General features: G+C 49.5%; 1 protein-coding gene across 2 annotated transcripts; it reads left to right on the forward strand.

Moving 5' to 3' along the window:
- Positions 1-11,647: 11,647 nt before the first annotated feature.
- On the forward strand, positions 11,648-44,990 carry LOC140455170 (early estrogen-induced gene 1 protein-like). Of its 2 annotated transcripts, none has more exons than XM_072549871.1 (11): positions 11,648-12,168; positions 24,303-24,423; positions 26,900-26,929; positions 29,196-29,312; positions 30,603-30,649; positions 33,417-33,574; positions 34,681-34,791; positions 36,189-36,375; positions 38,538-38,659; positions 41,348-41,418; positions 43,049-44,990. In XM_072549871.1, the coding sequence occupies exons 1-10, from the start codon at positions 12,023-12,025 to the stop codon at positions 41,413-41,415; spliced, it is 1,107 nt and encodes a 368-aa protein (XP_072405972.1). In that variant the 5' UTR covers positions 11,648-12,022; the 3' UTR covers positions 41,416-41,418; positions 43,049-44,990. The 2 variants fall into 2 exon arrangements, with proteins under 2 accessions (XP_072405972.1, XP_072405973.1); XM_072549872.1 differs by lacking the exon at positions 11,648-12,168 and adding an exon at positions 23,133-23,220.
- Positions 44,991-71,742: the final 26,752 nt, after the last annotated feature.

A 71,742-nucleotide genomic window follows, 5' to 3' on the forward strand; every position in this document is an offset into this window, starting at 1 on the left:
ACGTTGGCCTCCTGTCTCTGAGCTGGTAATGAGCACCCTGCTATGTTATGGAATGGCAGCATCAGTCTGGGATGTGGCTCAGCCTTGACCCTGCTGTGTGGTGATAGACTGGGCATGGATCTCTCCCCCTTGTCGGGATGTAAATGGAGGGGTGGTTGGGGGGGGGGTTGTTGGGGAGAGAGTTCTTACACCCTCCTCTCCCACGTGCCCAGTTAGCATCCAAACCGTTCTCCAGGGTTCCCTCCACTAGTGCCGCTGATTCGGAATGCTCCCTCAGAGGGACCATGCCGGGGTGGGGCTGGGTGATGGAGATGGGCTGAGCGGCCTCTTTTGGCAGTGTGACACTGTCCTAAGCTCAGGGCCATCCTCCCAACTGTGACACACACCCCACCCTCCCTCCCTCTCCCCTACACCCTACCCCACCCCACCCTCCCAGCAGGGGGACAGACTCCCCTCCACTCCTCTGTGACTAGGCTAACAGTGACATGACAGCAAAACCAAACACCCCTCTTCCCCCACAGCGCACCCACCCCGAAGGCTGTCATTGAGGAGTTCCTGCACACTCTGGATCCTACGAGGTATGCAATCTAAACCTGGACACGCTGGGCCAACTGTGTGACTCCAAGCTGCACGCTCTGTGAAACATCCGTCTCACCGAGCTACAGGCTGGGCTGCAAAATGTGCCTGGAATGTGGAAGGGCCACAGCTCAAAGAATACACATGGGTCACAAGTTAGGAACATGACCTTCACACTTGAGAAAGTAATGTGCTGAAGGCTTATTAATACTTTGTTAAAGGATGCCAAGGCAGGGTTAAAGCAAACACAAGGAACATGAGTGGAATGAATGATTGTTGGGTGAACTATGATACTGCATCTTAGCTCACAGAATGCAGCAATGTCACTAGACCAGTAATGCAAGGAGCTGGGTTAATGGTGAGGGAGTGGCAGCACGAGTATAGTTAATAAACGTGGAATTGTGACCCCAGCGATGGTGCCCATGACAACTATCAGCAATTCTGGGGAGGCTGCTTTTTGGAATACTGCCTTCAATTCCGGCCTCCCTCCTAAAGGAAGGATGATGTAAAACTTGAAAGGGTTCAGAAAAGATTTACAAGGATGTTGCCAGGGTTGGAGGATCTGAGCTACAGGGAGAGGCTGAACAGGCTGGGGCTGTTTTCCCTGGAGCATCAGAGGCTGAGGGGTGACCTTATAGAGGTTTACAAAATTATGAGGGGCAAGGATAGGGTAAATAGACAAAGTCTTTTTCCTGGTGTGGGGGAGTCCAGAACTAGAGGGCATAGGTTTAGGGTGAGAGGGTAAAGTTATAAAAGGGACCTAAGGGGCAATGTTTTCACACAGAGGGCGGTGCGTGTATGGAATGAGCTGCCAGAGGAAGTGGTGCAACATTTAAGAGGCATTTGGACGTGTAGATGGAGAGGAAGGATTCAGAGTGAAATGGGGTGGAGACTGTAGTGCTGGAAAAGCACAGCAGGTCAGGCAGGATCTGAGGAGCAAGGGAATCAACGTTTCAGGCAAAAGATCTTCATCAGGTAGGGGCTTTTGTTTCTCTGCTGCTGCTCAGATGCTGCCTGACCTGCTGCGCTTTTCCAGCACCACACTCTCGACTCTAACCTCCAGCATCTGCAGTCCTCACTTTCGCTTAGAACATAGAACAGGCCCTTCGGCCCTCAATATTGCGCCAACCTGTGAACTAATCTAAGCCCATTCCCCTACACTATCCCACCACCATCGACGTGCTTATCCAAGGACTGTTTAAATGTCCTTGGAGGGATATGGGCCAAGTGCTGGCAAATGGGACTGGGTTAATTTTGGATATCTGGTCAGCATGGATGAGTTGGACTGAAGGGTCTGTTTCTGTGCTGTACAGGTCTATGACTCTACCTAAGGTCCTTTTGGAAGGAAATCTCCTGTCATTATCCATGTGACTCCACGTGACTCCAGCCCCACAGTGATGGGATTGACTGTACCCACCTCCCTGAAAGGACTGAGTGAGGCACTCTGTTCCTGGGCAGATAGGCACCGGCACCAAACGCTCGTCTTGCACAATTACCCACCTCCCGTGGAAAGGTTTTCAAAAGGTGATTGGTAAGTAACACCAAAGAGGTTTTGGAAATTCCTTTGCCTCATTGAGCTCCTGTGACATTGTTTGACCTTCAGCTCGCTATCTCAATGATTGTTTGTTGGAGTGCGGAGTGAGAGTTACCAAGTGGGGAACATCAGAGAGAGCCAAGTGCTGCAGAAGTCCAGACTGGAAGCCAGCCCTCGGTAATCATCTCTTTCAGAAGGAGACCAATGATGAGGACGTCCACCATCTCAGTGTTTGACAAACTGTGTCCAGGAGCATTCACAGACACACAGTCATATAGCATGGAAACAGGCCATTCAGCCCGTCCAACAAAACCCCAAACTACACTCATCCCATTTCCCTGCACTTGGTCCATAAGCCGGCTGGGACTGGTATTTCAATCCACGCCCCCACGTGGCGAATCCCAACCCCAACCCCAATCCCAACCCCAATCCCAATCCCAATCCCAACCCCAACCCCAACCCCAACCCCAATCCCAATCCCAATCCCAACAGGTCTGACTTTCTCAAATCTCAAATGACCAATGGACAGAGCATCACACAGCACCTCTCAGCCCAATCATGAAAACGTGACCATCAGAAATGTGAACAGGAGTAGGCCATTCTGCCCGTCGTTCCAGCTCTGCTATCCATCCTCATTGGTGGCCCCCTCACAGATGAGGATGACTCTCTCCGGGTGAGTCTGTTGGTGGCCGTACAGACCGATGGAGGTATTGCAGGTTCTGTTACACTGGGGGCAGGGGGTGGTCACGGGAAGTGGGTGGGTGTGGTGTTGGTGTGGCAGTGTGCTCCTTTCCCCTGGATTCCATTTTTTCCCGACAGCAAATCTCCAGTTTCCCGACGCCTTCTTGGATGCTCCTCTTCCACTCTGGTCTGTCTCAGGCCAGCGATTCCCAGGTTTCTGTGGGAATGCCTCACTTCGCCCAGTGAGGCCTTGTGGGTATCCCTGAAGCCCTTCCTCTGTCCACCTGGGGCTTGCCTGCTGTTTCAGAGCTGGGAGGAGAGCACCTGCTCGGGGAGTCTCTTATCAGTCATGGGGACAATGTGCCCAGCCCCTCACAGCCGATCGAGGAGGGGAGTCAGTGTCTTGATACTGGGGATGTTGGCCTGGTCAAGGACACTGGTGTTGGTGTGTCTGTCTTCCCAGCGGATTTGCAGCATCTTGCGCAGGCAGCGTTGGTGGGACTGCTCCAGCACCTTGAGGCCCCTGTTGTCAACGTCCATATCTCAGAGTTGTGGCCAATCCACCATTCCTCATATCCACTTCCCTGTCCTTCCCCTTCCCCTTCCCCCCCTGCCCCCGACTGATGGAGAATCTCTTGCTCTCAGCCTTCAATATACATATGGAGTTTAGATCAGAGTGGTGCTGGAAAAGCACAGCAGGTCAGGCAGCATCCAAGGAGCAGGAAAATCGACGTTTCGGGCAAAAGCCCTTCATCAGGAATGGAGGCAGGGAGCGTCCAGGGTGGGGAGATGATTGGGAGTGGGTGGGGCTGAGGAGAAGGTAGCAAAGAGAATAATAGGTGGATCGGGGTGGGGATGGAGGTGATAGGTCAGAGAAGAGGGTGGAGTGGATAGGTAAGAAGGGAGATTGACAGGTAGGACAGGTCATGGGGATGGTGTTGAGCTGGAAGGTTGGAGCTGGGGTGAGGTGGGGGAAGGGGAAATGAGGAAACTGTTGAAGTCCACATTGATGCCCTGGGGTTGAAGTGTTCCAAGGCGGAAGATGAGGCGTTCTTCGTCCAGGCGTCTGGTGGTGAGGGAGCGGTGGTGAAGGAGGCCCAGGACCTCCATGTCCTTGGCAGAGTGGGAGGGGGAGTTGAAATGTTGGGCCACGGGGCGGTGTGGTTAATTGGTGCGGGTGTCCCAGAGATGTTCCCTAAAGTGCTCTGCTAGGAGTCTCCCCAATGTAGAGGAGACCGCATCGGGGGCAACGGATACAGTATACACATGGACTCTGCCCCCCCAGCACTCTCTCTGTGGAAAGGACTTCTAAAGACCCACAACCCGCTGAGAGAGAAAACTCTTTCCCATCTCCATCTGTAATGGGTGCCCCTTTATTCTGAAATGAATGACAGACGAGAAACCAGACCCTATTACTGGGGTGAATATAGACATCCACAGATTAAAGTCACAGAAAACAAGAACAGATTATACGAGGAATGGGGAAATTACAAGAGAAAGGACTTGATAATGAACAACAATTGAAAAATTGGCAAAAAGGCCCCAATCCAAAGCTGGAAACTTAAAAGAAACGCTGAGCAAAGATAATCTATTCAGTGTGAAGATTGAAGGGAAATGATTAAAGTTACTGCTCATTCAGCTCAATAATCTCACCGTGTATTCACCACGTAGCACTCCCCTGTAATCTGTACTGGGAGGTTGGAATACAAATAGAACAGCAGGAACTAACTGCAGTTTGATTTCCAGATAACAAGCTACCTGCCCCAGGGATTCAAAGGAACAGGAGAGAAGTCCAGCGCAGGAACAGGCCATTCGGCCCCTCCAAGCCTGTGCTGATCATCATGCCTTGACTGAACTAGACAATAAGCCTCCTGCCCTTATTCGGTCCATATCCCTCTATTCCCTCCCTATCCATGTAACCACCCAGCCTCTGAAATGTCCCCAACGTGCCTGTTCCCACCCCCTCTTCTAGCAGTGTGTTCCAGGCTCCTCCCACTCTCTGTGTGAAATACCTCCCTCACATATCTCCCTTAAACTTTCCCCCTCTTGCCTTGACCCTGTGCCCCCTTGTAATTGAAACTTCAACCCTGGGAAAGCCCCCTGACTATCCCACCCTGTCTGTTCCCCTCATTACTGTGTAGCCCTCAATTAGGGTCTCCCCTCAGTCACCGTCTTTCCAGTGAAAACATTCCTAGTCTTTTTAACCTTGCCTCATAGCTAATGCCCTCGAGACCAGGCAGCGTCCTGGTGAACCCTCCCCGCACTCTCTCTCTCTCTCCCCAAAGTTTCCACCCCTTCTGGTGGTGTGGTGACCAACACCGCACACGGCAACCTCTGATGTAGAAATATGTAGTAAGGACGACGCAGGAGTGAGATACAGGCTGGAATCAAATCCAGAGGCTTAATTAATATAATGTATGTGGAAGGATAGGTTCCTGGAGAGTGAAGTGACTCACAAAACAAAAGTCTAATTGAAAGGTTTCAGATTGAGAGGGGAGCATCATGAGGGCTCAATGTGACAATTGTACATTCTCCCCGTGTCTGCGTGGGTTTCTTCCCACAGTCCAAAGACGTGCAGGTTGGGCGGATTGGCCATGGGAACTTGCCCCACAGTGTTCAGGGATGTGTAGGTTAGGGTGGATTGGCCATGGAAATTTGCCCCATTGAGTCCAGGAATGTGCAGATTAGGGTAAATTGGCCATGGGAAATTGTCCCATAGTGCCCAGGGCTGTGCAGGTTAGGGTGGATTGACCATGGGAAATTGTCCCATAGTGTCCAGGGATGTGTAGGTTAGGGTGGATTGGTCATGGGAAATTGTCCCATAGTGCCCAGGGCTGTGCAGGTTAGGGTGGATTGACCATGGGAAATTGTCCCATAGTGTCCAGGGCTGTGCAGGTTAGGGTGGATTGACCATGGGAAATTGTCCCATAGTGTCCAGGGATGTGTAGGTTAGGGTGGATTGGCCATGGTAAATTGTCCCATAGTGCCCAGGGATGTGTAGGTTAGGGTGGATTGGCCATGGGAAATTGCCCCATTGAGTCCAGGAATGTGCAGATTAGGGTGAAGTGGCCATGGGAAATTGTCCCATAGTGTCCTAGGGATGTGCAGGTTAGGGTGGATTGGCCATGGGAAATTGTCCCATAGTGCCCAGGGATGTATAGGTTAGGGTGGATTGGCCATGGGAAATTGTCCCATAGTGTCCAGGGATGTGGAGGTTAGGATGGATTGGCCATGGGAAATTGTCCCATAGTGCCCAGGGATGTATAGGTTAGGGTGGATTGGCCATGGGAAATTGTCCCATAGTGCCCAGGGATGTGTAGGTTAGGGTGGATTGGCCATGGGAAATTGTCCCATAGTGCCCAGGGATGTGTAGGTTAGGGTGGATTGGCCATGGGAAATTGTCCCATAGTGCCCAGGGATGTGTAGGTTAGGGTGAATTGGCCATGGGAAATTGTCCCATAGTGTCCAGGGATGTGTAGGTTAGGGTGGATTGGCCATGGGAAATTGTCCCATAGTGTCCAGGGATGTGTAGGTTAGGGTGGATTGGCCATGGGAAATTGTCCCATAGTGCCCAGGGATGTGTAGGTTAGGGTGGATTGGCCATGGGAAATTGTCCCATAGTGTCCAGGAATGTGCAGATTAGGGTAAATTGGCCATGGGGAATTGTCCCATAGTGTCCAGGGATGTGTAGGTTAGGGTGGATTTGCCATGGGAAATTGTCCCATAGTGCCCAGGGATGTGTAGGTTAGGGTGGATTGGCCATGGGGAATTGTCCCATAGAGCCCAGGGATGTGTAGGTTAGGGTGGATTGGCCATGGGAAATTGTCCCATAGTGCCCAGGGATGTGCAGGTTAGGGTGGATTGGCCATGGGAAATTGTCCCATAGTGCCCAGGGATGTGCAGGTTAGGGTGGATTGGCCGTGGGGAACGAGCTCTGAGTTCTTTCGTTCCTGACTCAGTTGACAGGTGTCAATACCAGTTATCCCACGTTTGTTTCCTGAACGTGCCTCAGGTCTGTGTCTGAGGGATTGTTGCAGCCTTTTATTAGGGACATAATTTCCGTCTTTAAAAGCGACTTGGGTTCCAGGTATTAAAATGAGTTGATGGCAACTGGAAATGGAGGTGAGTATGTTGAGGCCGAGACACTGGGGGTGCCGGGGTTATCTCCCTGTGACCCAGGGGAATGCTCTGTGGACAGGGATTCAAGTCTAGGCACAGAGTTTCAACTCAGTTAAATCAGAAAACTCTGTAACACAGAGGTGCTGTTCATTAACTCATCACACAGTGCCATCAATTGCTGTGAAAATATCTGGTCTATTGATGCCCTTTGTGGAGGGGAATCCACCCTCCTCACCCAGTCTGACCTACATGTGACTCCAAACCCCCAGTGATGTGGTTGATGTTACAATTACCCCGTGAAATGGGCTGAGCAGTCCCTGTCCTAATTTGTTTGTGGGACATCCCCCAGTATTTCTTGCCTGTCCCCAGCTGTCCTTGAAATATTTGGTAGCGATTGGTACAGCTTGCTGGGCCTTTTCAGAGGCCAGCTGAGAGTCACCCCCATTGCTGTGGGTCTGGAGTCACACATAGGCCAGACCAGGTAAGGATGGCAGTGTCCTTCCCTAAAGGACATTAGTGAACCTGAAGGGTTTTCCCAACAACATGGTCATCATCAGACACCTCATTCCAGCTTTTTATTGAATTCAAATTCCATGTGGTAGAACTTGAACCCGGGTCCCCAGAACATGAACTGGGATTCTGGGGGATTCATAGTCGAGTGATAATGCCACTAAGACATCACCTCCCTATTTCAAGTGGCAATTAGGGGTGAGCGTTTCCCAGTGACATGCTCGTCCTGTGAAAGAATATTGAGAAAACAATGGGCAGTCCTGCGTCACACAATCACTGATCCCTGCTCAATGATCTCAAGCTGAGTACGTGGACTGTAATGGGCTGTCGATGATTTACCTGGGTAACTGCACTGAGCCAGGAACCAGGGACACTGTCACCTGTTACCGGTGAAGCTAGGCACAGGAGGTGAAGAATTATTGAGTGAGCCACTCTACCTCTCACACACCCCTGTCATCACTAGCCTTTTCCCTTCAAAGCCAGTGTCCTCACACTTGCGATTGTTTTGTCTAGCGTTAAACACCCCCTACATTTCCCATAACTCTAAGCCCCAACTCTCCTGTCAACCTATGGGACTAGGGATCTCAGAGGCTGATGTCCATTGGATATTGGGATATGGGAGTTCTAGGCTGGTGTACACCATCCATAATTGATGGTAAGGCACATACAATCTCTGGGAGAAGGTTACAAGGGACAGGAATTTAAAAATTCACTCCTGGGATGTGGTGTCACTGGCTGGGCTCAGCATTTATTTGCCCCTGTCCCTAGTTGACACCCCCCCCCCTTGAGAAGCTAGGGGGTGAGCTGCATTTCCTGCCCCTGTCCCTAGTTGCCCCCTCTTGAGAAGGTGGGGGTGAGCTGCATTTCCTGCCCCTGTCCCTAGTTGCCCCCTCTTGAGAAGGTGGGGGTGAGCTGCATTTCCTGCCTCTGTCCCTAGTTGCCCCCCTTGAGAAGGTTGGGGTGAGCTGCATTTCCTGCCCCTGTCCCTAGTTGCCCCCCCCTTGAGAAGGTGGGGGTGAGCTGCCTTCTTGAACCACTGCAGTCCATGTGCTGTGGGTAGACCCACAATGTCCCTTAGGGAGGGAATTCCAGGATTGGGACCCAGCCACACTGAAGGAACGGCCGATATATTTCCAAGTCGGGATGGGGAGGGGCTCGGAGGGGAACTTGCAGGGGATGGTGTTCCCATGGATCTGCTGCCCCTTGTCCTTCTGGATGGAAGTGGCCATGGGTTTGGAAGGTGCTGTCTCAGGGTCTTTGGTGAGTTTCTGCAGGGTATCTTGTAGATGGTACACACTGCTGTTACTGAGCGTCGGGGGGTGGAGGGAGGGGATGTTTGGGGAGTTTCTGCAGGGTATCTTGTAGATGGTACACACTGCTGTTACTGAGCGTCGGGGGGTGGAGGGAGGGGATGTTTGGGGAGTTTCTGCAGGGTATCTTGTAGATGGTACACACTGCTGTTACTGAGCGTCGGGGGGTGGAGGGAGGGGATGTTTGGTGAGTTTCTGCAGGGTATCTTGTAGATGGTACACACTGCTGTTACTGAGTGTTGGGGGGTGGAGGGAGGGGATGTTTGGGGAGTTTCTGCAGGGTATCTTGTAGATGGTACACACTGCTGTTACTGAGCGACGGGGGGTGGAGGGAGGGGATGTTTGGGGAGTTTCTGCAGGGTATCGTGTAGATGGTACACACTGCTGTTACTAAGCATCGAGGGGGTGGAGGGAGGGGATGTTTGTGGATGTTGTGCCAATCAAGTGGGGGCTGCTTTGTCCCTGGATGGTGTTGAGCTTCTTGAGTGTTGTTGGAGCTGCCCCCATCCGGGGAAAGTGGGGAGTATTCCCTCAACTTCCTGCCTTGTGCCTTGTAGATGGTGGGACAGGCTTTTGGGGGGGGGAGTCAGGAGGGGAGTTCCTCGCTGCAGGATCCCCAGCCTCTGACCCTGCTCCTGTAGCCGCTGTGTTTATGTGGTGAGTCCAGTTCAGTTTAAAACAATGCTTATCCAAATAGTTATAAACATATTGTTCAAATATTTGACTTTGTAGAAATCAATGTTGTAGGTTTTCCAGCCCCTGCTGTTTCCGGACTCTGGTGAAGATTTGGTGCAGTGTGGGGGCACTGATCAAAGGGAACAGTTTGTTTTAATTATTTAATCCTGGAGTTAATTGATTAAATCCTGTCCTCGCTCTGCCTCTCCCAGCTGTCTCGATGCTGTGTTTCAGAGCTGGGTCCCCATCCTTTTGGGCCATTGGGCTCCTCACAATCCTATTGGTTTCTACCTTGAACGGACTCAAGGACTGAGTTTCCATAGGTTTGTGGAACTGCGACAGCTTTTCGTAGAAAGGGTGGAGATTCCCAGCAGGGGTTGAGGCCATTCAGCCCACTGGTGAGAAGTAGCTGATATCCTTCTCTCCTCAGCCTTACCTTCACCAGTTACAGTACGAGAGTAAGACGTGACTTTTAAAACATGGTGGGGATTTCGGCTTCATTCCAGCTCCTCTGGGTGTAAAAGAACCTTCCCTTAAGTTCCCTCAAGTCCTGCCTCTCCCATCTACAAGTTCACTGACGACTCCACCATGGTAGGATGGATGTCAAACAACTCGGAAAGAGTGAGGGCTGTAGATGCTGGAGCTCAGTGTCAAGAGGAAAAGCACAGCAGGTCAGGCAGCATCCGAGGAGCAGGAGAGTCGACGTTTCGGGCAGAAGCTTTTCATCTGGAAGGTGATAAAGCCCTGATGAAGGGCTTATGCCCGAAATGTCGACAGCTCCTTGGATGCTGTGCTTTTCCAGCACCACTCTGGAATATCAAACAACGATGAGTCAGAATACAGGAAGGAGACAGAGGGCTTGCTGACCTGGTGTGATGAGAACAATCTCTTTCCCAGTGTCTGAAGAACTGAGCATTAACCTCAGGGAGAAAGGAGGAGAATACCCCTCCCCATCTACATCAAAGGAGCAGAGGTGGAGAGGGTGGACAGTGTCAACTTCCTCCGAGTGACAATAACCAACAGCCTGTCCTGGATTACCCATGGAGATGTTACGAAGGCACAACAACGCCTCTTCTTCCTCAGGAGGACCCAGGCCCTTCAGTATGATCCATACGGCCCCCTCACCAACTCCGACAGATGCACCATTGGGAGGGGACTGTCCGGGTGTGTTACAGTCTGGGACGGCACCTGCTCTGCCCAGGGACTGTGAGAAACGACAGAGGGTGGTGGGCACAGCCCAGACCAGCACAGGAGGCCACCTTCCCACCACAGACCCCAGTTACACAGCTCACTGACGGGGAAAGGCTGCCAACATCATCAAAGACCCATTGCAACCTTTTCCATCAGGCAGAAGGCCCAGAACGTCGAACACACGCACCAGCAGGTTCAGGAACAGCTTCCCCCCAGCCGCTGTTAGACTGATGGATGGACTCTCTAGCATCAATAAGCAGTGTAACCTGTCTGCCTCTGTCTAGGTCTCTCTGATCTGCACATCCTTGCTGACCATGATCTGCCTGGACTGCTCGTCAACAAAGCACGTACACTGTGCTTCAGTACACGGGCCAATCAATCAATCAGTCAGTCAATTCCCTCCATAGCCATTTGCAGTAAAGAACTCCTCAGATTAGAGTAAATAGATGGTGTGTTTGGAAACTCGATTCTTTGATCCTCAGCAGGGCTGGGCTGGAGGTTAACGTGGTAATGATCTGATCGCAGAGTTGGGCTGGGTGTGGGGGGACCTGGGGAGATGACAGTGGGTTGGTGGAGATCTGTTGTTTTTGCAAACTCCCCAGGCAAGGTGAGAGGTCAGGAGTGGGTATAATGCTAACCCAACCTTTTACAGAGAGAGAGAGAGAGAGAGAGAAATACATAGAGATAGACAGATAGATAGATAGGTAGATAGATAGACAGACAGACAGACAGATAGACAGACAGACAGACAGACAGATAGATAGATAGATAGACAGAAAACATAGCTGCAACGTTTAACTATTGGGTGTCCTCCATCACAGAGAGAGAGAGAGAGAGAGAGTGAGAGTGTTCCCTCTGATGATTAAAGCAGCAGGAACTCTTAGCTGGAAATGACTCTGTAAGATTCATCAGCAGTTGCTGTGGGGGAATTCAAGTCTGACCCTGAGTCACATCTATTTTGTTTTAAAAATATCTCTTGGTATAAATAGGCAGGAGGCAGAGAGAGAGAGAGAGAGAGAGAGGGGTGTCTGTGTGTTTGAGACTGGTCTAGCTTTGAGAGCTACTCTCTCTCTCTCTCTCTCTCTGTGGGTGTGATTTGTAGTGTCGACTCCAGTCCAGTTGAACTGAACTTTCACCCCCACCAACAATCTTTCTCTCTCTCTCTTTTATTGGAGCACCTTCTGACTTGCTGGCTGTGATTCTCTCCCTTCAGTCAGGGTTTGGAGGGGTTGGATAGGAGGCTGGACTAGGATCCTTCCGCAATCGAAAGTGACTGAGTCATCCAGCCAGACTGGGAGAGACACATACACACAGCCAGAGAGAGAGAGAGCCAGAGAGTTTACCCCTTTGCCTTATCACCCTGCAAACCCCATTCCCCACCTCTCTACCTCCTTCCTGTTGTTCCCCACCCCTCCTCGATTCCCTGATGGCTTTTCTGATGAAGAGAAAGAAGTTTAAGTTCCTGGTGACCCTGACCCTGGAGGAACTCTCAGCTGTACCTTTCGTGAATGGGATCCTGTTCTGTAAAATCCGTCTTCTCCACGGAGGCTCGTTCAGTGACCTCTCCACCAGGTAATATCACTCCTAGTCATAGACTGGACTTTATGAATTGTGCTCTGCCGTGATTTATTTTTCTGAAACTGTGTCACCCAAATTAAAATAATTGTATTGCATTTGTATATCTCCTGTCACCACCTCAGATCGTAGCACCACTTTGTTTTCTCCTCCTCCTCTCCCTCCCCCCCCCACCCCAAAGGGTGGACGGTTGGCTGGGAAGGGTCAAGGTGTTGGCGCCACCATATGAGGCCACTCGGCCAATCACATCTGTGCCATCCTACCCCTGGGGCAGCCCTGTTCCCGCCAGTGTGCCCAATTTACACGCAGACAGCTCGCACAAAACAGCGATGGCACCCATCTTTGAAATTCCTACTTGGGACGCTGGGACGGTGTTTATTGTCCCCTTCCCTAGTCACTTAGACCCTTCAGCCCAACCAGTCCGTGCCATCCCTAATCCCAAACTAAACTAGTCCCACCTGCCTGCTCCTGGCCCATATCCCTCCAAATCTTCCCCTCCCTGTCCTTATCCAAAAGTCTTTTAAAACTTGTACCTGTACCCACATCCACCACTTCCTCAGGAAGCTCATTCCACACCCTCTGTTTAAAAAGAAAATCGCCCCCATGTCTTTTTTAAACCTCTGTCCTCTCACCTTAAAAATCTGCCCCCCAGTCTTGAACTCCCCCATTCTGGGGAGAAGCCCCTTATGTATTGACCCCCCCCCACACCTTGTGATTTTATAAACGTCTACATGGTCACCTCCTGACACTCCAGTGAAAGAAGTCTCAGCCACTCCCTATAATTTATATCTCTAGGAATATTTTCTTGTGAAAGTTTTCGGGATAGATTAAGGGTAAGGGAGATGGGATACCCTGCCTTTTCAGAAAGGTGAACTCTGACACACAGGGGCAAGGGAGTGGGGGTCTGTCAGATAAAACCCAGCCACTTGAAGGACAGAGTTGCTTGAGGGGCCGAATGGCCTCTCTGAGGGGGTTGGTTTGAGATCTTTCATACTTGCCCCAGGGGTGACAGGTTAATGTTTGCTCAGGGAGACAGTGCAGCGGTCCATTTGTACCACCCGCAGAATTTGATCCTGGACCCTACGATTTTATTTACTCTGTCACAGGATGTGGGCATCACCGATGAGGTCAGAGTTCACTGCTCGTCCCTAATTGCCCCTTGGTCTGAGTGACCAGCTCAGAGGGAAGTTGACAGTCAGCCCCGAGACCATGGGGTCTGGAGTCACGGCTGGTCAAACTGGGGAAGGACGGCAGATTAGCGAACGTGACGGGTTCTGACTGAGATAGAAAATGCCGTGGCAATGTTTCCTTGCAAGTCGCAATTCCGACCCTGAGCTGAGTTACAGAACCTGTAATTTGGTGGTTTCAAGGCAACTTTATGGACGTTTTCTTAACTGGAGCCCAGTGTTGCAGCAGCCGCTGTGTCAAGGTTTGAACCCGTGACTCCAGGCCATTGACTGAGCTTCTCAGCACCACCGTCTCAGTAATACAGCCCCGTCCCCTCTGTCCCTCCTTCCGAACGGGGTGGCATTGCAACAGGAAAGCCAGGAAACGTTCGTGGTTAGGAGCGGGTGGTAGTGTCCCCAACCTTGGACCGGGAGGCCCGTGTTCAAGTCCCACTTGCTCCAAGGGGTGTGGGGTTGGAAGGGGGTGTGTCATGACATCTCTGAGCAGTTTGGTTAGGAGACAATGGGTTAACTCAAAAGGAGCAGGAGTAGGCCATTCGACCCCTCCAATATGTTCTGCCGTTCAGGGGTTGATCATCCAACTCAATGCCGAGAGAGAAGTGTTGAGCAATTCCTTTAAAGCATCTTAAACATTTCGGTTTGACTCTCCTGTAAAGTATTGCGATTGCCCAACCAAATATCCACCGAGCTGAGGCTTGAGGAATGGTAGTGGTGGTAGTGGTGAGGTTGAGGGGGGGAGGTCAGGTAGAGGACTGGCCTCTTGCTATGTTAGGTTCTCACCCACACCCTGTCTATCTTTCACTCCTTCATCCTATCTGATTGATGGCAGTGCCAGAATCATGTGCTTGTTCTACATCTGTTCGCCAAGGACTGGCACAGGCAAGTTGGGCCGAAGGGCCTGTTTCGATGCTGTCAATCACCATGACTGCCCCCCCTCCGGGGTGGTACAGACCCTGTCAGTGCACCAGCGGGCTCCTGAACAATAACGTTCGTTATTATTTCATCCACGATGTGGCCAAAGATTACCCCCAAAAAACCCAGAGGATGCAAAGTCAAAGCCAGCTAGTCAGCAGGCAGAGCAGGTAACCGGGAACGTCATTGTGGATTCCGAGTGGGATTGAACAGAAGTATAAAGGATGAAAGGGGAAGAATCTCAGAGGCTGGGAATCCGAATCAAAAACAGAAACTGCTGGAGGGAGGGTCACCTGCTTCGAAACGTTAGCTCAGTTTCCATCTCCTCAGACCTGCTGAGTTTCTCCAGCAGCTTCAGTTCTTGCTGGAGAAAGTAAAGATTCTCTCTTTCATTTCTCTCTGTGAGCATCACGTCTGGAATACCGTGAGCTGTTCTGGTCTCCCTGTTTAAGGAAGGCTGTGATGTATTTGAGGTGGTTCTCGGAGGTTTTATCGGATTGGGACAGACCGTCTGACATAGGAGCAGAAATTAGGCCATTCGGCCCATTGAATCGTTGGAGGGTTAGTGTGGATTTCTTGGGCCGGACATCCCCTCAGCACTGACCCTGTCAAGCCCCGATGTGTTACACTGCGATCTCTTCTCGTTCCTCTCAACTCCAGTGGGTAGGGTCCCATCCGTTGCACGTCAGACAATCCCTCCATCCCAGGGGACAGAGTGGACATGCAGATAATGTCACCCCCCCCCCCCCCCCCCCTCACCCCGCCCAGCCCCAGCAAGCGAGAGTGGGAGAACAAGGGGTCATGAGGTCAGGCTGTATGGGTCAGCCCGTTTCGGACTGAACTGAGAGAGATTGCTTCCCTCAGCCCTGTCCCTAACCCGACCAAATAAGGTGGTGAATATGTTTACAGGACCACTTCTGGAGTACTGCTACAGGAAGGACGTTATTAAACTGGAGAGGGTTCAGAAACGATTTACCAGGATGTTGCCCGGGAATGGAGGGAGAGGCTGAACAGGCTGAGGCTGTTTTCCCTGGAGCTGGATTAGATCACATTACAGTGTGGAAACAGGCCCTTCAGCCCAACAAGTCCCCACCGACCCGCTGAAGCGCAACCCACCCAGACCCCTACATTTACCCCTTACACATTTTTGGACTGTGGGAGGAAACCGGAGCACCCGGAGGGGGCCCACGCAGACACTGGGAGGATGTGCAAACTCCACACAGTCAGTCGCCTGAGGCGGGAATTGAACCCGGGTCTCTGGCGCTGTGAGGCAACAGTGCTAACCACTGTGCCACCGTGCCGCCCGAGTATCGGAGATTGAGGGGAGACCTTCCAGAGGTTTGTAAAATCATGAGGGGCACGGATAGGATAAATAGACAAAGGTATCTTCGCTGGGGTCGGGGAGTCCAAAACTAGGGGTCATATTTTTAAGATGAGAGGAGAGAGGTTTAAAAAGGGCGTGAGAGGCATCTTTTTCACACACAACCACCTGATGAAGGAGCAGCGCTCCCAAAGCTAGTGCTTCCAAATAAACCTGTTGGGCTAGAACCTGGTGTGGTGTGATTTTTAACTTTTCACACAGGTTCGTGTGTGGAATGAATTTCCTGAGGAAGTGGTGGATGTGGGTACAATTACAACGTTTTAATTACATTTGGATATATTCATTGTCAGGAAAGGTTTGGAAGGATGTGGGCCAGGAGCAGGCAGGTGGGATTAGTTGAATTTGGGATTAGTCCAACCATGGACTGTTTGGACTGAGGTGTCAGTGTCCGTGCTGTCTGAGTCTGCGAATTGACGGAATTTGAGATCCTGAAAGGGTTAAGGAGTTTGCAGAGAGAATGGGAAAATGACATGGACTTAGCGGATCAGTAGCAATCACACCAAATGGTGGGCCGAATGGACTGGTGGTGGTTTCTCCCTTCCTCTGCAATTTGTAAACCTGCACTGGTGAGCTGCCCGCAGTGAGGTGGTCCGTGAAACTCCCTACCCCCACCCTGTCAGGTTCACTTCAGGGAGAGAGAGAGGTCTGCTGTCCTTCCCTGGTCTGGGCCTACATGTAACTCCAGACCAGTGCCGTCTGAAATGGCCCATTTAGGGACGGGCAGGAATGGGGCTTTGTCGCTGTGTGGAAATTAGCTGCCTCTTCCCCATGTTCGCACAGTCATCACTCCCTTTCTTCCTGAAACATCTGTCGGGCACAGCAGGCGCCCAGAGGGCGGCTATAGAAATGGCCGCCTGTTCTTGTTAGCGCTGTTGACCATCTGAGTGGCCAATGCCAGCCACGCGGGTGTTGCCTTGGTAGTGTTCCCCTGCTCTCTGGCTGGCTCCAGTCTGGCACTTCACTCACCCGCTTCAGTCTCATGAGGGACTGGGGGGGAACTGTTGTTGCAGGAGGGAATGTTCTGGATCTCCGTTGGAGTAGGTGAGGGAATGTTCTGGATCCCTGTTGGAGTACGGGAGGAAATGTTCCAGATTCCTGTCAGAGTACGGGAGGGAATGTTCTGGATCCCTGTTGGAGTACGGGAAGGAATGTTCCGGATCCCTGTCAGAGTACGGGAGGGAATGTTCTGGATCCCTGTCAGAGTACGGGAGGGAGTATTTGGGACTCCTGTCGGAGTACGGGAGGAGTGTTCTGGATCCCTGTCAGAGTACGGGAGGGTGTGTTTGAGATTCCTGTCGGAGCATGGGAGGAGTGTTCTGGATCCCTGTCTGAGTACAGGAGGGACTGTTCCGGATCCCTGTCGGAATACATGAGGGACTGTTCCGGATCCCTATCGGAGTATGGGAGGGAATATTCCGGATCCCTGTCTGAGTACAGGAGGGAATGTTCCGGATCCCTGTTGGAGTGTGGGAGGGAATGTTCTGGATCCCTGTCGGAGTACAGAAGGGAATGTTCTGGATCCCTGTTGGAGTGCAGGTGAGAATGTTCCAGATCCCTGTCGGAGTACAGGAGGGAATGTTCCGGATCCCTGTTGGAGTATGTTTTGAACGTTGTGGTGAGGTTCCAAGGGGAGTGTTCTGTCTCCCCAGGTTTCAGGGAGTGTGTGAGGGGCTTTGAGGAGGTGCAAAGGACACGCACCCAGGGACTGGGGGAGGAGTGGGAGTGGGCAGGGGCTGGGAGAGGATGGGGAAATTCCCTTTGAAACAAGGGACATCGATGGAGGTGTCTACGGTCAGGCCTGACTAGGACGAGGACTACTGCGATAAGCTGCTGCCATTGGCTGGTGGAGCAGGGATCGTGGGTGGGGGTTGGGGGGGAGGGGGGGTGAGCGGAGAGCCATGAATCTCCGGCTCGGGGTTTGGGTGGGGGTTAGAGGCCAGTGGTCAGGGATGGGGGGAGTGGGAACGGGGAGCAGGGGGATAGCTGATGGAGATCCTGTTTGATGCTGTGAGTGGTAATGGGGGGGTGGTGTAGGTCTGGAGTGTAGATGGCAACGGAAATTGGGAAAGGAAGGAAAATTGGAAACGGAAAAGGGAAATTGGATGCGCTCCTGAGGGGAACAAACGTTAAGTGCCATGGGGACAGAGCACTGGGACGGATCGACAGAGAGCTAGCATGTGTTGGATGGGCTGAATATCCTTTCTCTTTCTCTCTCTCTCTCTCTCTCTCTGCTGTAATGATGCTTTGCCTGTTGAGTCAAAATGCCACAACAGAGTGATTTCTTAATCCTTTGGAAAGACTCCATTTACTTGCATGTTGCTAATTGTTTTCCTCACTGGTATAATTTCCCAACTGGTCCCTCGGACGGTTGTTTTCACAAGTTGTTTTTGGGTGTAGGCAACATGAAATGCCGTTGTTCCAATCTCTGATGGAGGTATTCCTTGACTGAGGCACTGAGTTCGCTGCTGTTTGGTCTTTGGTCTTTGCCAATAGCACTGTTGCATTGCGATCCTTGTAGGATACTAACCGGGGAACAAAGAAACATGGCCAACTCCACTCCCTCCTCACGAACGCTCGGACATCATGCTGTTAAAGCAGCACTGACTGCTACTCCAGAGTACACGCAGAGTTAATCATTCACCCTCAACTCTCCCAAGACGTCCAGCAGAGTTACAGACCAGACAAGCCCAAATTCTGATGTTGGTGTTGGTGGGAAAGTTATTGACTGGGAGCTTTCTGTGATCTTAAAAGCATCGAGTCACAGAGCTGTACAGCACAAAACCAGACCCTTCGGCCCAACCCGTCCATGCTGACCAGATATCCCAACCCAATCTAGTCCCACCTGCCAGCACCCGGCCCATATTCCTCCAAACCCTTCCTATTCATATACCCATCCAGATGCCTCTTAAATGTTGTAATTGTACCAGCCTCCACCGCATCCTCTGGCAGCTCATTCCATACACATACCACCCTCTGGGTGAAAAGGTTATCCCTTAGGTCTCTTTTATTATCTTTCCCCTCTCACCTTAAGCCTATGCCCTCTAGTTCTGGACTCCACCACCCCAGGGAAAGGGATCTATTTATCCTATCCATGGCCCTCATAATTTTGTAAATCTCTATAAGGTCACCCCTCAGCCTCCGACACTCCAGGGAAAACAGCCCCAGCCTGTTCAGCCTCTCCCTGTAGCTCAAACCCTCCACCTCGGCAACATCCTTGTAAATCTTCTCTGAACCCTTCCATGTTTCACAACATCTTTCCGATAGGAAGGAGACCAGAATTGTGCACAATATTCCAACAGTGGCCTAACCAATGTCTTGTACAGCCACAACAAGACCTCCCAACTCCTGTACTCAGTACTCTGACCAATAAAGGAAAGCATACCAAACGCCGCCTTCACTATCCTATCCACCTGCGACTCCACTTTCAAGGAGCTATGAACTGCATTCCAAGGTCTCTTTGTTCAGCAACACTCCCCAGGACCTTACCATTAAGTGGGTAAGTCCTGCCCTGATTTGCCTTTCCCAGAATTCTTTCTATCCTTCAGAGAGGATGGGCAGCATCAATGGCAGTGCAGCATTCCCTCAGTACTGCAGTGGGAGTGACAGTGTGAGGTCAGGTCTGTGCAGGGGCACTCTAACCTACAAACCTCCTCCTGCCAGAGGTTCTTACCCTTCCATGGGATCTGGACACCGTGGGCAAGGCCAGAAGTTGGTGCCTACCCCTAATTGCCCTTGAGCTGACTGGCTCGCCTGGCCATTGCCCAGGGCAGTAAAAGAGTCAGTCCCGTTGCTGTGGGTCTGGAGTTACGTGCAGGCCAGACTGGGGAAGGACAGCAGATTTCCCTCCCTAAAGGGCCTTAGTGAGGCCCATGGTGTGTGTGCCTGAAGGTGGTAGTTTTCTGACTGTTCCAGACAATAGATTGAATTTACATCCCACCAGCTACCATGTGGGGAATTTGAACCCATGACCCCAATGTAGAAGGAGTTACTTCTTGTATTGGCGTCACACCATCTTGCGCTGAGGAGGTGAGCAAAAATAACCATAAGATATAGGAGCAGATAGAGGCCATTCAGCCCATCCAGTCTCCTCCGCCATTCAATGAGGTTGATCCTGACCATCCTCCTTTCCACTTCCCTGCCTTTTCCCCTTAACCTCGATTCCCTTCCTGATTAAACATCCCTCTCTCTCTCTCTCTCACTCCCTCTCTCGGCCTTGAATATACTACAGGCTGCCCCAGCCTCCACAGCCCTTTGTGGTAGGGGATCCCACAGATTCACTCCCCTCGGATCAAGCGATTGATCAGCCAAATGATTGGATTGAGTCAATCACACGTCACGGTGGCTCAGTGGTTAGCACTGCTGCCTCACGGTGCCAGGGACCCGGGTTCGATCCCACCCTCGGGTGACTGTCTGAGCGAAGTTTGCACATTCTCCCCGTGTCAGCGTGGGTTTCCTCCGGGTGCTCCGGTTCCTCCCATAGTCACAAAGATGTGCAGGTTAGGGTGGATTGGCCATTGGGAAATTGTCCCATAGTGCCCAGGGATGTGCAGGTTAGGGTAGGTTGGCCATGGGAAATTGTCCCATAGTGCCTAGGGATGTGCAGGTTAGGGTGGATTGGCCATGGGAAATTGTCCCATAGTGCCCAGGGATGTGCAGATTAGGATGGATTGGCCATGGGAAATAGTCCCATAGTGCCCAGGGATGTGCAGGTTAGGGTGGATTGGTCATGGGAAATTGTCCCATAGTGCCCAGGGATGTGCAGGTTAGGGTGGGTTGGCCATGGGAAATTGTCCCATAGTGCCCAGGGATGTGCAGGTTAGGGTGGGTTGGCCGTGGGAAATTGTCCCATAGTGTCCAGGGATGTGCAGGTTATGTGGGTTAGACATGGGGAATGCAGGGTTAGAACGATACAGTGGGTCTGTGTGGGATGCTCTTTGGAGAGTCAGTGCGGACTCAGTGGGCCGAATGGCCTGTTTCCACACTGTGGTGATTTTCCAAATCCCTGCCTGAGTCTCTCCCTCACTGACAGGGTCTGATGCCAACTTCCCAGAGCAAGCAGTTGGCCAGGGGATTCTGCATAATCTTCTCAGCTCCTCAAGGACAATCGACAAGGTTCCTTTGTTTTTAATCATCGAATTACTTCCTCGTTCAAAGTTAAAAATCACACAACACCAGGTTATAGTCCAACAGGTTTAATTGGAAGCAGACTAGCTTCCGGAGTGACGCTCCTTCATCAGGTGATTCCTCGTTCAGGCAGTGACAAACCAAGGTTGGAGTTCAAAGGTCACATTTCTTACACAATAGGCACAAACACACACTCTCTCTCTCACACACACACTCTCTCATACTCACACTCACACACAGCCACACACACTGTCTCTCGTACTCACACACACTCTGTCTCTCACACACATTCTCTCATAATCACACTCACACACAGCCACACACTCTCTCACACACACACTGTCTCTCACATGCATACACTCACTCATACTCACACACAGCCACACACACACACTCTCGTACTCACACACTGTCTCTCACACACATTCTCTCATACTCACACTCACACACAGCCACACACTCTCTCACACACACACTGTCTCTCACATGCATACACTCACTCATACTCACACACAGCCACACACACACACTCTCGTACTCACACACACTCTGTCTCTCACACACTCTCATACTCACACTCACACACACTCTCTCACACACACACACACTCTCTCTCGTACTCACACACACTCTGTCTCTCACATGCATACACTCACTCAAACTCACACAGCCACACACACTCTCTCTCTCACACACACACAGTCTCTCACACATACACTCTCATACTCACACACAGCCACACACACTCTCTCTCATATGCACACACAGCCACACACACTCTGTCTCTCACATGTACACACTCTCTCATACTCACACACACTCACTCACTCTCCCACACACACACTCTCTCTCACATACACACACTATCTCACTCTCACACTCTCTCATACTCACACACAGCCACACACACTCTTTCACTGTCTCTCACACACTCTCTCATGCTCACAGCCACACACACTCTCTGTCTGTCTGTCTGTCGTACACACACACTCTCTCATACACACACACACTCTCACACACACACTCTCTCTCTCTCACACACACACACACTCTCTCTCTCACACACACACACACACACACACATACACTCATACACGATTGAGACAGTCTGTTCCTGATAAGTCATGAATCTGATTTTATTGAATATTTAAAATTCTTTGATCTAAACTCCTTTCGGGTTTCTGGCTTATGACTGTGGAATCTTTCACCTTGTGGAAGCCAATTTGCCTGTTTAGTCCCCGCTAGTACTTTTATACGGCTATTCTATGAATCCTATTCGACCTGTGATTTTTCTTTTTAGTTTTTCAAGTTTTTAGCAACTCTCCTCCTGAATCTGCCTTGTTTTCGGCATGTTCTGAAATACAGCTAGTGATATTAATAAGGATGTTGCTGGGGTGTCTACAATCAGGTGGGTCACAGTCTCAGGATACGGTGCAGACTATCTCAGAGGGGAGAAAGTGAGGACTGCAGATGCTGGAGATCAGAGCTGAAAAATGTGTTGCTGGAAAAGCGCAGCAGGTCAGGCAGCATCCAAGGAGCAGGAGAATCGACGTTTTGGGCATAAGCCCTTCTTCAGGAATGAGGAGGGTGTGCCAAGCAGGCTAAGGTAAAAGGTAGGGAGGAGGGACTTGGGGGAGGGGTGTTAGGAATGCGATAGGTGGAGGGAGGTTAGGGTGAGGGTGATAGGCCGGAGTGGGGGTGGGGGCGGAGAGGTTGGGAAGACGATTGCAGGTCAAGAAGGCGGTGCTGAGTCTGAGGGTTGGGACTGAGATAAGGTGAGGGGAGGGGAAATGAGGAAGCTGGAGAAATCTGCATTCATCCCTTGTGGTTGGAGGGTTCCTAGGCGGAAGATGAGGTGCTCTTCCTCCAGGCGTCATGTTGCTATGGTCTGGTGATGGAGGAGGCCAAGGACCTGCATGTCCTTGGTGGAGTGGGAGGGGGAGTTGAAGTGTTCAGCCACGGGGGGGGGGTTTGGGTTGAGGGGGTCTGTTTGAGGATGTGGCTGAAGAGCTTTAGGGCAGAGGAGATGACCTGGGGGGTGCAGTGAGAGAGGGAGTCTGAGACCATCTCAGACTCAGAGGAGGAGAAATGTCTTGCCCCAGAAATCCCCCCCCCAATCTTTGTTAAATCTCTCTCCTTTCACCTTAAAAATCTGCCCCCTCATCTTGAAATCCCCACCCCAGGGGGAAAAACACCCACCATTCATCTTATCGATACCCTTTCATGATTTTATAAACCTCTATAAGGTCAATCTTCAACCTCCTACGCTCCAGTGAAAACAATCCCAGCCTCTATATAACTTCAACTCTCCATTCCCGGCGCCATCCTGGTTAATCTCTTTGGAACTCTCTCCAGGTTCATAATGTCTTTCCCATAACCGGGTGGACACAGTGATCCAGAAGAGGCCTGACCAATGTCCTGCTCAACCTCAACACGACGCGTTAGGTATAGTTCTCAGGGCTAAAGGGGTCAAGGGTCTGGAGGGTGGGGTCTAAGTGGGAACAGGGGACTGGGAGTTGGACGATCGGTCGCGATCGTGTTGAGGAACAGAGCAGGATCTATGTTTCTGCATGATATGCAAATAGTTTCTGCTTGACTAACGCCTTTTATCAATCTATTTAAATTTGACACACACTAATTCAATACACAGAGGTGAGTCACTGCATAAAAACTCAGGAACACCTGACTTGTTTATTTATTCATGGGGTGAGGGCGTAGCTGGCTAAGCCCAGAATTTACTGCCCAGCCCTAAGGGCAGTACAGTGTCAGCCATGTTGATATGGGGGTGGAGTCACATGTGGGCCAGGCAGGGTAGGGAGGGAAGATGTCCATCTCTGAGGGACATCAGTGAACCCAACACATCTCTTGACAACAAATCTTTCCGGGTCACAGAAACAGATGTTGCTAGAGAAACTCAGCAGGTGTGGCAACATTTGTGGGAGAAGAGAGAGATAGAATCAGAGCTAAAGTTTCAGGTCTGCTGACCTCTCGTCAGAGCAAGATGGTCACCTTTAGATTCTTCATTTACGGTGGATTTAAATTTTGCCATCTAGCGTGGCGGGGTTTGAACCCTGTTCCCCTGGAGCGTGACCCGCGGTCTCGGGATCGACAGTTGAGTGATAACACCACGAGGTCATTGCCTCACCATGAGCCAAGCTGATTCGGGTGACACTGAGCTGAGCGGAATCCCCCCCCCCCCTCGCCCCCGCGTCTCCGAGTCAGACGGTCTGGTGTCCAGTCAGTCAGCATCCCAAAAAGCAGACGATCAGTCCCTATCCTGCTGCTGCATGTGGGATCTTGCTGTGCGGGGCTTGGCCGTCACGGTCCCGTGCCATCGCAGGGGAGTTGGGGGAGTTGGTAAGCCGGCCGGGGGTGAAGGGTGGGGGCATTCTGATACCCCCCCCCTCCACTCCCCAGGCTCCGTGCCCATTGCCTGGGCTGCAGCCTCCCTGGTTGGTGAGGGATGGGGGTGCGGGGGTCTGTGTTTCCGTGTGAATGCTAACTCTCTGATATCGCCTCCTTTCCAGGGAAGAGGTGCAGCAGAACTGTGTCCGCTGGGGCAAGAGATCAAGCTTCATGTGCAAGATGAGTGCGAGTCCAGCTACTGGAGTGCTGGACCCCTGTATCTGTCGGGTGTCTGTCCGCAAGGTCTGTCCACATATACTGCCCACTTAACCATGTCCATTCACCAGAGCCCGTGGTCAACGTTTACACCCCTTCCCCCAGAGAAGTGGGGGGGAGCTGCATTTACTGCCCCTGTCCCTAGTTGCCCCCCTTGAGAAGGTGGGGGTGAGCTGCATTTACTGCCCCTGTCCCTAGATGCCCCCCCTTGAGAAGGTGGGGGAGAGCTGCATTTCATGCCCCCGTCCCTAGTTGCCCCCCCTTGAGAAGGTAGGGGTGAGCTGCCTTCTTGAAACGCTGCAGTCCATGTGCTGTGGGTAGACCCACAATATCCCTTAGGGAGGGAATTCCAGGATTGGGACCCAGCCACACTGAAGGAACGGCCGATATATTTCCAAGTTGGGATGGGGAGGGGCTCGGAGGGGAACTTGCAGGGGGGTGGGGTCCCCATGGATCTGCTGCCCCTTGTCCTTCTGGGTGGAAGTGGCAATGGGTTTGGAAGGTGCTGCCTGAGGATTTTTGGTGAGTTTCTGCAGGGTATCGTGTAGATGGTACACACTGCTGTTACTGAGCGTTGGGGGGGGTGGAGGGAGGGGATGTTTGGGGAGTCTCTGCAGGGCATCTTGTAGATGGTACACACTGCTGTTACTGAGCGTCGGGGGGGTGGAGGGAGGGGATGTTTGGGGAGTCTCTGCAGGGCATCTTGTAGATGGTACACACTGCTGTTACTGAGCGTCGGGGGGGTGGAGGGAGGGGATGTTTGGGGAGTTTCTGCAGGGTATCTTGTAGATGGTACACACTGCTGTTACTGAGCGTTGGGGGGGTGGTGTGGAGGGAGGGGGTGTTTGGGGATGTTGTGCCAATCAAGTGGGGACTACTTTGTCCCTGGATGGTGTTGAGATTCTTGAATGTTGTTGGAGCTGCCCCCATCTGGGGAAAGTGGGGAGTATTCCCTCACCCTCCTGCCTTGTGCCTTGTAGATGGTGGGACAGGTTTTTGGGGGGGGGGGGCGTCAGTAGGGGAGTTCCTCGCTGCAGGATCCCCAGCCTCTGACCTGCTCCTGTAGCCGCTGTGTTTATGTGGTGAGTCCAGTTGAAGTTCTGGTCAATTGGCAACCCCCAGGAAGTTGATAGTGGAGGGGGGGATCTCAGTGAGGGGAACATCATTGAATGTCATTGGGCGGTGTTAAGTGTGTGTCTTGTTGGAGATGGTCACTGCGTGTTGTTGGTTTGGGACACAATGAGAGGCCATTCGGCCACACGTCAGCGCTAGTATTTACATTCGTCTTGGATTTCCCTCCTCCTTCAGATAAACATCGAAGCAATGTCTTTCTCCCTGGGGTCTTTCTGTGTCTTCCCCGTTCAATGCAGCACCATCCGTGCCCCTGTTACTCAGTGTGGGAGCCAGTCCCACATCTCTGTGGGCGAGGAAGCCTTCGCCTGGGCTCCTTCTTGGTTTTATTTCTAATCTTCATTCCCTCTGGACTTGGCTCCTCTACCATACTGCTGGCTGGGTTCCCACATTCCACCCTTTGTAAATCTGGGGTCATGCTGAGCTCTGCCTGCTCTCTCTCTCTCTGACCCCAGCTTAGGCCTCTCCATTCCCATGTTCCACGGTGTCATCCCTCCTGATCTCTGGGACCCCCCCACCCTCTGAGATCTCTGCCCTCCTCTATGACCAACGTCAAGTCCACTCCCGCACCATTGGTCACTGTGCCTTCGGAGTCCTGATCCCAAACTCCGGAATTCTGTCCCTCCTTGCTTGGTCATTTCAGGGGGCGGTGAAGAGTTACCCACTTTGCTGTGGGTGTGGAGTCACGTGAAGGCCAGGCTGGGGAAGAGAGGCAGACATTCGAGAGGCTGATGGGTATTGACACCAAGTTGGTGCTGGTCTGGGCTCACTCTCACTGAGACTAGTTATAGATTCGGTGGTGGGACATTGCTACTGTCCCTGGTCTGGGGAGTGCTGGATGATCAACTTGTACCTGCACCCTTGCGCCTCAAATTTGAAGATTAATAAATACTCTCCCTCTCTCTCTCTCTCTCTCACCCTGTCTCTCCCCCGCACTCTCTATATCTCTCTCTTCCTCCCTCTCCCTTTCTCATCCTCTCTCTCTCCCTCTGTCCATTTCCTCCCTCCCTTTGTCTCTCTGTCTCTCTCATGCACTCTCTATGTCTCTCTCCCTGTCCCTCTCTCTCCATCTCCCTATCTCTCTCTTTACCTCTCCTTCTCTCTTTCTCTCTTTCTCTCCCACCACCTCTCACACTCTCTTACACTGCCCCTCTTCTCCTCCCTCACTCTCACTCAACCCTCTGTCTCATACACTCCCTTTCACACTCACTGTCTCTTCCTATATCTGTCTCTCCATTTCCCAATCTCCCCCTCCCTATATCTCCCTTCTCCTCCATCACTCTCTCCGACTCTCCCTCACACATACACACACTCTTGCCCCCACCAACCCTCTCCCTCCCTATGTCTCTCTCCTCCCTCCCCCTCTTCACAGGAACTGAAAGGTGGGAAGGCCTTCATTAAGGTGAGAATATCTCCTGAACAGGGACGGATAAGGTTTGATCAGCTGGTGTGAGTGTGTGAGGTGTGGGAGAGTGGGATTGTGATAGGAGAGTGGGTCTATGATGGGATTGGATGGGAAAGTGGGATAATGATGGGATTAGGTGGGAGAGTGGGACTGTAATGGGAGAGTGGGACTGTGAAGGGAGAGTGGGACTGAGATGGGAGAGTGGAAATGTGATGGGGTTGGAGGGGAGAGTGGGACAGTGGGACTACGATGGGGTTGGATGTGAGAATGGGACTATGATAGGAGAGTGGGACTGTGATGGGGTTGGATGGGACAGTGATGGGAGAGTGGGACAGTGATGGGAGAGTGGGACAGTGATGGGAGAGTGGGACTATGATGGGAGAGTGGGACTATGATGGGAGAGTGGGACTGTGATGGGACAGTGGGACTGTGATGGGACAGTGGGACTGTGATGGGACAGTGGGACTGTGATGGGACAGTGGGACTGTGATGGGGTTGGATGGGAGAATGGGACTGTCATGGGGTTGGATGGGAGAATGAGACTGTCATGGGGTTGGATGGGAGAGTGGGACTATGATGGGAGAGTGGGACTGTGATGGGGTTGGGATGGGAGAGTGGGTCAGGGATGGGAGAGTGGAAATGTGATGGGGTTGGATGGGAGAGTGGGACTGTGATGGGGTTGGATGTGAGAATGGGACAGTGATGGGGTTGGATGTGAGAATGGGACAGTGATGGGGTTGGATGTGAGAATGGGACTATGATAGGAGAGTGGGACTGTGATGGGGTTGGATGGGACAGTGATGGGAGAGTGGGACTATGATGGGAGAGTGGGACTATGATGGGACAGTGGGACTGTGATGGGACAGTGGGACTGTGATGGGACAGTGGGACTGTGATGGGACAGTGGGACTGTGATGGGACAGTGGGACTGTGATGGGGTTGGATGGGAGAATGGGACTGTCATGGGGTTGGATGGGAGAATGAGACTGTCATGGGGTTGGATGGGAGAGTGGGACTATGATGGGAGAGTGGGACTGTGATGGGGTTGGGATGGGAGAGTGGGTCAGGGATGGGAGAGTGGAAATGTGATGGGGTTGGATGGGAGAGTGGGACTGTGATGGGGTTGGATGTGAGAATGGGACAGTGATGGGGTTGGATGTGAGAATGGGACAGTGATGGGGTTGGATGGGAGAGTGGGACTACGATGGGAGAATGGGACAGTGATGGGGTTGGATGGGAGAGTGGGACTATGATGGGAGAGTGGGGCAGTGATGGGGTTGGATGGGAGAGTGGGGCAGTGATGGGGTTGGATGGGAGAGTGGGACTATGATGGGAGAGTGGGGCAGTGATGGGGTTGGATGGGAGAGTGGGGCAGTGATGGGGTTGGATGGGAGAGTGGGGCAGTGATGGGGTTGGATGGGAGAGTGGGACTATGATGGGAGAGTGGGGCAGTGATGGGGTTGGATGGGAGAGTGGGGCAGTGATGGGGTTGGATGGGAGAGTGGGGCAGTGATGGGATTGGATGGGAGAGTGGGACTATGATGGGAGAGTGGGGCAGTGATGGGGTTGGATGGGAGAGTGGGACTATGATGGGAGAGTGGGGCAGTGATGGGGTTGGATGGGAGAGTGGGACTATGATGGGAGAGTGGGGCAGTGATGGGGTTGGATGGGAGAGTGGGGCAGTGATGGGGTTGGATGGGAGAGTGGGGCAGTGATGGGATTGGATGGGAGAGTGGGACAGTGGGACAGTGATGGGAGAGTGGGACAGGGATGGGAGAGTGGGACTGTGACCCTCTGGCAGTGCAGCGCTCCCTCGGCACTGACCCTCCGACAGTGCGGCGCTCCCTCGGCACTGACCCTCCGACAGCGCGGCACTCCCTCAGCACTGACCCTCCGACAATGCCTGCTCTCCCAGCACTGACCCTCCGACAGTGCGGCACTCCCTCAGCACTGACCCTATGATAGTGCAGCACTCCCTCCGCACTGACCCTCCGACAGTGCAGCACTCCCTCCGCACTGACCCTCCGACAGTGCCCGCTTCCCCAGCAGTGACCCTCCGACAGTGCGACGTTTCCTCAGCACTGACCCTTCAACAGTGCCCACTCCCTCAGCACTGACCCTCCGACAGTGCGGCGCTCCCTCCGCACTGACCCTCCGACAGTGTGTGTGTGTGTATGAGAGAGAGTTTGTGGTGGGGGTGACGATGGGCTGTTGGTGTGTTCCTCTCTAACCAGCTCCTCCTGTTCCTCCTGTCGCTGACCAGCTGGGCTTTGTGGATCTGAATTTGGCAGAATTTGCTGGCTCGGGAATGACAGCTCGCTGCTACATCCTGGAGGGATATGAGCCGAAGAAAACACGGCAGGATAACTCCATCCTGAAGGTACCCTCCTGAAGGGAAGGGAAGGAGACTGACAGTCAGGGCTGGGGGTGGAGGGTAACCACCTCCATTCTCAGAGTCAGCGTGTTAAATCCAAACTTCATACTGAGTCATCAACACTTTGCAATGTTTGAGACAGAGGGATATCAGATCGTCCTGACTATACCCACTGTCACCTTCCTACTGTCTTCTTTCAATCTCTGTCCTCTTTAATAGTGGATAGGCTTCAATATTCAGTCAGTCTGTGGTAAACCCAGCACAGGGACAGCACGGGATTAGATACAGAGTAAAGCTTCCTCTACACTGTCCCCCCATCAAACACTCCCAGGACAGGGACAGCACGGGGTTAGATACAGAGTACAGCTCCCTCTACACTGTCTCCCACCATCAAACACTCCCTGGGACAGGGACAGTGCGGGGTTAAATACAGAGTAAAGCTCCCTGTACACTCTCCCCTAAGACAGGGCCAGTACGATCGCTACTCACTGAGACAGTGAAGCTGCTGTTTGTGTAGAACCTGTTTCCTGGTACTGTATTTGTATGGACAGTTTCTTTACCGATGAATAATTTCCTCTTCTTTCCCTCCATTTCTCTCTCCTTTCTCTGTTATTGTTACCCTACCTCCCTTTCCACCCCATCTCCTGTTTATTTCTTGCATTCCTTCTCTCTCCTATTTTATCATCTCTGTCTTTCCTTCCGTCTCTTCTGTGACTCTCTGTCCATTTTATGACCTCTTTGTCTCTCCTGCTTTTTCCCTCTTGTCTCTCATACATCTCCCTCTATCCCTGTGTGTGTGTGTGTGTGAGAGATTTACTCTCTCCTCTCTCTCTCTGTCTTAAAGTTTCTCCTTCTCTCTCTTTTGCTCCGTTCCTCTCCCTGACTCCATCACTTTCTGCCTCTCTTCTCCATTTCTCTATTTGTACTGTTATCTTTCTGTCTCTTTTTCTCTATCTCTCCCTCTGTTACGCTCTCATTGTCTGTTTTTTGCTTTGTGTGTTTATATCTCTCTCTGTCCCTCCCTTTGTGTCACATTTACCCTTTCTCTCTGTCTGATATTCTCTCATTATCTCTCTCTCTCTTTTCTCTCTGTCTGTTATTGTCTCTCTTTATCTATTTTTCTCTCTCTTTTTCTCTATTATTTTCTCACCTTCTCTCTGCATTTTTCTGTCTCACTGACTCTGTCTCCATCTTTGTTTTTAATCACTCTCCCTCTCTGTCTCTATTTCCTTCTCTCTCTCTCTCTCTCTCTCTCTCTCTCTCTCTCTCTCCCTCCCTCCCTCCCACGAATCCCAGATCTCCATCAGTCTGCAGTTGTTGCTGGGTGACCCATGCTTTAAGACGTAAGTACTGGCTTTTTGCTTCTCCTGCACCCCAACATCCATCTTGTCCCTAACCCCAACTCTCACCTTTCTGAACTTTTCATACAGCCCCACAGATCCAGCTACCTGTCTTGTGAGTGTAGTGCACCTGCCAGCCCTGATAATACATTCAAAAACATCTACATGTACCACTCAACAAGATACCCTGCAGAAACCCCCAAATCCCTCCCCACCCCCGACGCTTCAGTAACAGCAGTGTACCTCTACAAATACCCTGCAGAAACTCCCAAACATCCCTCCCTCCACCCCCCCGAGCCTCAGTAACAGCAGTGTGTACCATCTACAAGATACCCTGCAAAACTCCCCAAACATCCCCTCCCTCCACCCCCGACGCTCAATAACAGCAGTGTGTACCATCTACAAGATACCCTGCAGAAACTCCCCAAACATCCCCTCCCTCCACCCCCCGACGCTCAGTAACAGCAGTGTGTACCATCTACAAGATACCCTGCAGAAACTCCCCAAACATCCCCTCCTCCACCCCCCGACGCTCAGTAACAGCAGTGTGTACCATCTACAAGATACCCTGCAGAAACTCCCAAACATCCCCTCCCTCACCCCCGACGCTCAATAACAGCAGTGTGTACCATCTACAAGATACCCTGCAGAAACTCCCCAAACATCCCTCCCTCCACCCCCGACGCTCAGTAACAGCAGTGTGTACCATCTACAAGATACCCTGCACTCCCCAAACATCCCCTCCCCACCCCCCGACGCTCATAACACATGTGTACCATCTACAACGATTCCTGCAACTCACCAACATCCCCTCCTCCCCTGACGCTTAGTAACAGCAGTGTGTACCATCTACAAGGTACCCTGCACAACTCACCAAACGCCCCCTCCCTCCATCCCTACCTTAGTAACAGCAGTGTACCATCTACAAGATACCGCAGAAACTCCCCAAACATCCCCTCTCACTCAGCCCTACGCTCATAACAGCAGTGTGACCATCTACAAGTACCCTGCAGAAACTCACCAACGCCCCCTCCCTCATCCCCTGACGCTAGTAACAGCAGTGTTACATCTACAAGATACCCTCACAACTCACCAACATCCCCTCCACCACCCCCCGACGCTCAGTAACAGCAGTGTGTACCATCTACAAGATACCCTCAGAGATTCATCAAAGACACTCAGACAGCACCTTCCAAACCCACAGCCACTTCCATCCAGAAGGACAAGGGCAGCAGATCCATGAACACCATCCCCTGCAAGTTTCCCTCCGAGCCCTCCCTATCCCGACTGGAAATATAATCGCCGTTCCTCAGTGTGCTGGTCCCAATCCTGAATTCCCTCCCTAAGGGACATTGTGGGTCTACCCACAGCACATGACTGCAGCGGTTCAAGAAGCAGCTCACCCCCACCTTCTCAAGGGGGCATCTAGGACAGGGCAGGAATGCTCACCCCCACCTCACCAGCGGTAATTATTCGGGACAGGCAGTAAATGCTGGGCACAGCCATTGATGCCCAAAAGCTTTGAATGAATCAATCATTTAAAAACAATACTTATAATTTGTCTTTACTCAATGAGTGTGGTTAAGGTGATGGTGCAGGTGTGAGATATTTGATTGGGATGGTGTACAAAGGATATGGGGAGAAAGGAGATTGGCACTAAGTAATGATACTCGCTTGAGTTGGTGCTCAAGATGGCTGAATGGCCTCGTTTCTCACAGTGAGACTGTGATGAGGAGAACACTCCTTAGTTTCCATTGCCATATGGGTCATCACTTTGCTCCTCAGAACCTCTTGTGACTCTTGTGTCCCCTTGAAACCAAAGCCCCACAATATCAGTGTCCTGTCCTCGTGACCCCCATAATCTCCTCCACACTCTGCAAGACCCTCTCCCTTGCCCTGGCGTACGAGAGAGTTGACTGTAGAAGTGACCATGGTTCAGTAGGAGCAGCACTGCCACACACTGACCATGGGCAGTATTGCAGGCAGACCATTCAGAAGGGCTTTTACCCAAAACGTCGATTTTACTGCTCCTTGGATGCTGCCTGAACTGCTGTGCTCTTCCAGCACCACTAATCCAGAATCAGCTCCATAGAGTTAACAGAGTCATAGAGATGTACATCACAGAAACAGACCCTTCGGTCCAACCCGTCCATGCCGACCAAATGTCCCAACCCCATCTAGTCCATTTGCCAGCATTTGGCCATTTCCCTCCAAACCCATCCTACACCCATATACCCATCCAGATGCCTTTTAAATGCTGCAATTGTACCAGCCTCCACCACTTCCTCTGGCAGTTCATTTCATACACGTACCACCCTCTGTGTGAAAATGTTGCCACTTAGGTCTCTTTTATATCTTTCCCCTCTTACCCTAAACCTATTCCCTCTAGTTCTGGACTCCCCCATCCCAGGGAGGAAGAGACCTTGTCTATTTACCCTATCCATGCCCCTCAATTTTGTAAACTCCTATAAGATCACCCCTCAGCCTCCGACGCTCCTGGGAAAAACAGCCCCAGCCTGTTCAGCCTCTCCCTGTAGCTCAAATCCTCCAACCTGGCAACATCCTTGTTAATCTTTTCTGAACCCTTTCAAATTTCACAACACCCACACCTGTTCTCCGCAGAGCGATGCAGACCGATGCCCGTGCTCTGTCTCTGTGTGCTGTGCTGACAGTGTGAGGATGGGATGTATATTGTCCAGGCTGGTCAGGCCTCTGTGAAACCAGCTATTTGTGAATGACAGTGCATTCCCTATCCATCCTCTCCCTCCAGGCCAGCACCACACACTACCTTCAGCACCATCGTGGCTGGTGAGGATGCCCTGGAGCTGGACTGTAAGGGAGATGCTGGGAACGATGGGGAAAGGGACAGACCAAGCCGACCCAGCTCCCTGCGGCTGTCCAAGTGTCGTTCATGGATCACGGCCTCAGGTACCAGACTCCAGGAACACAGGGTTACAGGTTGTCCCAAGACTGGCCGGGACAGTGGGTCAGACACTGTCCCTTCCCCCCTCCCTCTGGGACTGGCTGGGACAGCGGGTCAGACACTGTCCTTTCTCCCCTCCCTCTGGAATTGGCTGGGCATTGATTGGGATATTGGGAAAGTTGTTAATGAATGAGAGGCGTCTGCACTGATAATAAAAGCCAACATCATGCAGAGGCTGGAAATGAGAGATAAAACCTGGAGAACAGAGAAACTCAGCAGGTCTGTGGAGATAGAAACAGAGGGAGATTATATATCTATATCTACAGACCTGCTGAGTTTCTCTGGTGTTCTCCAGGTTTTATCTCTCTTTCATTTCGAGTCCAGTCTGACTCTGCAGCATTGTTGTGGAGGTACTAGTGTTGGACTGAGCTGGACAAAGTCAGATGTCACACGACACCAGGTAATAGTCCAACAGGTTTATCTGAAATCACAAGCTTTCAGAGCACTGCCCTTTGTTGGGTGTCGGGTAGACTTCAGAGTTCACCTGGAGAAGGAGCAGCTCCAAAAACTTGTTTTTTCAAATAAGCCTGTGGCCTTGTGCATTCTGCCCTCAAAACCCTGCTCAGAGAGGTAAACGCACACCTGTGGACAGGTGGGACCCAAACCCAGGCCTCCTATCTGAGAGGTAGGGACACTACCTCTGCACAATAAGAGCCTGGTGTTTTCTGCTGACGTTCCAGTGAGAGTTCACCTTATTCGATTACAACAAAGTGAAAGCTGATCTATCAAGCCAGTTTTTCTTTAATATCCTTGTTTGTGGGCTTGTAGCCTGGGATCTGACTACACCAGGCTTCCACCAGTCTGGAGCACAACCTGCTCATCACGCCCCCAGGCTGAAAGATGCTTCCAGGTGGATAACAATGCACTCAAACAGATTGTGCTCCTGGTGAGCTGTTTGGGAATGTGATATGGGGGTGTATGGGGATGGGGTGGGCAGGAGTTACGGTTTGGGGGAGGGGAGGTAGGTAGGCCTCTTTGGGGGGTCCGGGAGCTCCGGAGTCGGGCGGCTGCTCCCTCGTTCCTCACCTTGTCCGTCCCTCTGGCCCGGTAGGTATCAGCGAGGACCTGGACAGCATAGTCAGCACCCCGGACAGCTCCACCAGCTCCTGCTACCCCCTCAGCTCACCGTCCAGTGTCAGCAGCCAGCACTCCAAGGTGTCCGGTGAGTGAATATCCTGGGAATGGTGACAGCTCCGACAGGATTGGGGCGGTGGGAGGACCTGGTGGGGGGAAGGGGAATGGAGATGGGGAGGGGGGGTGCGGTGGAGGAACAGGAGCCAGGCTGAGTGGGTCTGAATCGCTCCGCGATGTTCACCTCTCTCTCACGGCCTTTCAAAGCCAGCCAGCCAGCCACTCCTGCCCAACGGGGGTTTGACCCAGTCGGCCATTCGTTAGGCGCCGCCTAAATGCAAAGTTGTTGTTGGGAGGTGTCTGGACGACCCCATCACTTGAGGAAGAGCCTCAAGGTTGGTCTGGCCCTGGCATAAAGCAATCCTATTAGGAGGCCATTCGAGCCATCCGTCCGGATCTATCATTCAGCTCATTTACCTCAACGTTGTATCCTCCCTCCCCACACCCCCCCGACTCCGCGTTTTCCACACCCATTGCCCTCTGTCCTGGGTATACTGAGTGACTGAGTGCCCCCCTGCCAGGAAGACTTCTAAGGAGTCAGCTCCTGTTGAAAATCGAGAGGGGAGAGCTCTCTTCCTCAAGCGGGTGAGCTGCATTTACTGCCCCTGTCCCTAGTTGCCCCCCCCTTGAGAAGGTGGGAGCTGCATGTGCTGTCCCTATCCCTAGTTGCCACCCCCCCCCTTGAGAAGGTGGGGGTGAGCTGCATTTACTGCCCCTGTCCCTAGTTGCCCCCCCCTTGAGAAGGTGGGGGTGAGCTGCATTTCCTGCCCCTGTCCCTAGTTGCCCCCCTTGAGAAGGTGGGGGTGAGCTGCATTTCCTGCCCCTGTCCCTAGTTGCCCCCCCCTTGAGAAGGTGGGGGTGAGCTGCCTTCTTGAACCACTGCAGTCCATGTGCTGTGGGTAGACCCACAATGTCCCTGAGGGAGGGAATTCCAGGATTGGGACCCAGCCCCACTGAAGGAACAGCCGATATATTTCCAAGTCGGGATGGGGAGGGGCTCGGAGGGGAACTTGCAGGGGATGGTGTTCCCATGGATCTGCTGCCCCTTGTCCTTCTGGATGGAAGTGGCTGTGGGTTTGGAAGGTGCTGTCTGAGCATGTGCCACAGATGGAAGGTGGACAGGGAGAGGGCAACAAGGGGTGGACTTATCAGTGACACCCAGACCCATGGATAGAAGGAGGAGGAGATTGGGGGTGGGGAAGGGGGTTGTGGGGGCGGAGAAGAGGGTCGTGGTGGGGTGGAGTGGGGGAGTGAAGAGGATGGAAGGGGAGGTTTGTTGTGCTGGCGGGTTGGGGAGGTTTGTGTGGTGTCAGGATTAGATGGATCGAATGGCCTTGGCGTGAGGCTGGGTGACCCGTTCTGTGCTGTTTCCCAGTGATTGTGTCTCCTGTCTCCTGCCACCCTCCCCCCCTCACTCTCTCCCTCCAGGTTACAGCTCAGAGCACTCCCGGAGTGTCAGCCTCTCGGAGCCCACCAGGAGGCGCAAGCTGTCATCGGTCAGCAGCGGCTTCTCCTCGGGACCCAGCAGCGCGGCCGATATCCAGGGGGAGGCTGGGCGCCTGGCGTTCGAGAAGCCCCCCTTCCCCATCCTGCCGTGCGACCGGCACACCCCCAGGTAAGGGAGGGGAGGGGAGAGGGGAGATACCCCGGCACTTGGGGGTGGTAAGGGGTTATTGTTGGGGTACATGTGTGGGCAGGGATGTGGGTCATGGGGAAGGGGAAGGGCAGTGTCCCAGGTCCAACTGCAGCCAGGTTACAAATGGATGGAAGGAGTTGCATTTCTCCAGCTTCAGTCCAGACCTTGGGTTTTGAGAGTGTGAGAGAGTGTGTGCGAGTGTGTGTGTGGGTGAGTCGGTGTGCTTGAGAGAGAGTGAGAGTGAGAGAGTGTGTGTGAGCGTGTGTGTGGAGGTGTGTGGGTGAGTGTGTCTGTGTGTTTATTTGTGTGTGAGTGAGAGTGTGAGAGTGTGTGTATGTGAGTGATTGTGGGTGATTGAATGTGTGTGAGAGTGAGAGTGAGTGAGTCTGTGTCTGTCTGTGAGTGTGTGCGTGTGTCTGTGTTTGTGAGTGAGTCTGTGTGTGTCTGAGTGTGGGTGTGAGTGTGTGTATGTGCGCGCGGGTGAGTGAGTGTGGGTGAGTGAGTGAGTGTGGGTGAATGTGCCTGTGAGTGTGTGAGTGTGTGTACAAGAGTGTGTGGACGGTGGGGGGAAGCTATGATGCAGAGCGAGATCCCACCAACGCTGTTGGAAAGGTGACCAGATCTCAGCGAGGGATCATGATTGTAGTCTAGGTCGGAGGTGGGTTCTAACCCACAACTCCCCCCCCCCCCCCCACACCCCACCCCACCCCAGTGTCAGCTTTGAAAGGTGGGGCCTGTGACAGTGCAGCACCCCTGCTTCTCCCTTCCTACCCCTGTCCCCCAGTGGCCAGCCTGGATGGTGCTCAGGCCTGGGAGTGTTACTGAACAAAGAGACCTTAGAGTGCAAGTTCATAGCTCCTTGAAAGTGGAGTCGCAGGTAGATAGGATAGTAAAGGCGGCGTTTGGTATGCTTTCCTTTATTGGTCAGAGTATTGAGTACAGGAGTTTGGGGGGGGTCATGTTGCAGCTGTACAGGACATTGGTTAGGCCACTGTTGGAATATTGCGTGCAATTCTGGTCTCCTTCCTATCGGAAGGATGTTCTGACACATGGAAGGGTTCAGCAAAGATTTACAAGGATGTTGCCAGGGTTGGAGGGTTTGAGCTACAGGGAGGGGCTGAACAGGCTGGGGCTGTTTTCCCTGGAGTGTCGGAGGCTGAGGGGTGATTTTATAGAGGTTTACAAAATTATGAGGGGCATGGATAGGGTAAATAGACAAAGTCTTTCCCCCCCAAGGGGTGGGGGAGTCCAGAACTCAAAGGCATAAGTTTAGGGTTGGACCGAAGGGTCTGTATCCATGCTGTACATCTCTATAACTCTAAGTGGTTTCCCCAGAGTGGGGATTTCAAACCCACACCCTCCTCCTCTCCGAGAGGGGAAGGTGCAGCTCGCAGAGCCACGTCTGAGCGGAGCCATTCGGTCCATTTCCCATCCCTAGCTGTGCTCTGTGTTTGAGCTGGACGTTGCTTCAATAACCCCCTTCTTGTCCCCAGTTTTATTAACAGGGACACAAAGTCCAAGAGCAAGGGGCTGATGCTGAGCGTGTCCCAGCCCCTTGTTAGACCCCAGCTGGAGTATTGTGTCCAGGTGTGGGCCCCACATTATCGGAAAGATGGGGAACGCGTCGGAGAGAGGGCAGGAGCGATTTACAGGAACGGATCCAGGGATGGGGAAAGGTCAGCGATGAGGAGAGATTGAAGAGGGTGGGAGTGTTCTCTCTGGGAGGGAAGGCGGCTGGGAGAGGGGGATCTGAGAGAGGTTTTCAAAACCCCGAGTGGGGAGGGGGGCCTGGAGAGAGGAGAGAGGGAGAAGCTGGTCCCACTCGGAAAAGGAACAGGAACGAGAGGGGGGTAGATTTAAAGGGATGTACAAATGGAGGGAGGGTGAGGTGAGGGAGAGAGTTTCTCACTCAGTGGGTAGTGAGGGTGTGGAATGTACTGCCTGGGAATGGAGGGGGGGGGGGGGGGGGGGGGAAGGGAGGTTCAACTGAGGCATTCCAGAGGGACAGAGGAGAGAAATGGGGGGGTAGGGATAGGGGTGGGAAGGGCAGGAGATTGGGCCCTGGGGGATAGAACCGATGCAGGGATGATGGGCTGAATGGCCTGCTGTGCTGTAAGAATCCTGTGACTGTGTGATTACAGGCGGAGGAATCGAGTACCTGAGAATTACCCGTCATGGGTCAGTGACACCAGGGTCAACGCTGATGACATTGTGGAGTGTATTATCCAGACTCAGGACTTCACCAACTGCAGTGATTCCGAAGGTAAGGAAAGCCTGGCAGCCATCGGAACTCCGAGTGGGAACATTCCACGGCTCGGGAGTCCTCAGGCCACACTTCCTCTGGACAGGGTAAGATAGAGCCATCTGAGTGCAGAAGGAGACTGTTCAGCTTACTGAGCCCGTACTAGCCCCTTGGAGAGGTACCCAGTCAGTCCCATTACCCTCCCCACTAGGTGCCTCCTCCAGCTTATTCCCATTCCAATCTCTGATTGAAATTGTTTACGGTCGCTCCTTCCATCCTCCTTTCCGCAGACGGTGCATTACCCACTCACTGGATCATCAAGTTCCTTCCACCCCCCCCCCCCCCTCCCCGTCCCCATTACAACCCCCTCCCCACCCTTGCATCATGCCTCATGTCCCCAAACCTGAAAGCTGTGTGCCCCCTCACCCACACCCACCAGCCAGTGAGATCAGCTCCCTCTGCCTACCCTCAGCTAAACCTGTCACTACCCTGCCCAGCTCGAGCAAACCTCCCCTCCACCCTCCCTGCTCCAACCAGAGGCATTTGGACAAGGAATCTGAACGGACTATCGCCGGGTTTGTAAATGACCCAGGAATAAACAAAAACACAAGAGGTGACCCAGAGTCTGTAGAGGGAAGGGCAGGTTAAACAAGTGAGCCAAAACTTGGCCGATCAAATATAATGTTGAGAAATGTGAGGTTTGGCAGGAAGAATAGAGGTGCTGAATATTATTTAAATGGAGAAAGACTGCAGAAAGCAGAGGGACATGGGAGTCCTTGTGTGTGAATCTTAAACAGCCAGTATCCACGTTTATCGGGTAATAGGGAAGGCAAGTGGAATGTTCTTTCAAAAGGAATGGAGTGTTAAAGTAGGGAGCAGAAAACAAAATTCCCAGAGAAACTGAGCAGTTCTGGCAGCATCTGTGGGGAGGTAAAGCAGAGGCAACGTTTTGGGTTCGTAGACTCTTCAGGAGAATTAATAGCAGCTGGGAACAACTTGCTCTTCATGATGAAGATGGGAGACAGGGGATTGTCGTGGGGGATGGATGGGGAGGGATGTTGTTGCGAGGGGATGTTGATGGGGGAAGGGGAGGACATTGGGGGAAGGGGACGGTATCGTTGGGGGAAGGGGACGGTATTGTTGGGGGAAGGGGAGAGGTTGTTGTTAGGGGAAGCGGGGATGTTGTTGGGGGAAGGGGAAATGCTGTTTGTGGAAGGAGGGGGATGTTGTGGGAGGAGAGGTGAGTGGAGATGGAACCCAAAGAGAGAGAGAGAGAGCTGAAATGGGGAGGCAACGAGAGGATTATTGATGTTAAGTCAGGACAGCAGAGGAGCTGTTTCAGTGACAGTGAGGGCTGAGTGTGGGAGAGATTGGGTGAATGTATGGGAAATGAAAGTACCATATGTCACATGAGAATGGTCAGAGGAGAATGTGGGAGTGGGTGACTGTGCTAAAAGGAACCCTTGTTAAAACAGGACAGGGTGTGGGTGTAAACTCACCGGAGAACGTAATCAGGATCCAAAGTTACTGACCTCTGTATAGAGTCTCAAGCCTGCAGGATCCCGGAGATGCTGTTCTTCCAAGTTACGCTGAGCTTCCTTGGAGCACTGCTGCAAGCCTGGGACAGAGATGTTCACCAGGGAACAGGGTAGGGGGTTAACATGGCGGGCAACTGGAAGCTCAGGGTCACTCTGGGGGACAGAGCATCGGTGTTATGCAAAGTGGTCACCCAGTCTGTGTTACAAACCCACCGAGTCCCACAGCTCCCTGGACTATACATCCTCACCCCCTGCTTCCTGTAAAGACTCTATTCCCTTCTCCCAGTTCCTCTGCCTCCGTCCCATCTGTTCCAACGGGACCAACTTCAACAAGCGAGCCTCCGAAATGTCCACCTCCTTCCTGAACCGTGGACTCCCCAACCCCTTTACTGACCGGGCCCTCCGCTGGGTCTGACCCGTCTCCCAGACTTCCACCCTCACCCCCTGTCCCCCCACACACCTCGCTCTTCAACAGTGATAGGGTCCCCCGGTGATGGGGACGGTGAGTCACAGAGATGGGGAGGGGGGGGTCTGGGCGATGGGGTGGTCTTGGTGATGGGGGGAGTGTATTGGTGACAGGGTGGGGGCGTGTTTCGGTGAGAGGGAGGGTGGTCTCAGCATCGGGGAGGGGGTCTCGGTTATGGGAGGGGTTTTCTCGGTGACAGGGAGAAGGAGTCTGGGTGACGGGGAGGGGGGGGTCTCAGTGACGGGGAGGGGGGGGTTTCTCGGTGACAGGGAGGGGGTTTATCCGAGACGGGGAGGGAGTCTCAGTGATGGGGAGGGTGTTCTCGGTGATGGAGAGGGAGTGTCTCGGTGACAGGCAGGGTGGTCTCGGTGATGAGGAGGGGGTTGCTCGGTGACGGGGAGGGAGTGACTCGATGATGGGGAGGGTGCTCTCGGCGATGGCGTCTTGGTGATGAGGAGGGAGTGTCTCGGTGACAGTGAGGGGTGGTCTTGGTGATGGGGAGGTGTGTCTGGGTGACAGTGGGAATGTCTTGGTGATGGAGAGGGGGGTCTCGGTGATGGGAAGGGAGGTGTCTGAGTTATTGTGACTGGTCTCAGTGACAGACAATGACAATATATTGTGGAGCTGCGTATCCTGCTGGGAGAGGGATTGAGATGATCGTTGTGTATGACCCTAATTGCTGTCTGTGTTTGGGTTCCCATCCAGAGAGCGGATTACAGCTGGTTGTAGACCGTGACGGTTCCACGTTCATCAGGGGAGTGTCAGCTCACTAACAGGTACAGCATCCTCCCCACAGCCAATAATACTGTGGGTTCAATACATCCACGCATGGGATTGGCCAGCATTTACTGCTCCCGTCCCTAGTTACCACCCTTGAGAAGGTGGGGGTGAGCTGTATATACTGCCCCTGTCCCCTAGTTGCCCCCCCACCTTGAGAAGATGGGGGTGAGCTGCCTTCTTGAACCTTCCTGCAGTCCATGTGCTGTGGGTAGACTCACAATGTTCCTGAGGGAGGGAATTCCAGGATTGGGACCCAGCCACAATGAAGGAACAGCTGATATATTTCCAAGTCGGGATGGGGAGGGGCTCGGAGGGGAACTTGCAGGGGGTGGTGTTCCCATGGATCTGCTGCCCCTTGTCCTTCTGGATGGAAGTGGCCGTGGGTTTGGAAGGGCTACAGCAGAGCGATTAGATAAGGTTTCCCTTATTCAGATCGAATCTATCTCTTCCCCCTCCCCAACCCCCCCAACACCCCCTCAGTGCCCATCCTGAGCCTCACTAGGGCTTTCGAAAAGTAAACCTTTCCTCACAGCTCCAATGTTTAACTCACCAATTGCCCTGGATTCAGCCAACGGGAAGCGATTCCTTCTCTCTGTGCTCCGCCCGGATCCTCACTGGCTTTGTCTGAGGAAGCCGTCACTGAGGAAGGGACAGTCACTGACAACCCGCCGTGGTCCGCTCACTCAGCGACATTGTGGTCAGGAAGGCACGTCAACACACCTTTACCTCCTCAGGAGGCTACAGAAATTCGGCAATGTCCGTAAGGAACCTCACCAACCTTTACTGGCGCATCATAGAGAGCATTCTCTCCGGGTGCGTCACTGCTTGGTGCGGCAACTGCTCTGAGAAACTACAGAGACTGTGAACACAACCCAGTCCATCACACAAACCAAGTTTCCATCCACTGACTCCATCTCCACTTCCCACTGCCTCAGGAAGGTAGGCAACAGGCCTAGTGGTATTGTCGCTAGACAGTAAACCCAAAGCCCCTGATAACGCTCTGGGGACCTGGGTTCAAGGCCTGCCGTGGCAGATGGTGGAGTTTTAGTGGGTGGCACGGTGGCTCAGTGGTTAGCACTGCTGCCTCACAGCGCCAGAGACCAGGGTTCAATTCCCACCTCAGGCAACTGTCTGTGTGGAGTTTGCACATTCTCCCCGTGTCTGCGTAGGTTTCCTCCGGTTTCCTCCCACAGTCCCAAGATGTGCAGCTCAGGTGAGCTGGCCATGCTCAATTTCCTATATAGTGCAAGGTGCATTCGTCAGGGGTCAACATAGGGTTGGGGAATGGGTCTGGGTGGGTTACTCTTCAGAGGGTTGGTGTGGACTTGTTGGGCTGAAGGCCCTGTTTCCATAATGTAGGGAATCTAATCAACAGCTTCTTCCCCACTGTTAGTAGCCTTCTGAATGGACGTCTCCAATTTAACAAGGATCTCTCTCTCTCTCTGTGCACATTCTTTGCAGCCATAACATGATATCCCTCGCTCTGTTCTATCATTGTAATGCACGGTGTACGATCCGCCTGTACTGCATGCTAAACAAAACTTTTCACTGTACCTAGGTACATGGGACAACAATAAATCAAAACAAATCTCACCACCTACGCGCTCTCTCTCTGTGTCCCTGCAGGCAGTCTGCGAGTGACTACGTGCCAGTGGTGATTGGGAATCACTGAAGTGACAGCCCATTGTGGGATCGGTCTGTGCGCTGAGCTCCGCCAGAATCTTCATTCAGCTGCTACCCCCCCCAGAACAACGGATGGGCAACAGACTTGGGGTTGGCTAGGACTCCTGGAAGACCATTCTGTGGGAGAGTGAGGGGTGGGATGTGGACAGGGCTGAGTTGGTGCAGGGAAGTGAGGAGGGGAGGGGGTTAAAGAGGAGGGACAACCCCCTCCAGCCCCTTCTGAGCTGAGGGAACGGTTTGTTCCTGACCATTAACCCTTCCAGAGACAAGGCCGAGCCCAGGACCCTCGCTGAGAGGTGACCGCTCCTGGTCACATTGTGGGGTGGGCCAATCATCCAGAGATGTCTTTTTGTCACCACCTCCCACCCTCACTCCTCATCTCAGCAACCCCACCCCACTCTGTGCACTCTCTCCACTGCCCCCTCCTATCCACCTGCTCAATCCCAACTTTCCCAACTGAAAACCCCCTCAACAGTCCTTCACCACCCTGTCACCAGGCCCTCAACACCCCTCATTACCCCTCACCACTCCCCATGGAACGTGCAGCAAACTTCCAGGCTGGTAGGATTGGACACAACATCGTACACAAGTGCTCCTTGCTCCTCCTGTCATGGTGGCACAACTGAGCGGGGCAGGTGTTGGTGGGCTCAGTTGGACGGGTGCCTAGTTTGACAATGGCAGGGCCTGTGACTTGTGGAAATGTGGAGGCGTGTGTATAATTGTGTGAGTGTACATGAGCAAGTGTATAATTGTGTGTATGTACATGGGTGTACGTGTGTGTGCAGGTGTGTGAATAATTGTGTGTACGAGTGTGCTTATGTGTATCCAATTTTGTGTGCGCGCGCATAATTGTGTGTGCAAGTGTATAATTGTGTCAGCGTACATGAGTGTGCATGTGTGTGAGAGTGTGTGCATAATTGTGTGTTAATGCACATACAATTGTGTGCGTGCACGTGCGAGTGTGTATAATTTTGTGTGTGTGAACGTACATATGATTGTGTGCACAATAGTGTGTGTTTGCGCATATAACATTACACATGTTCACAAACCCTCTGATTCAGAGGGTAAGTATGCATACTTGTGTTAGTACATGTGCATGCACGTATGTGTGTAAGAGTGCATAACTTTGTGCGTGAGTGTATATATAATTGTGTGTGCTTGTGCGAGTGTGCATGTGTAAGTCGGAGTTTTCTCTCCCAAGTGAGTCTCGCTGAGCTCCCCGAGTTTAATGCCCACAAGGAAAGATGAGGGGGCTGGCTTCCTGTTTGTGGGGTTATCTCTGAGGGGCTAGTTTTTGGATCAACAGTCAGAAACCCATCCTATGACAGAGGCCATTCATTTCATCTTGTCCGTGCTAGCTCTTTGGCAGAGCTTTGCTTGCAATCGCACTGGCCTCTCCAGATCCTGTCCCTGCAAGCTGCCTCCTCCCCTTTAGATATTTATATTTGTCCAGTTCTCCCAGGCTTTCAGAGAACCAAAGTGTACCCCCCCCCACCCCGAGAGGGGGTGTTGAACTTGTACTGAGTACCCCAATCCCTCACAACCCTTAAGTTTAAATCGCACATTGTTAGCAGGTTGAAGCTTTTCCTGTTAGGTACATCAGGAAGAAAGCAAAGATAACAGCTGTGGGAGGTGGTGTGCCTGGTTTGGATTTAATCTGATTATCGCCAGGCGAGGGAGGGACAGGGGTTTGGATCAAGAACCCTTTATTATAACACCCACTCCCTCCCCCACCCACCTCATTTGACTACCACAAAATATTTAATGACATTTTAGCAAACAGCAATGTCACACACTGTGAAGATCTTGGAGCTAAAGAGTCTAAGATTGATCATCCAGATATTACTGCCAGCAAGACAGTTAACACTAAAAAGATAAATTTAAAAAAGGGGTGGTGGGGGTGGGGGTGGGGGTGGGGGAGGGGGGAGCCCATTCAGCCCTGCTGTTCAATACAATCATAGCTGACCATCCAACTCAGTCCCCCGTTCCTGCTTTCTCCCTCAAACCCTGTGATCCCTTTAGCCCCAAGTCCTGTGTCCAACTCCTTCCAGAAGTCATACAATGTTTTAGCCTGCACTGTTTTCTGTGGGAAGAATTCCACTGGCTCACCCTCTCTGCACCCCTCAGTCCCAAAAGGTTCACTTCTGACACGTTTCCTTTTACCAAACAATTATTTCAACCAACCAGGACCCTCTCCCCAAGCATTAAGAGGCCTTGTCTCTTTACAAAATTGTTTCTTTTCCCCGCTTGCATTTCAGTCCTCACTGAGACAGGACAGAAAATTTTCACTGCATATTTTTTGTTTTTGGCTTTGTTCTGTACTGTCCCAGCAAGAAATTCATTCAGACCCATGTAGCTGGAGCTGGATTGAAATGGATCAGGGAATAAACTTGCTTTTAAATCTTCCCCCCCACCCTCCCAGGGGTAACGTCCTGGTTTCTGGCCTCTGTAGCTGGATGTTTTGGGGGTGGAGGAACACATACACTGGCCATCTGCCAGAGACAGAGGATGTTTCTGAATTGCAAGATTGCGATCTCTCTGTAGTGGAACCGATGTATAACAGCTGAAAAGGTGGATGACTCAATGTAAACGGACACTCTCTGGGGCTATACTGAGATGTATGGATGCTCGGTGAGCTGGAAGGTTGGTTTTCAGATGTTTTGTCACCATAGTAGGTAACATCTTCAGTGACCCTCCGGATGAAGCACCGGTGGGATGGCCCACTTTGTTCCTTGGGTTGGGATGTCATTTCCTGTTTTTTCAGGGGCCAGTAAATGGGGTCTAACTCGATGAGTTTGTTGATAGAAGCATAGCATTCCAACTGGAACTCTAGGTATTCTCATGCGTGTCTGTTTGGCTTGTCCTAGGATGGATGTGTCATCCCAGTCGAAGTGTGTCCTTCCTTGTCTGTATGTGAGGATACTAGTGAGAGTGTTTTTTTTATGGCTAGTTGATGTTCATGTATCCTGGTGGCTAGTTTTCTGCTGGTTTGTCCACTGTAGTGTTTGATACAGCTCTTGCACGGTATTTTGTAAATATTCAAAAAGATCAGGTACCCAATGAACACAGTCCACTGATTTCTTAGTAACAAACCCAAACAAGCAGACAGAACACATCCAGAAACCATAGCCACTCTCCCCTACGTCAAAGACATCTCAGAAATGACTGCCAGACTACTCAGACCCCTTGGCATCATGGTAGCCCACAAACCCACCAACACACAAACAGCAGCTAATGAACTTGAAAGACGCTATACACACAACCAGCAAAACTAACACCTTGCAAGAACTGTAACAAACACTACATTTGACAAACAGGCAGAAAACTAACCACCAGGATACACGAACACCAACTAACCAAAAAAAAAACACATGACCCAGTCTCACTAGTATCCTTACATACAGCTGAGGAAGGACACTGCTTTGGGACAGCACATCCAGCCTAGGACAAGCCAAACAGAGACACGCATGAGAATTCCTAGAAGCATAGCATTCCAACTGGAACTATCAAACACATCGACTTGGATCCCATTTACCACCCCTTGAGAAAAAGGAAGAGGAAATGACATCACCAAAGGAAATGACACCACCACCTCAAGGAAACCGAAACACAAATAGAAAGTGGGCCATGCCACCAGTGCTTCATCCAGAGGCTCACTGAAGATGTTATCTGGTACGGTGACGAAACGTCTGGAAATGAACCTCCCAGCTCAGCGAACAAACTTACATCCAGAACCTCAACCTGAGCTACAAATCTTCTCAAATCTCGCTAACTGAGATGTATATTTAAATGTTGGAGATCTTAATATATTTTGATACTCAATGCGAGCACTTTGGCCCGTCTGTGAATATTCAATGATTTTCGGAGTGCATTGTGATTGTTTTATCCCACCGGAGGGAGTGGAGGTCACAGGGGAGTGGACAGGCAGCAGAGTAGGTCATTCAGTCCATCAGTCCTGATCTGCCATTCTACGTTATCCTGGCCAATCCTCTTACCTCAACACCACTCTCTCCCTGTACCCCTCAATACAGTTAGCTCCCAGAAACCTTGAATATATTCAGAGCCTTGGACTCCACAGCTTCCTGTGGTAGTGAGTTACCATTTGTACATGGGATGAGGCCATTCAGCCCCCTGGGACTGCAATGGCTCCCCAGATGAACAATTCACTTACTGCTGTTTTCTCACCTTTTGCTCACAACCCTGCACAGCCTTATTTCTCAAGCTGTCTTTTGAAAGCTTCAAATGAATCTGCCTCCAGCACGTAGACAAAGTTTGTTTTTTTCTCACATTAGTTTTGCTGATTTTTTTTTGGCTAAACTTGTCCCCTCCTCTCAATGCAATAAGTAGGAACAGTTTCCCCCCCTAGCTATACCATGTCGACTCTGAACAGGTCAAAACGTGGATGAAAATAACTTCTGGTGTGGGAGTGGATTTTTTTTAAAAAAGTGAGCATGTGGAAAATGATTTTGAAACATAAGAGGTCAGAAGTCACTCAACACCAGGTTATAGTCATTTGAAATTACAAGTTTTTAGAGTAATGTCCCTTTCTCAGGGGAAGGATAGAGTCTACCCCTCACATGATGAAGGGACAGCGCTCCAAAAGCTTGTAATTTCAAATAAACCCATTGGACTATAACCTTTTGTCGTGTGACTTCTGACCTTGTCCATCTCAGTCCAACACTAGCACCTCCACATTGCAAATGATTGTGGTCAAGATTCATCATGTATATTTGGGTTCTAAGCTGGGACAACCATGCACAGTTTTAGGTTTAGTTTGTATTTCAATGTTGTATGGGCTGAGGTGGTAAGAACTTAGTTTCATTTTTGAATAATAAGAGGAAGTGTTTATATCTATTTAGATGAAGCAGTTTTTAAAACTTAAAAGACACTTGTGGTGAATAGCTCAGTGCATTAGAAAAAAAAAAGATGTTTCTGGAATGGAAGGCTTGACTTATAAAAGGCAGGCAGGATAGGTTGGGATGTTTTTCACTGGAGGGTAGAATGTTGAGAGATAATCTTAGAGATTTATGAAATAATGAGGGATATAGATAGTGTTAATGGTAGCTGTCTTTTCCTTAGGGTGGGGGAGTTTCAAGACTAGGGACACAAAGTTAAGGAGAGAGATTTTGAAAAGGCATGAGGGGCAAAGTGTGTTTTACATGGAGGGTGGTTCACATGTGACCAACTTCCAGAGGAAGTGGTGGATGTTGGTACAGTTACAATATTTAAGATATTTTGATAAGTGCATGAATGTGAAAGGTTTGGAGGGATATGGGCCAGAAGCAGGCAGGTGGGACTAGTTTAGTTTGGGATTCTGGTTGGTGTGGATTGGTTAGATCAAAGGGTCGGTTTCCACATTCTCCCAGTGTCTGCGTGGGTTTCCTCCAGGTGCCCCGGTTTCCTCCCGCAGTCCAAAGATGTGCAGGTTTGGGTGGATTGGCAGCTCAAGGTTACCCATAGTGTCCAGGGATGTGCAGGCTGGGGAATTAGTCATGTATACAAGTATAACGTAGGGGAAGTCTGTCTGTGGGATGGTCCTCTATGACAGGCTGGTGTGGACTTGATGGGCTGAATGGCCTGCGTCCACAGTGTAGGGATTTTTTGCAGCTATCAATGCCATGGGGATGAGGATAGTTCAGCTAGATTTTTTTGGTTTTGAATTTATCTTGGAATGGACTTCCAACATAACCACGATGTGGAGGTGCTAGTGTTGGACTGGGGTGGACGAGGACAGAAGTCACATGACACGAGGTGATAGTCCTGATGAAGGGACAGTGCTCCGAAAGCTTGTGATTTCAATTAAACCAGTTGGACTCTAACCTGGTGTTGAGAGAGTTCTGAACAAGTGTAACCAGCTTGTGTTTGGGAAAGCAGTTTTCTTTTGCGCTCATTCATGGGATTGAGAGCATTTATTCCCCATTGCTAACTGTCTTGAGGGTCAACCACATGGCTGGGAGTCTGGTATGAGGTATTGGCCAGACCAGGCAAGGATACAGAATGCTCTTTGCTACAAGAAGGACACCAGTGTAGCCCATGGGTTTTCCCGATAACTGACAACACTCCTCTTTATTCCACCATCTGCCATGTCGGAATTGGAATCCAGGATACCAGAACACGTACTGGGGTCTCTGGATTAATAGTCTGTCCAGAATACCATTACCTTCCCACAGCTTTAGATGGAATGTAACACCTGGGGGGTGGTGGGGAGACAAGTGATAAAACTAGCGCCTAATTCAATCATCCACCACAAATACTACCTGCAATTAGGCGCTAGGCTTCAGTGTACAACAAACACTGGAAAAGAGGGGAAGATTGAGCTGGAACATGGGGTTAACTGGAAGCTAGACAATGAAGTTAAAAAGTAAATCCTCAAAAGACAGTTAACTTTGTGCAAACAACTTCAAAAAGGTTCTGGGTGCTATAGGTTGGCCAGCATTTCTCTGTCCCTTATCACCCTCAGGTTTGTTGTTACAAACGATACTTGAGAAATAACTGACTAACACTAATGTTACGTACAAAATCAGTTGGCAGAAAAGATACAAGAGGGTGGATATGTTTATTTGCAATACTTGCATCTGCAACTTCCTGAGAATTTCCTTCCATGTTGTAATGGGTTCCAACCTGTGCTCAGACTCCTGTTTGAAATGGAGCAGTTGAATGAACTGCCTTCTCACCTGGAGAAATGGACCGGGGTTCACCCACAACCTTCTACTGCTTCTGCTGGACAGTCGACACAGATGGAGGCTGTGACGTTCAGGAGACACCAATCCAGTCAACTCCCAACAATTCCCGACAGCTCGGTCACAGACGCATGGGAAGGCCCCAAGGTGGTCAGCTGCGGGAAGTGTAGAGTGCCCAGCCGACCGCAGACAGAGGAGGGGAAAGGGACCTGAACTTTGAGCCAAAAAGACATTGTGCTCATTTCCCAAGTGATTGAGGTGGTATACGGATTTCAGTGCCTGAGAGATGCCAGGTAAAATGGCTGCATGTCCTTGCACCCCCAAATCCCTTTAATTTGTTGCAAAAAGTCTGAAGTTACAAAGTTGACAACCTTGCCCTCGATTAAGTGGAACTTCACAACTGGTCAGCTACACAATCCTAAGTGTGTGAATAATTATGCTGAGAGCCAGTTTGGGATAATCAGACTGCCAGTATGATATACTCATGTACTGGACATATTAAATAGCCAGGGCTCTGCACTTTGCATACAGAAGAAGCAGACACACTGCTGTGGTTTCACCTCAGTTGAGTAAGTGACAGCAATTTGCAATCACATTTCCTCAGGCAACACCTTGAGGAAACAATCTGCCCTATTTAAATTTTAACAAAAGCTGACAGTTAACTGTCAGTCGTTAAATGGTACATTCACCATGGCAATACCTCAAAAAACTCACCCAATCACTGAACTAAAGTGATGATTTTCCCTGAAATTAACATTCTTGCAAATTTTCTTGATGAGTGCAAGATGTCAGGCACATGATGTCATTTTTCAGTGATACTCATTCTGCACTAACTGAGCAAACGGTTGAACAGCACAGAAACAGACCGTTCGGTCCAACTTGTCCATGCCAACCAGATATCCCAACCCACTCTAATCCAATTTGCCAGCACTTGGCTCATATTGCTCTAAACTTTCCTATTCATAGACCCGTATACCTTTTAAATGTTGCAATTGTACCAACCTCTACGACTTCCTCTGGCAGCTCATTCCATTCATGCACCACTCTGCATGAAAGAGTTACCTCTTAGATTAATAGACATAGACAATAGGTGCAGGAGTAGGCCATTCTGCCCTTCGAGCCAGCACCATCATTCATTATGATCATGGCTGATCATCCTCGATCATATCCTGATCCTGCCTTATCCCCATAACCCTTGATTCCACTATTCTTGAGAGCTCTATCCAACTCTTTCTTGAAAGTATCCAGAGACTGGTCCTCCACTGCCCTCTGGGGCAGAGCATTCCACACAGCCACCACTCTCTGGATGAAGGAGTTTCTCCTCATCTCTGTCCTAAATGGTGTACCCCTTATTTTTAAACTGTCCTCTGGTTCGGCACTCACCCATCAGTGGAAACATGCTTCCTGCCTCCAGACTGTCCAATCCTTTAATAATCTTATACATCTCAATCAGATCCCCTCTCAGTCTCCTAAACTCAAGGGTATACAAGCCCAGTCACTCCAATCTTTCAATGTAAGATAGTCCCGCCATTCCAGGAATTGACCTGGTGAACCTACGCTGCACTCCCTCAATAACCAGAATGTCTTTCCTCAAATTTGGAGACCAAACCTACACACAATATTCCAGGTGCGGTCTCACCAGGGCCCTGTACAGCTGCAGAACCTCTTTGCTTCTCTACTCAATTCCTCTTGTTATGAAGGCCAGCATGCTATTAGCTTTCATTTTTTTTTAAGATTACTTACAGTGTGGAAACAAGTCCACACTGACCCGCCGAAGTGTAACCCACCCAGACCCATTCCCCTATATTTACCCCTTCACCTAACACTACAGGCAATTTAGCATGGCCAATTCACCTAACCTGCACATCTTTTGGATTGTGGAGGAAACCCACGCAGACACAGGGAGAATGTGTCTGTGTGGAGTTTGTACAGTCACCCGAGGCAGAAATTGAACCCAGCTCTCTGGCACTGAGGCAGCAGTGCTAACCACTGTGCCACCATGCCACCCACTGCCTGCTGTACCTGCATGCTTGCTTTCATTGACTGATGTACAAGAACACCTAGATCTCGTTGCCCTGCCCCTTTACCTAACTGGACTCCATTTAGGTAGTAATCCACCTTCCTGTTCTCGCCACCAAAGTGGATAACCAACATTTATCCACATTAATCTGCATCTGCCATGCATCCATCCACTCACCTAGCCTGTCCAGGTCACCCTGTAATCTCCTAACATCCTCCTCACATTTCACCCTGCCACCCAGCTTTGTATCATCAGCAAATTTGCTAATATTACTTTTAATACCATTATCTATATCATTAATGCATATTGTAAAAAGCTGCGGTCCCAGCACTGATCCCTGCAGTACTCCACTGGTCACCACCTGCCATTCCGAAAGAGAGCCGTTTATCACTACTCTTTTTTCCTATCAGCCAACCAATTTTCAATCCAAGTTAGTACTTTGCCCTCAATACCATGCGCCCTAATTTTGCTCACTAACCTCCTACGTGGGACTTTATCAAAAGCTTTCTGAAAGTCCAGGTAGACTTCATCCACTGGATCTCCCTTGTCCATCTTCAGAGTTACATCCTCAAAACATTCCAGAAGATTAGTCAAGCATGATTTCCCCTTCATAAATCCATACTGTCTCTGACCTAGCCTGTTACTACTATCCAGATGTGTCAATTTCATCCTTTACAATTGACTCCAGCATCTTTCCCATCACTGAGGTCAGACTAATTGGTCTATAATTCTCTGTTTTCTCTCTCCCTCCTTTCTTAAAAAGTGGGACAACATTAGTCACCCTCCAATCTGCAGGAACTGATCCTGAATTTATAGAACATTGGAAAATAATCACCAACGCATCCACGATTTCTAGATCCATCTCCTTCAGTACCCTGGGATGTAGACCATCAGGTCCCAGGGACTTATCGACCTTCAGACCCAGTCTCTCCAACACCAATTCCTGGCAAATACAAATTCCCTTAAGTTCAGGTCCTTCAGCCACTTACCTCAGGGAGATTGCTTGTGTCTTCCCCAGTGAACACCGATCTGAAGTACCAATTTAATTCTTCTGCCATCTCTGTTCCCCATAATATATTCCCCTGTTTCTGTCTACAAGGGCCCAATTTTAGTCTTAACCATGTTTTTTGCCTTTCACATACCTAAAAACACTTACTATCCTCCTTTATATTATTGGCCAGTTTACCTTCATACCTCATTTTTTCTGTATTTCCTTCTTAGTAATCCTCTGTTGTTCTTTAAAAGCTTCCCAGTCCTCCGTTTTCCCACTTATCTTTGCTATGTTATACTTTTTCTCTTTTAACTTTATATCTTTCTTAACTTCCCTCGTCAGCCACAGCCATCCCTGCCTCCTCTTAGGATCTTTCTTCCTTTTTGGAATGAACTGATCCTGCATCTTCTGCATTATACCCAGAAATACCTGCCCTGGTTCCTCCACGGTCATCCCTGCTAAGGTATTGCACTATTGAACTTTGGCCAGCTCCTCCCTCATAGCTCCATAGTTCCCTTTATTCAACTGAAATATTGTGACTTCCGATTGTACCCTCTCCCTCTCAAATTGCAGATTGAAGCTTATTGTATTATGGTCACTACTTCCTAATGGCTCCTTCACTTTGAGGTCCCTGATCAATTCTGGTTCGTTGCACAATACCAGATCCAGAATTGCCTTCTCCCTGGTCGGCTCCAGCACCAGCTGTTCTAAGAATCCATCTCTGAGGCACTCCACAAACTCCCTTTCTTGGGGTCCAATACCATCCTGATTCTCCCAGTCTACCTGCAGATTGAGATTCCCCATAACAACTGTAGTAATACCTTTGCGACAGGTCAATTTCAACTCCTTATTCAACTTACACCCTACATCCAGACTACTCTTTGGGGGCCTGTAGATAACTCCCATGAGGGTCTTTCTACCCTTAGAATTTCTCAGCTCTATCCATATTGACTCTACATCCCCTGATTCTAGGGCCACCTGCACAAGGGACTGAATATCATTCCTTACCAACAGGGCCACCCCCATCCCCTCTACCCATCAGTCTGTTCCTTTTAAATCTTTCCCCTCTCACCCCAAACCTATGTCCAGCTAGTTCTCAACTCCCCACCCCAGGGAAGAGACTTTGTTTATTTATCCTATCCATGCCCCTCATGATTTTATAGATCTCCAAGATAATCTGTCAACTTCTGGTGCTCCAGCGAAAACGGCCCCAGTCTATTCTTATAGCTCAAACCCTCTAACCCTAACAATATCCTTGTAAGTCTTTTCTGAACCCTTTCAAGTTTCACAGCATCCTTCCTATAGCAGAGAGACTGGAACTGAATGGGTATTCCACTTTTGGAATACTGCAATGTTCTGTACAGCCACATGACCTCCCAGCTCCTATATTCTATGCACTGACCAATAACCCAAATGTACTATACTAGGAGAAAGTGAGGACTGCAGATCAGAGTCAAGAGTCGGGTGCTGGAAAAGCACAGCAGTTCAGGCAGCATTCGAGGAGCAGGGGAAATGATGTTCAGCATAAGCTCTTCATCAGGAATATTAATGAAGAGCTTATGCTCAAAACATCAACGCTCCTGCTCCTCAGATGCTGCCTGACCAACTGTGCTTTTCCAGCACCCCACTCTTGACCCCTATGTATCTCCATTATCCTGTTTGATTTCAACTCCACTTTCAAGGAGCTATGAACCTGCACTCCAAGGTCTTTGTTCAGCAACACTCCCCAGGACCTTACCATTAAGGTGTAAAAGTCCTGCTCAGTTTTGCCTTTCCAAAATTCAGCACCTCAATTATCTAAATTAAACTCCATCTGCCACGTTAGCCCATTGGCCCATCTGATCAAGAACATCACAATGCAGTACAGGGCCTCTATGTCGCGCCACCCTGTGAAACCAATCTAACCTACACTATTCCATTCTCAGCCATATGCCAATCCAATGACCATTTAAATGCCCTTAAAATTGGCAAGTCATTGCAGGCAGTGCATTCCATGCCCCTACTCCTATTTGAGTAAAGAACCTACCTCTGACATCTGTTTAAAGCTATGTCCCCACGTGCTAACTATCACCATCTGAGGAAAAAGGCTCACTGTCCACTATCTAACCCTCTGATTATCAGATGACTCAATTAAATCAAATCTCAACCTTCTTTCTAACAAAAACAGCCTCAAGTCCCTCAACCATTCCCCATAAGACCTTCCTTCCACACCAGGCAACGTTGTGGTAAATCCCTACTGAATCCTTTCCATCGCTTCCATATCCTTCCTACAATGCAGTGACCAGAACTATATGCAATACTCTAAATGTGGCAGCACCAGAGTTTTGTACAGCTGCAGCATGACCTCATGGTTCTGAAACTCAACCCCTCGACCAATAAAAGCTAACACACTGTATGCCTTCTTAACAATCCTAAGAACCTGGGTGGCAACTTTCAGCAATCTATGTACATTGACACCAATCTCTCTGCTCATCTATATACCAAGAATCTTACCATTAGCCCAGTACTCTGCATTCCTGTTACTCCATCCAAAGCGAATCATCTCACTTTTCCATATTACACCCCATTTGCCACCTCAGCCCAGCTCTACATCTGGTGTCTGTCTGTAACCTACAACATCCTTCATCACTATCCACTACTCTACCAACCTTAGGGTCATTTGTAAATTTACTAATCCATCCTTCTATGCCCTCATCCAGATCATTTATAAAAAAGGACAAATAGCAGTGGCCCCTTGCAGTACACTACTAGCAGCTGAAATCCAGGATGAACAGGTCTCATCAACCAGCACCCTGTCTTCTTTCAGCTAGAAAATTTCTGATCGAAACTGCTAAAATCATCCTCAATCCCATGCCTCAGTATTTTGCGCAATAGCCTACCATGGGGAACCTTATCAAATGCCTTACTGAAATCCATATACACCACTTTACCCTCATCCACCTGTTTGGTCATCTTCGCAAAGAGCTTAAAAAAGGTTTGTGAGGCACAACCTTCCCTTCACAAAACCATGTACGGTAGACTATCCCTAATCAATGTATTCCTTTCGAGATTATATACTCTTATAATTGTTTACCCACAAACCGAAGTAAGGCTCACTGGTCTATAATTACCAGGGTTGCCTCTACTCCTTCTTGAAGAGAAGATTTGCTATCGTTTAATCTTCTGGCACTATCCCTGTAGACAATGCTGACAAAGATCAAAGCCTCCCTGGCTTCCCAGAGAATCCTAGGATAAATATCATCCAGTCCAGGGGACTTCTATATTTCTTGTACTGAGTTAAATGTCTTCACTGACCACTACACCTCCAATTTGGGTGTCATCTGCAAACGTTAATGATACTTATGTTAGTAATTAATCATTTATATAATGACGAAATGTCGTGGACCCAGCACTGATCCTTGTGGCACACCCCTGGTTACAGGCTTCCAGTCTGAAAAGCAACCCTCCACCACCCTCTGTCTTCTAGCTTTGAGCCAATCTGCATCCAAACGGTTGGTTCTCCCTGTATTCCATTTGATCTAACCTTGTCGACAGCCTTACGGAAGTCCATGTAGACAATATCCACTGTCTTCAATCTTTCTCATCAATTGAAAAAGAAACTCAAGTTAGTGAGACATGACTTCCCACACAAAACCATGCTGACAATCCATAATAAGTCCTTGCCTTTTCAAATATATGCAACTCCTCTCCCTGAGGATTGCCTCCAACAATTTACCCACCACACATCAAGCTCACTAGTCTGTTGTTCCCTGGCTTTTTCTTACAGCCTTAGATAGCAGCATCACACTAGCCACCCTTCAGTCTTCTGGCACCTCACTTGTACCATCGATAGCCATGAGATGATACAAGGCAAGGGGCCCAGCAACCACTTTCCCAGCTTCCCACAAAGTACTGAGTACCTGATCAGGTCCTGGAGATTTATCCACCCTTGTGTTAAGATGCACAGCACCTACTCCCGTATAATGTGGGCACTCCAAGGAGATTACTATTTACTTTCCCAAGTTTCCTCACTTCCATATCCTTCTCCATAGAAAACACTGATGTGAAATATTTGTTTAGTATCTCACCCCTTGACCTGTAGCTCCACACAGATGGTGTGGTTTGGTTTGCTCGGTTAAAAATGAGACACGTGCAACCCCTTTGATGTAAAAATCTCTTTAAAACCTTGGCTTTGTTATGATGGATTAGAAGCAGGAGACCAGTGGAGGCCTAGCCCCAAGCCTGCTCTGGCCTCAATGTTTGTGCCTTGATTTTTTTGGAGAGGGTGCGTGTTGTGCCCATTGAATATCCTCTGCCTGGAGAGAGCTGGACACCATGAGGATACAGAGCTTTATTTCCACCGCCAACTCTATCCTGATTGAACTCCGTTCCCCACTCCCCCTCAGTTTTGAGGGATTTGCTTTGCACATAATGAGCTTGGATTGTATATAGTTAATTGTCCACACGGGTGTTTCCCTGATGGCAGTTAGTTAAAACAAAATCAAGGTGGTTTGGTTGTGGAAAACTTGCCACGTTGTGATATAGTCTGGGGTGTAAAGGGAAATCCCATCTCTGTTACCGTACAGCATCATGACAGGTTAGCTTGTAGCTTAAACCCCAACTTTTCCCATCTCCTGAAAGCCTCGACTCCCCAGTCAATTAAAAATCTGCCCAACTTAGCTTTAGGATGGGTGTCTGAAATGTACATGAAAATAAGTGCCTGAGCGCAAGAGTGCTAATACACAACAGAAGGGGAGGTGGGGTAGGGGGTGCAAACAAAAATTAAAATTCAGCTCGAAGTTTGGAATAGAAATTTAGAGCGTTGTTCACATTGTACAGCACTTATCAACTCTGGCTAAACTTGTTGTTGTCACCTGGAGAAACTATGTGAGGAATCTCCACTTCATCCAGTAAATACTCCAGGGTATCATCAAGGTAGTCTTCACCCAGCCGGCTGTGATTCTCCTTTGTAGCAGAGACCTGGAGGCAACAGTAAAGTAATTTGTGAACACTGTTCCCCTTGTACAGAGGAACTCAGTAGTGGTCAGCCATACTAACTGTCAGGCTTCCTTAAACGTATTAAAAAGGCTCAGAGTGAGGGAGAGACAGTGTCACCCTTGTTTCTTTACCAGGGTGGCTCAGACTTTCAGGATTCAGTCCTTACAGCTTTGTGCTGTCATTCAGATAGCGATCAGCAGTTGTGACTTCAACTCCACACAAATCTTGCTCAGAAAACTCCACATCGAACACGTTCACTGACCTCCATCACGCTCTGGGAAGGATTATTTCGGTTTTGCGAATGAGTTGTCAGAGTGTGTAAAACTTAAAACTCCCCCCGTTTCCATTATAAAAGGAGGGACTTCATTTTTAAAAGCTGTGACCCCACACCCAGCCACCATTTCAGCATTCACCCTCAAGACTGTTTGGGACCTGACCTTTCATTGAGAATCCCCTCTTGAAACCCCAACAGATACAGGCCTAGCATGTGGAAACATCCTTCTCAAGGGCCTTTTATCCCAGCAATGAGCCTTTCCCTGAACTGCCTCTAAAACACCAGAGACTAAAAAACAGTGCACAGTGGAGACATAGCTGCAGTAAGAAAAATAAGATTATTGATATTCCTCTCCCAGTGCGTAAAACAAACTTTGTTAGCAATATTGGTCACCTGCTGTATCTGCAAACCCATTGTGATTCAAATATCCAGCCATCCAGACCCCTCCGCACTTAGAGTAAACTGCTTTATTCTTCCCGACAAAAATGGGAACATTCAAATTACTCTACCAATCCTCCCCCCTCCACCGCCCCCACCCCCAACCCCAACCCCCCCTTCCCCTCTATCCTCAGATTCTGCCACCTTGTGGCAGATTTTTTTCATCATCAACTTTAACTACCCTACATTTGGTCTCCTCATCCCAATCATTGGCACCCATTGTAAATGAAGGCTTGAGAACACTGCCTGGTAATGGAGGTCATGTTTACGCTTAATTCTGTGTAGATGTAACCATTCATCCGAAATGCAATAAGATCCTGAAACAGCATGACAAGGGCCAAGGATAGTAATGATCCCACAACAGAGTTAACATGCAATCAACCCTCACGTGCTAAGTTGGAAATGTTACAGTTAACCTAACAGCCAGATAATTGAAATAGACCAAGGAGTTGGGGTCCAAAGCACTGATCTTGGTAGTACCAAACTAGCTCTTTATCTGCCTGGAATCAGAATGACCAGTTTATTCTTACTGTTTTCTGTCCATTTATCTATTAACCTGATAAAGTGCTGGTAATCTTGTTCACTAACCTCCTGTATTGGACCTGATCAAAATCCTTCCAAGGAGGAAATCACACCTCACCCACTGGATCATCCCCATTGTCTACTCCACCAGTAACAAAGATGGGAATAAGTTTGTCGAACATCTCCCTTTCATAAATTCGATTTGACTCACCCAAACAGACCATTATTTCCAAATTATCTGGTTCCCACATTTTAAAACAGGAGACTCCATTTTCTAACTGAGTCAGGAATAAGTTGGAAGCCTCCAGTTTTCTCCCTCCTTAAACAAGGGGCTACCTTACAGTCTGCAGGAAACAAACCAGAGTCTGTAGAATTTGGGATGATGATTAATTATGTATCTGCCATCTCTATAGATACCTTCAAACAGCCTTGGGAGATCTTCCAAACTACTGTCCCATTAGTTTCTCCAACATTACTTTTCCTACCTGCCTCTACCTCACCCCATTCTCTTGTCTCATCCTTGGCAATGTTTCTGTATGTTCCAAATTTCTTTTGTGTCAGATGGTGGCTTTACACTCACATCAAATGGGTTTGGATTCAAGATAGACTGGTCAAGAATGATCTTCAATACTGGACTAACATCTAAGCACTATGATGCATGGTATTTAGAGATACACCAATCACCAAATCTTAGATTACTGGAAGACTTTTCCATAAACTACTACCCAAGGTTAAATCTGTCCACTCTGCTTACTTCCAGTCTTAACATTCAACACTAAACTTCAGGCTTCAATCTAATCTGTGCAGTTCTCTTCCACCTCTACTCCACCCACACTCTACTATTTATACCCAGTGAGTAGCAGCTCCACAAGGTGGCTTTAGGGTCTCAAAGCCTTCACAAGTAAAGGCAAACAAATAAATGTTTTACTTTACTCCTACTCCCATTTCTTAGGAAAATATGTCAGTCATACAGCAAGGAAACAGACCCATCTATCCAACCAATCATGCTGACCATAATCCCATCTACCCCTACTCCTGACTCTCATCCCTCCAAACATTTCCTATTCATGAACTGATCTAAGTGGCTTTTAAATATTGTAACTGTAGCTGCATCCACCAATTTCTCAAGTGGTTCATTCTAAATGCAAACCATCCTCAAGATGTTTGCCTCATGTCTTTTTAAAATCTTTCCTCTCACCTAGAAAAGGCGAGGTGGAGGAGTTGGTGTTGGATGGGGTGGACAAAGTTAAAAATCTTTAAGAATGGTTGCAGGTTCCATTTCATTAATACAAACTCCAGAACTTCTTTTAAATCACCTTAAGGTGACCTGCAACCCATTCTAAACAACAATCCAGGTTCGTTCAATACTGTAAACTTTTGCCATAGATTCTGTCTCTTATGGTCTTATACTCCACAACCACATGAAGGAGCAGCGCTCCAAAAGCTAGTGCTTCCAATTAAACCTGTTGATCTATAACCTGGTGTGTGATTTTTAACTTAAAAATATGTCTCATCAAGTCTTAAAATCCCCATCCTCGGAGGAAGACAACTACCATTAACCCTATCCATGCCCCTCTTGATTTTATGAACCTTTAAAGTCACCTGCCAACCTCCAACACGCCGATGAAAAAAAAGTTCCAGCCTTTCTTTACAACTCAAACCTTCCATACCCAGGAACATCCTGGTAAATCTCTTCTGAACCCTCTCTGCTTGATAATATCCTTCCTAGAACAAGGCAGCCAGTCGCAGACAGTACTCCAGAAGAGGCCTTAGCAATGTCCTGTACAACCTCAACATGACATCCCAATTCCTACACAAAGGATTGAGCACACTTGCCTTCATTGCTCAATGTCCTCTTAACCACAACTACTCAGCAAAGATAGAGATACAACAATGAGCCATACAGGACAGTAACAGACCCTTTGGAGTGACTCGTTCATGCAAGTGCACTATTACGAGCATATTTCCTACGTCTGTGTATAATACCTCTTCATCATCATCAGCACCAGTTCCATGGATTTCTGTCCTGTCTTCAAAGTGACCCCTGATGCCCTGGATTGAGACAAAAAGAGGCACTGGGTATATTGGCAAGCACCTTAGCTAGGAACATTTCTTCAGGTACTTTTGTGCTTGAACAGGGGAATGTTAATTGGGGATACTTTCCATTTCATATTCTAATGGAGATGTTCTTCCCCCAGTCACCACAGCTCAGACCAGTTTTGGACAGAAACTGAGCCAAAATGGAAATCAATACCCAATAATCAATCATCTTCGGAAAAAAAAAGTGAGCAGAAAATTAGAGATGGAACACGTTCTTTATATAAAAAAATGGATTGGGATATTCAGCTTGACTGGAATTGTACAAAAGTTGGTCGTTAGATATTGACCAAAAGCTGATTGAGCTCTTTGGAAAACAAATCAAAACAAAACACATGCATTGGTCTCCCCAGTTCACAATTTGTATAATTCTCGTAAGCAGCCCAATACTTGGGGAAAAATGAACCCAAAATCCTCTGCTGGGAGGCCTTCCCCAAAGACATGGGAACATTCCCCTCCCCCAAGCGGTTCAAGAAGGCAGCTCATCCCCACCTTCTCAAGGTGGGGAGGGGGCAACTAGGGACAGGGGCCGTAAATGCAGCTCACCCCCATCTTCAAGAGGGCCAACTAGGGACTGGGCACATAGTGTGTGGTTGCAAGGATGCCTCACATCATAGAAGGAGCCTACCTGGTACACTCAGCAATCTTCTACATATTGGGTGAAGATTGATTTCAAGGAGTTAGGCAAAAGTTCGTCAGAGTTAATGGGGATGGTTGGAGAAATCAGGACCAGGGTTGGATGATCAGCTGTGATCATATTGAAATGACAGAAAGAACCAAAATGAGGGGAAACAAACTTACTCGGGAGCACAGATATTTAAATCCACAATGGGCATCTGTCCCTTGCTGCTTCCCAGATTGTTCACCATCACGACTGATGCAGTTCTCCATAGTTTCCTGTAGAGAGCAATTATAAACCTGAAAATGACAAAAGTACTCACTGACCAATTAGTTTGACAGTGTCTAGTGCCTGCTGACTTGAGCTCCTCAGTTTGATCAGGAGAAACATTTATGGATTGGGATGTCACTAAAAAGGGGGCAACAAGTGGACAATCGCTTGATGCCACGGTTCACAATGTTAACATTAACAAGGTCTTTCGGCAATGCTCCAAGCTTCACGTTCCAGTGAAACCACGCTGCAGAGGGGATTGACAACAAATCAATGATGTTTGCAATCTGAAAGTGCTAGCTTTTTTTTTCCTTAATCTCATATCTCATGAAAAAAAACAAATCACTGACTATTTTGCAGAGAGGTGACAGACCAAACGCAGGGGAAGGATCACTAATGTCAACAAAATCTGGGACCTGTTTTCAGAACAGTGCCCAACGTGGTTCAGACTTGGTCTGTATGCTCCAACATGCAATCAGGTCACTGAATGCAGGAAAGATAAACTCCTAAAACTCAGTATTAACAGAAATATCACAATCCCATAGAGTCATGCAGTACAGAAAGGCCCTTTGGCTCATCGACTCTGTACTACACTCCTAACTGCAGTCTTCACTTTCCACACCATGCCCATAGTCTTAAGTGTAATGACACTTCGAGTGCTCGTGCAGGTATTTTCTTTTTAAAAAGGTTCAAGTTTCCCGTCTCAATGCCCCTCTCAAGCAGTCCATTCTAGATCCCACCCATTGGGAGAGAGAAAGCATTCCTCAAATCTCCTGCCTTGTAAGTTGAAGGATGTCCCCTTGTTCTTGACCCTTCGACCAAGGAGAACACCTACTTTCTATCAACTCTTTCCACACCCCTCAATTTTACAAACCTCTATCAGATGCCTCCCCCTCCTCCCACACCCACGCCCATTGTCAAACTGCTCCATTTTGGGCACCCCCTCCAGTGCCATCACATCCTTCCTATAGTGTGGGTGATATGGAGTTTGCAAAAACAACAGCATCCACTAGACCTACACAGTGCCTTTCCTGAGATTCTATTTCAGCTGCTTCATTGAATGGGATGTTCCTGTGAATGAGTCAAAAGGGCAGGGAAGGGGATGGCAGAGTGGTCTTTTTGCTGGATTGTTAACTCAGACCCAGGGAACGTTCTGGGGACCCAGAGTTGAATCCTGCCATGGCAGCTGGTGGAATTTGAATTCAATTTAAAAATCTGGGAATCAATGTAAAAGTCTACTGCAGCCTCAATCGGCAGTTATCTAGGTTCAATCCCAACCTCAAACAAATGCTGTGTGGAGCTTGCACATTTTCCCAGTGTCTGCATGGGCTTCCTACCAAAATCCAAAGATGTGCAGGTTAGGTGAATTGGCCATACTAAATTGCATGGTGTTCAGGGATGTGTAGGATAGATGCATTAGTCAAGGATAAATGTAGAGTAATAAGTAGGGAAATGGGTTTGGGTGGGATACTCTGAGGGTCAGTGTGGACTTGTTAGGCGAAAGGCCGGTTTCCACACCGTAAGGATTCTATGATAATCATGACCATGAATCCATTGCCAAATGTTGGAAAGGCTCCTTAAGAAAGGAAACAGATGTCCTTACCCAGTCTGGCCTACATGTGACACCAGACCCACTGCCTCTGAGCAATTGGGGATGAGCAATAAATGCTAGCCTGGCCAATGACACCCTCTTCCCCCAAACCCTCCAGCTCACAGTCAGCTATTTGACCAAGCCTTAAATACCCAGTGATCAAAATCCAATTAATCGACCATGTGCTCCACCATGACAAAGTGGCAATAACTGATTGCCAGCAGATCAGGAAGGATGATGGGAGGGATTGGTAGCCAGTTCCAAAAGGAACTCTCCTCCACCCCCACATCGCACTCCTTCCTTTCACCATCCTCAGAGAGCCAGGTCAGAGGAGAATATTACAGCTTTCCACAGCAATCGTACCAACTCCCATTCATTGTTCTGAGCTTTCTCACCATTTTTCCTTGGTTCTTTCCTTCCAACTCTACCCCCTAACTTTTCCCCATTTCCTGGGAACCCCTCCATCCCATCACTAACCCCTCTCCCTTCCCCCCACACTCCATCCCATCACTCCCCTAACCCCATGAGAGATTAGGAGAGGAGCTTCGCTGTAGGGAATCTCAGACCTATAAAGTTCTAGCAGGACTAGCTCAAGGTAAACAAAGGCAGGATGTTCCTGATGACCAAGGAGACTAAAATCAGGGTTGGGAGCACAAGAGGGGGCAGTGGGAGGAAGTTGTCATAGTCTAAGGATACAGTGTGGGTCACATCAGACTGAGGGGAGATAAATGTATCCTCAGAGAGTAGGGAGTCTGTGGAATTCACCTCCACAGAGCAGGGGTTGGGGACAAAACATTGTATGCTTTCGGGGGGGGGGGGGGGTAAGATAAAGTTCTTAGGGAAAAAGGGGTTACAGAATGTGAGAATGGGAAGGGAGGGAAAGATAGGATTAGGATATTAAGTTCAATGATTAACTATGACCATATGGGATAGTAGAGGGGGTTCAAGAGGCCAAATGGCCTACTCCTGTAGTCATTACTATTTCAATGTTATGCCACTATTAACTACTGGTCAAGATTATTAGGTACAAGAGTACCTGGAGTGATCCTCACACCCTCAGCTGAGGCTGAGGCCACTAATGAGGCAAGACCAACTCTTCAGAAACAGGGAATACGATTCCAGATCTGTCCCCACACAGAGGAGCTCAGACTAGAACCAGGGTCAGTTACCAGGGGAATGAGCTCTCCTCCCACAAGAGGAATTTGTAGATGGCTGACCTCAAGGAACATGGAGCAGCAGGAACAGTCAGAAAGAACATACAGTAGACAGCCAAGGATAACAGGACCCCCAAAAACTCTACCTTCTCAGCAAAGCCAATTTAACAAATGAGGTTATTGGATTCAGGGCTTTTATCCTCAGCTCATTTACTGCTCGTTGACTTCAAATGCAACCCAGCTGGGTAGCCTCTGTCTTAAAGAGCCAGTCACCTTTGCATTGGAGTAAGGAATGGTTGGTCTAAGCTAGGCAAGGTAATAGAGAGTATTGTTGATTGAGGAGACATTGTTTGTATCTCTTTTAAAAATGAGAGGCTTTCATGAAAGTATTTGGGATAATATAATGTTACCTGACTGGCACTTAGAAGGATTGGGTATGATTCCCTGGTCTCTGGGCTGAAGGTTTGGGGTCATGTGATTTGAGGACTGAGTGAAGTTACACACATAAATTACCAAGAAAAGCTCAGTAGGTCTGGCAGTGTCTGTGGAGAGAAAGCAAAGTTAATGTTTTTGGTCTGGTGACCCCTTCCTCAGAATGGAAAGAGATGAAAGAGGTGGGGGTAATTGGGGAGAGGGGAGAGTAAATGACAGGTGGAGATGGAGCTCAGAGAGAAAGAGGGAAAACAGTTGGACAGACAAAAGGAATGGATAAAGTCAGAATGAATACACTGATTGTGGCCTGTTAGTAGCTAACATAGGGTAAGTGTGTAATGGCAGACTGTGATAACAAGGCCTGGTGGGTGGGGCTTGGGGTAAGGGCAAGGGAGGAGGTGCTCCAGCCCTGAAGTTGGTGACCTTGATGTTGAGTCCAGAGGCTGTCGAGTTCCTGAGCAGAAAGAGATGCTGTTCTCCCAGGTTACACTGAACAAGCTGGAGACAGTTGTTAGATAGGGAATGGGGTGTGGGGTTAAAGTGACAGGGAGCTGGAAGTTTGGGGTCATTTCTGCACGCAGGGTGGAGGTGTTCTATGATGCAGTCACCTAGTCTGTGTCTCCTTTCCCCAGTGTAGAGGAGACTGCACTGTGAGCAGCGAATGCAGTTGACTAGATTGAGGGAAGTAAGGGGAAAGTATTTCCTGGACCCTTGGATACTGATGGGGGAGGAGGGAAATGAGCAGCTGTTATACCTTCAGCTGTCACAGCAGAAGATGCTCTGGGACTGAGGGGGAGGTGTCTTGGGAGTAAAGGAGTGGACCAATGTGTCCTAGAGTGAACAGTCCCTATGGAAGGTGGATGAGGGAGGGGAGGGGAATGTGTCTGGGGGTGTTGGCATTCTGCTGGAGGTGACAGGAATGGTGGCTGGTGATCCTTTGGATGTGGAAGCTGCTGGGATGGTAGGTAAGGACAAGGGAGCCCTATCGCTGTTGTGGTACAGGGGAGAGGGGGGGGTGAGGGTGGAAGTACGGGGGGTGAGGGTGGAAGTACGGGAGCTGAGGACCCTGTCAACAACAGGGCTAGGGGATTTCTGTTCAGGAAGGAGGTGGATATTTTGGAGGCTCCCTTGTCAAAGTTGGTCTCATTGGACCAGATCGGTTGGAGATGGAGGAACTGGGAGAGGGAAAAGATGCTTTACAGGAAGCAGTGGGTGAGGATGTAGAGTGCAAGTAGCTATGGGAGTCAGTGGGTTTATAATGGATACTAACCATCTTCAGAAATGAAAACAAGAGATGTCAAGGAAGGGGAGAGAAAAGTCAGATGGATAAGATGAAGATGAGAGAGAGGGGTGGAAACTGGAGCTGAGGGAGATAAACTTTCCCAATTCTGGCTGAGGAGACAGTACTAAGTATATTATTTGATGTACTGGAGAAAGAGGGGAACTTGCAGGGGATGGTGTTCCCATGGATCTGCTGCCCCTTGTCCTTCTGGATGGAAGTGGTTATGGGTTTGGAAGGTGCTGTCTGAGGGTCTTTGGTGAGTTTCTGCAGGGTATCTTGTAGATGGTACACACTGCTGTTACTGAGTGTTTGGGAGGGAGGGGATGTTTGTGGATATGGTTCCAATCAACGGAGGCTGCTTGTTCCTGGATGGATTTGAGCTTTGTGGTGTTCTAAAGTATTCCATTGGAATGGAATGGAATCAAATAGAGTTGAATAGAAGAGAAATTTGTGGCTTTTTGTATTCTTACAAAAAATCATACATGAGAATATACAAAGTAATGTTAAGACAAAATTCATCAGCGTTCAGTTGATGGCTCCTGGGTTCAGGAAAACTGATTAAGGAACGATGGAAAACCCAGAATGTGTAGCTGGAACAAGACCCCCACACCAGGCAGTGGGAGGATCTCCACATGGTGACGTGAGCTCTGTATTGGGAGACCCCCTCACACCAGGCTAATGGAAATCCCCTTGTTCGCTGGGCTACAGGTTAAACACACCTCTGACTTGGACCTTGTGGACAGTCTCTGGGAAGTCAGGAGGTGAGTTAGGATTCCCAGCCTCTGACCTGCTCCTGTAGCTACAGTATAGTCCAGTTGAGTTTCTGACTGATGGTAATTACCCAGGATGTTGCTAGTGGCCAAAGAAGCCATTTTCTGTTATTCACACAACTTTAACTGTATTAACCAATGATGACGACAAGATGTAGTAACCAGGCAGCTTCTGGGCATGAGGCAGCTTGTTTTCCCTCCCTTCCTTTAATTCACAGGTCAGTAGTATTGAGGGCCGAAAGGCCTCGTCTGCGCTGTATTGTTCTATGTTCCTCACTACCAAGGGTTGGGCCATGAATTCTATCAGCCCATGTTCAAGAGTAAACGGCTGCAGGGGTGTGCTGCTACCTTCTGTATGACCGAGAGACCCTCCTCTCTCATTGCCTGCTGATAACCTGGAAGTCATTCTGATACATGTGAACAGTCATTCTGTTTGACCACATACCACATCCCACATCCAACCTTCCACAGCCAACAAGGCTTGGCATGGGGCTTCACCCCAGAGCCCCTGCTCCAGAGGTAGGGACGCTACCATTTACCCACAAATACTTTAAGTTGTGAGCCTCAATATGCCATTGAACGAATAAGTGATTAAAGTTAACTAAGGTTAAAGTGACAACATTACCAGGGATTGAAGGTCAATTCTTGCCCCCGCTAAGGGAGTGAATGGACAATCTGGGAAATCAATGGTGAGAGTGAAAGCGATTAAATGCAGGTATTTGGACAATATCTTTAATGCCACATCCCCTGAAGCAACATAGAGCCTTAGAGCACATTGACAAACTCCATTCAGTGAATCTAACCATAAAGAACCAGCCATTTAATTGCAGCAAACCTGACTGAGGTGAGGTAACATGGAATTCAAAGGATATGGTTTGTGTTTTGGTCTGGCTGTCTGGTGTCATTCCAAGTTAGGATTGAAATTTGCAATGGTTGCTGGATGGACAGGGTTTCGGGAACCTGTGAGTTTACGCTTCAGTTTGTGACGATTTGGATCTCTGATCAAAAGTTGTTCTTGTTTTGTTCCTTTGATGTTTCCTCTCATTTTTCAATAAACACTGAGAATTCAGTTGTTCTCATCTTGTGGCTGATTGGATTAGATTGCCAAACTGGAATGGTTAGCCGTAGTTATGTCCGAGGTCATGCACAGCTGAGTCAGACTAATTTCAGGCTGTTAAAATGTCCATTTAAAATCTGAGTTGGAGGTGGCTAATTGCTGTTTGTCATAATATCAGCTGAGGGAGTGGCAGAAGGATGGTCTGGAGAGGAGCAGGGAAGAGTGATCATTGAGGGTGAGGAGCCTCTCTGATGGTGGTCTTATGATATGGGGAAATGTGAGGTTATCCTTTTTGGGCAGGAAGACTAGAGAAGCTGCATATTACTGAAGTGGTGAAGCTGTGAATGGTTTTGGGCCTATTTACCTCAGGAAAGAGAACTTGTCATTGGACGCAGTCCAGGAAAAGTTCACTTGGCTAATATCAGGAATAGAGGGATGGTCTTATAAGGAGAAGGTGGGCATGTACTTATGGACGGTTTGAAGAATAGGAAGTGTCCTAACTGAAACAATGATGTTTTAGGGGCTTTGACAGGGTAGACACAAATTGTAACCCCTTGTGTGAGAGCATCCAGAACCACCAGGCACAATCTTCAAATAAAGGGTCACCCATTGAAGATGGAACTTCTCCTCTCTCTGAGGGGAGTGGATCTGGGGGATTCCCAACCAGAAGGCTGTCGAGGCTGGGGTGTTTAATAGAGTTAAGGCTGAAAGAGATGTTATGGGGAAAATGCAGGGAAGTGGGCCTGAGGATGATCAAATCAGCCATGGTCTTGAATGGTGGAGCAGACTGGATGGGCTGAATGGACTGTTTCTGTCCTTGCATAATAAAAACAAAAACCCATGATTGTACAGGCAATCAACGAGTGTTCCACTTGTACAACACATCCATGTAATCCCTTGATGTCCAACTGTGAAATGGATTAATGTTCATTCTCAGAAACTCATCAAAAGTATACTCACTGACTTTACTGGTTAATTTCAGTGCCACTCTCTCCTTGCATTGGTCTGTGTGAAAATACCACGTTCCCCTGTGGGATAAATCTGTCTTCCCTGGTTGCAGAAGACTCTATGATGTAGCTGAAAATGCTTGGGCTGAGGACGGCAGCTTCCGAAACCTCTGCAATGGTGTCGAATGGCTGCTCGGATGGGCCTTCAACAATGACAGCCATCTTCTTTTTGAGCAATTAGCTAATGATTGACACCACTGACGGAGGGATAATTTGTCCTGCTACTTGAGCAATTTTTCCACCTTGTCACAAAGATGCAACTGAGCAGGAACAGCCTGACTGGTTGTGCAGCTATTGGAGCACAATATCTTCAATAGACAATAGACAATAGACAATAGATGCAGGAGTAGGCCATTCTGCCCTTCGAGCCTGCACCGCCATTCAATATGATCATGGCTGATCATTCCTAATTAGTATCCTGTTCCAGCCTTATCTCCATACCCCTTGACTCCACTATCTTTAAGAGCTCTATCCAATTCTTTCTTAAAAGAATCCAGAGACTGGGCCTCCACTGCCCTCTGGGGCAGAGCATTCCACACAGCCACCACTCTCTGTGTGAAGTAGTTTCTCCTCATCTCTGTCCTAAATGGTCTACCCCGTATTTTTAAGTTGTGTCCTCTGGTTCGGCACTCCCCCATCAACGGAAATATGTTCCCTCCTGCCAGAGTGTCCAATCCTTTCATAAGCCTATACGTTTCAATCAGATCCCCTCTCAGTCTTCTAAACTCAAGGGTATACAAGCCCAGTCGCTTCAGTCTTTCCGTGTAAGGCAATCCTGCCATTCCAGGAATTGACCTCGTGAACCTACGCTGCACTCCCTCAATAGCCAGAATGTCTTTCCTCAAATTTGGAGACCAGAACTGTACACAGTACTCCAGGTGTGGTCTCACCAGGGCCCTGTACAGCTGCAGAAGCACCTCTTTGCTTCTATACTCAATCCCTCTTGTTACGAAGGCCAGCATGCTATTAGCCTTCTTCACGACCTGCTGTACCTGCATGCTTGCCTTCATTGACTGGTGTACAAGAACACCCAGATCTCTCTGAACAGCCCCTTTACCTAATTTGATACCATTGAGGTAGTAATCTGCCTTCCTGTTCTTGCCACCAAAGTGGATAACCAGACATTTATCCACATTAAACTGCATCTGCCATGCATCTGCCCACTCACCTAACTTGTCCAGGTCACCCTGTAATCCCCTAACATCCTCATCACATTTCACCCTACCACCTAGCTTTGTGTCATCAGCAAATTCAGCCCTGTTAAGGCTCATCACTTTTGCAGGATCTGTATTCATGCCTCATTGTAAGTTAGCAACCTCTGACAGTATGGCATTACATCAGTCTTGCACATGGGTCATCCTGAGCTACATACTGGAGTGGGCCTTTAATTTATAACTTTTTTTTTGAATCAACGAGAGTAATAAACCCAAGCAGCAGTGTTGGAGGGACAGTACCCATAAAAGTGAAGATCTAAAGAGGTCAGGGTAGATTGTTCAGTGGTTTGAATGAGAATAGGGTGCAAGCTGGAAGGTTAACATGTTGGAAAACGTTTAGGAAAGGTGGATTGGACAAAACTATGAAATGATACCAAGTCAAGACTTGAGTATGACTAGGGAGATGAAGTGATGGTAGCAAAAATAGCTATCCAAAACCGAGGAAAACAACTGATATAACGTTTGCAGTTGAAATTGCAGATTATGGGGAGATCTTCATTTCAAATGATCCTAAATTTGTCTCGAGGATTTACCGAGAGGAGAGTGGTTTTATCATGTCCTGCACAATCTTAGTTAATATTGACCAGGTCTGTTGTGTGTCAGACAGTTAGGTTTGCTTCGCTTGATAGAGCTAGTCTTCACACCCTCCATTTATGTGATCAAGCAGCTTGAATGATATTTGAACTTTTATCTTCTGACTTGGGTTTTGCTATCCAATTTTCCCATTCCCCTGTTTCTGTTCTGATGATGCCAACTTTGACAAAGGGAGTCTCTGAAATGTCCACCTTCTTCCGCAACCAGGGATTTCCTAGCACCATAGTTGGCTCGGTCTGGACCATCTCCCGCACTTCTGCCCTCACCCCGTCTCTTCCTTCCCACAACAGCAGTAGGGTTCCCCTGGTCCTCACTTGCCATCACACTAGTACCAACATCCAAAAGATCATTAGCCATAAGTTCTGTGATCTGCAGCAGGATGCCCACCAGCCCCAGATACATATTCCTCTCCCTTTCTCCATCAGTCTCCCACAAGGACTGTTTGCTCTGGGACACCTTGGTCCACTCCTCCTTCTCTCCTAACACCCCCCATTGCCCCACAGCATCTTCCCCTAGAACCATAGGTGTAACACTTGCATGTTTACTTTCTCCCTCCTCGTTATCCAAGGGCCCAAACACACCTTCCAGGTGAAGCAGCACTTTACCTACACTTTATCTGCTTTTCACAGCAGAGAGCAGTGGGAACTG

This window comes from Chiloscyllium punctatum, chromosome 30, assembly GCF_047496795.1.
Source record: "Chiloscyllium punctatum isolate Juve2018m chromosome 30, sChiPun1.3, whole genome shotgun sequence".
Lineage (NCBI taxonomy): Eukaryota > Metazoa > Chordata > Chondrichthyes > Orectolobiformes > Hemiscylliidae > Chiloscyllium > Chiloscyllium punctatum.

What these genes read in the sequence shown, in the direction of transcription:
- LOC140455170 (XM_072549871.1), top strand. Translation starts at nt 12,023, where the DNA reads ATGGCTTTTCTGATGAAGAGAAAGAAGTTTAAGTTCCTGGTGACCCTG. An exon ending in TTCAGTGACCTCTCCACCAG is followed by an intron (nt 12,169 to 24,302) that starts GTAATATCACTC and finishes CCTCCTTTCCAG; the next exon opens with GGAAGAGGTGCAGCAGAACT. An exon ending in CCAGCACTCCAAGGTGTCCG is followed by an intron (nt 34,792 to 36,188) that starts GTGAGTGAATAT and finishes CTCTCCCTCCAG; the next exon opens with GTTACAGCTCAGAGCACTCC.